This window comes from Manis pentadactyla, chromosome 2 (assembly GCF_030020395.1).
Source record: "Manis pentadactyla isolate mManPen7 chromosome 2, mManPen7.hap1, whole genome shotgun sequence".
NCBI classification, from domain to species: domain Eukaryota; kingdom Metazoa; phylum Chordata; class Mammalia; order Pholidota; family Manidae; genus Manis; species Manis pentadactyla.
In genome coordinates this window covers 179,527,448-179,599,536 of record NC_080020.1, presented here as the reverse complement: position 1 = coordinate 179,599,536, position 72,089 = coordinate 179,527,448, and the positions used below count along the sequence as shown (strand labels likewise).

Below are 72,089 nucleotides of genomic sequence, written 5' to 3'. Positions count from 1 at the left end.
GGGCTTTGGGATGTGACCTAACATTGCTCAACGGCCTCGTCTTCAAAACAACGAGAGTGGGTTAGATGACCCCTAGGGTCCCTTCAGTTACGAATGGTTATGAGTCCATGCTCATTTTTCACAGTAGGGCAAGTATGGAATACATAAGTCAATTATGAAAGAAACATATTTAGAGATTTTCCACAAATGCCCACTCCTACACATTCATGAAAAAGAAAGAAGTTATAGGACAAATAGGAATTTGCTGTGGATGTGGTCACACAGGCTCTAAAGGTTATCTGTCTGGGAAAGTGGTATGCATAGGTTAAAGGAACCAAACAGGCTTTCCTGAGGATTAAATTACTTGTAAGCATCCAATTTTAGATCTGAAAAGGACTTCCATCATCACATATTCAAAATCATCAAAATAATAACAATAATTACAGATAACTATGTACTATGAACTCTGCTAGGTATTTTGCATGCATAATCCCATTTCACCCAATTATGATGCTTTGAGATACAGAATCATATTGTTCCCATTTTTTAGCTATTGGTTTCACTTTTTTCTTTAAGTTATAATCTGAATAAGTCCCCATTTGAAAATCATTGGAGCTTAATATTTGCTTTTTGAAATTAAGCAGAGAAATTTGAATAGTCACGTGACACCAAAGCTATTTCTCCATTTTCTCACTGCATACTGAAGGAAATAATGGGCTCCAAAGGAAATGCTGACTGGGAGTTAATTGTGTAATTGCATCCAAAACAATTTGGTTTATTAATATACAGGTGCAAGAGAGGATTTTTCTACTACTTGGGTCAGTGGATATCAGAGGCACTCAATGACGCAAAGTTTCATTGACCTTGGAGAAGATGTGAGATGGACAAACTCTACATACACAACTGTCTTTGAAACAAATGTTGAATTAGGCCGAAGGTTCATCAAATGGCTCTGTCCAGATTATTTTGGCCTCATAGACTGGGTTTTGAAGGGAGACACAACTAACATTTCTTGAGCCCCTCTTGTGAGACAGGTGCTGGGCTAGGTTCTCTCCACAATGCATCCTGTTCAGTCTCCAAGGCAGCCTGGGGAAATAGGTATCACGGATTCCATTTTAGAAGAAGAACAGAGGGATTAAGTAACTTGCTCCAGGTTACACAGGTAGGAAATAGTAAATGGGTTGTGAATCCAGTTCTCTCACCCACCAGAGTCTAAGCTCTCACAGTGGGGTGGGAGTGTGGTATGTTAGTTTTCCAAGTTGCCTGATGGGAACCATGGAAAAGTCCAGATGTCTAGTGAGTGAAGAGAAATGTACGCAGTAGATGGTGACTGGCTTTGTACTCTGAGCTGGCAAACAGCTGAGAACAAAGAGTTTAGCCTGAAGAAAATTAGTTGAGTAGGCTGTCTAACTAAGTCTGTTTTCATTGTCCAAGGGTTTTCTCTGCAGGCTCTGGGCCCATGTTGAAGGCAGTCTTTAGGTAAGTCTCACTAAGTTGATGTCTGGAGTTTTCCTCTAAAGAGATGGATGTAAACCTCTTGATTCAGTGCTTTCCTGGCATGGGGAGTAGAGAATCAGACAAGGAGAAACCCTGGGTGACCTGTTCTTCTGTCTTAAGCAAAGTATATACATTATACTACTTCAGTGCAATGTGAATCTGAAACATTCTCCTTTAACTGAGAAAAAGAACAATTGCGTACCACTCTGACTGGAGAACAGAGGAGGAGAAAATAGTAATCCCAGTTCACCAAAAAGTAGTGGGATGGGTTTGGGTCCATCTGAAAATAAGTTATTGCTATTTCCTTCCCTTTCGTTCAAGTAAGGTCTGTAAACTCTTAAAAACCTCCAGGGAGGCAGATAACTAAAACTTCCTTTTAGTAACTCTCTAAGCCCATCATAGTGCTGAATCACCCATATGTAAGGCCATTTCCCCTCTAGAGCAAACCTAAATCATTATGCTGTAGATTAATTCCATTTCCTGTCTTCTCTCTAGTGAGGAGAAGAAACAGCTGTTTACCATCTTCTCCTGAGTAGAACTGAACACACCTGAATAGAGAGGCATCCAGTCACCCTCAGACTTACATCATTCAGGAAAAAAAGCACCGCTAGGCCAGTAGTTCTCAAAGTGGTTCTCTGACCTGCAGCATCAGCATCTTCTGGGAACCTGCCAGACTGTGCAGTTCTCAGGCCCCCGCTCAGACCCGCTTAATCAAAAACTGAGAGGGTGGCCCCGCATTGGTGTTTTAGCAAGGCTTCCAGGGGATTTTCATTCTCCCTAAAGTTTGAGAACTACTGATATGGTAGATATTTTGATCAGATGTGGGTCATTATCACTAATAATAATCCTAATCATTTATAATGTTTTTTTAAAGAGTTTGTGTGTATGTATGTATGTACCAATGCATATATGTATGTGGGATTTGTTGGCTAGCAACTGTACACAGATTTCTGTGTAACTGACCTAACAGATGTAAGTTAGAGCACCGCCTGTCTGGGCACATTTGTTTGGTTGTGTCTACCTGGGTTAATGTAAGAAGTGTTCAACTAATAAAAGTAAGAAAAAGTATAGTTGGGAAATTAGAGAATGCCAAGAAAGGAATACCCTCCAAACACATAACCATTATTAACTTTTTTGCATGTTATCTCCCAGACTTTTGTTTCCTAACTAAAACAGATAGATGTGTTTCTCCCAAAGTAAATCAGACTATTTATATGATCTTCTAACCTGCATTTTTAACTTAAGAATATGCCATGAATGCCAACAGGTCAGCACACACACATACACACACACACACACACACAGTCATTTTTAATAACTGCAAGGCCAATTGCCTATTAATGGATCATTAGGTTATTTTCAGTTTTTCTTTCTTTTTAAACATTACAGAAAACTGAAGGTCCATTAAGCAATGAATAAAGTGGTGAGAAAAACATCAATATCCTCAGACTTGTGTAGTCAGAACCTCACTGTCCTGTACCAGCCTTATAAAAATTAGAAAACCAGGGGTTAGCTGCCTTCCATTTCCATCCAGGGCTCCCCCGTTTTTGAGGAGTTTCTTTAAGGGATTCTTTGGGCTTATAATTAAACATGATTGGAAAGATTTTTCTTAGGGAATACTGATGTGTGGTACATTCTACACATAGTCTTGTACATTCTTCAGGAAGGCATTTGAAAAGTTAGATCAGCTTCTATTTAAGTTGATTTTTTGGTATCTTGCCCCTAACTGGTTGTGACCACAAACATATATTTTTAGGAAGATTATTCAGTTGTAGGACCAGTTTATACATGCAAAATATGGTAAACTAATTAGCACGAGAACTGCACCAATGGCTTTGACTCCTGGGTACACAATTGGAGCGAGTCTTCACTAGAGTTCTGAATATGCACAGAATGTGTTGCCCAGTCAATATGACCCCTGCTCTTGAAGAGGCTATGAAAACACATCCAGGTTGGAAGACCAGAGACAAAAAGGTTTTCCAACATTTTAACACATGATGAGTGGACATTAGCCATCAGGGAATCTGCCAGTTTATGCTTTAGGGCATGAATGGTGTCTGTTCACCTCACTTCTGTCTACCAATACCTAGCCCAGGACCTAGCCTAGGTAGAGATTCAGTGAACACTTGCTGAAAGAGTGAGTGAAGGAAAATATTGTCATTTGACTATTTAGATGGGGTGACCAAGGAAGGGTGTTGGTTTATATGACATCTGGAAGGGTATATGAGAAAGCCTGTAAAAAACTTTATAGAAACTTTCAGCCAGGCACCCGTTTTATTTCATGCTTAAAATGAGTGTGCCCATTAGTAAAACAAAAACAAAAACTACTAAAAATATTTGTTTTGGGATCTCAACTCAAGTTTTTAGATGTTCCAAAATATGGCACTTATTTTCTCAGATCCAACTTTTAGTAATAAATATTTGCCAAGGTACATGTAGCCTAAATAACCAATAGCTTAGTTAGAAAATAACTTGCCTAGAATAATCAGAAGTTCTCAAAGAACTATTGGTTATGGCTTACATAGGCCATTAAGACATGAAACATCCTTTTCCAAGTCCTTTGAACCCTCAAAGATATATTTTTGATGTATTTCACATATAAGCAATTTTTTCTTGCTTTATATATTCTTCTTTTATTTTGAGCAGAAAGAAAAATCTTCCCCCATCATTTTATTTCTTTTCTTTCCATGCTCTCACCTTAGGATGTAAAGTGGTTTTTCTCTGAAAAGACTAGAAAAAGAAAGATCTTATTTTCAAACTAACTTGGAGAGGTATAACTTAAAAAAAAATCAAACATTCCTATAGCAGATAGTGTTGTATTTTACAAAGTTTAACTAATTTAAAATATTCATGTAAGTTAGGTATGACCATTATTTTCATTTTGCAGGGGAAATTGAGGCACAGAAAGGTTAAGTAACTTTCCCAAGGTCACACAGCTAAGGACCTGAAGAACTGGGATTCGAATACAGGTAGTTTGGCTATAGTCCATGCTCCTACCCAGGTACTATGAAGTTTTTCTGAAATTGTTGCTCTGTTTAGGTCATCCAAGGTCTTTGCCTTCATACTTGGGCTTGTTATAGAAAAGTTCATGTTTGAGGATTTATGGATTAGGAGCTGTAGCCACTTCCCAAATTTTCTATTTTTCTCATACCAAAAGTGATGAACTTAAAAACCTGACATTTGTAAAGGACAATCATTTCTGCTTTGGTGGGGGCGGCTTTTCTACTACTACACTACTACAATAGCATAGGGGCACAAGAGCAGGCACTACTTAAGTGTGAATTTAACAGGAATGAATGGATTTACTGAGTAAAATGTGATGTTTTTGTTTCTAAATTCCAGTAACTTAATTTTTTTTCTAATGTCTCAAAGCAGTAATTGTTGATGAAAGCTTGAACTAGAGTTGAGATGTTTGTGTGCACCTCCCTTTTCTCCTTTTGCTCTTTCCCCTCACCTAACCCTGTAGAAAGTAAAAATGCCAGGAAGAAAAAGGGGGGAAGTTATCATATTAAATGTAGCACAGGTGCTATTTTTATAGGTGTTCATTGTGTTGGAAAATTTTCTCTCTCCTATTTTTTACCTTCTCTGTGGAACTTTATTATCATTTCCAGAGATATACATACTGTAAGAATCCAAAATTACTAAGGAAAGGGGTTTTATTCACTATTTGTTTTAGGAGAAGACATTGTGAAAGAGAAGGCAAAACGAGTGAGAGACTGCTAGGTCAGGATCTATCTTAACTTGGTACTTAATTGAATGAATTTTTTGGAATGAAGGAGTCTACTCTTTTGATTCTTTTTTTTTAATGGAGAATCTTGTTCAACTTTCTTATAGAAACAGCAAGAAAACAAAACAAACAAATGAAAACCAGATAATCGCTTTGAGTTTTAGCTTTCTTAAGACCAGAACTTAATTTCACAGTTAACCAAAAAATAAAATCCCGAGAAAAATCTACAAATTCTATTTTCAACTAAAATTGGTAAGGAATGAGATCACAAAGTGTTGAAATCCTAAAGAATTGTTTTTTTGGAGAGGAAATCAAGTTTTATGTAATTTAACTTGCAGACTTCAACACTTTGCAAATTAAAGCAGAAAAAGGTTGGAGCCTTTCAACTCTGGTCAATAGATGAAGTTTTGATCCTTAATATGTACTGAACATATGCAAATAATGGGGAGTATTTTCCAACTGTTGATTCTTTTGCCACATGTTGACAAAGGTTGTTTCACAGTTTCAAACCTGTCATTGAAGTTAGTTTTGCTTCCTTCTTTCACCTTAGTAAAACTATTCTAAATTTGTATGTAAAATCCCCATTTCCTTTTAACTTCTTATTGAAAGTTGACATATACTGCAAACAAGCGGTCAAATTCTGTCCATTAAAATTTACAACAGTACTATTTGTATGTATTCTTTATCTTCAAGGTTATGTGAAAGTGGTTAATTAATCTCTCCATTATGATCTTTATGTTTTCCCTTCATTTTTGAAAACGTAGTTGATAAGGAATAAAACTGAACAGTGCCAGCATGATCTTGGACCAAATTACCTGAATTTCCAATGTGTTGAGGAGTCGGTGGTCAGGAATGGGGAACATGGGGGCGGGTGGAGTGCAGAGCAGTGCAAAAAGAGACCACAGTGTTCTACCATGCGCTGCTGGTGTTTTCAGATTAAGATGGGGGATTAAGGAATTTTACTCAGCAATTTGAGATGCTTTGTTAGGGACTGAGGAGATTTGAGCTGCTTTGTTCTCAAACCACATGTTAGTGAAAAAGCAAACAGGCACTTAATCCTGACAGACAGCAGAACTTGACATCAATTTGCCCCTTGGGAGGTGACCAGGAGTTCTCTTTGACGGGTTAAAATGGCCAGCCCTTGTTTTCCTGGAGCCTAATGCCAACATTCCATCCTAACCTGTATTTCTTAGCAGTATGGCCATAACTTAGACGGTTGGACTGACCAAGCGTTTCTAGATACCACAGACCTTACAGATTTTCTAAAAGCAAAACAAGAAACCCTTTTAAATGCAAACAACCTACAAGGTGCCAAATATTTCAACAGTGTTCAAATAGATTTCAAACAGGTCTAATATTTGGTTCAATTTTGAAATGAAATATAGGAAGGCTGAGATTCTTTCCTTTTGAAAATAATGGGTGGTTTCCTGCAACAATAAAAGCACAGGACGACATACCAATTTTTGAGCCTATGTATAGTCATGAAATAAACATCAGTTCTTATGCAGATTTTTGAGGGAGTTTCTACTGAATCACTACTTATACTTTAAAGTCATGTCCTTCAAAATCACTGAAGTAGGACAAAAACAAAAAAATGATTAAGAAAGAAATTAATGGCTTCTCCAATTGTATCTGATAGATCAGTAAACTCATGTGCACAGTTATACAGTCTGGCACGTAATCTGGAACTGCGTTATAAAGGCTAATTTTGCCATCTTGAATTTATGCCACCCTTATCCATTTTCCTAAAAAGTACTTCAAGTAAGCTATTGATTTACGAAACTTTGGCATGTGTAGGGAAGCCATTTTAAGATCAGAACTGTAGCAGAAAATTTATGGAGCACATTTCAAAACAAATCTTGTTACATTATAAAGATTTTCCAGTTGAATATTCAGCTAATCAATAGATCCTATATTCTGGTAGGACCGTAAAAATCCACTACGTGTTAATAATTAAAAAACAAGTTCTGTCATCATGCAAGGTTGTTGCATTCTTGTCCTATCTACATACACAACTTTAACCCCAACCATGCCTCTGCTCCTGCAGCTTCTGCCTCGGTCCCCAAAATAAACTTAGGAAAACCTACCTCTTCGTTAACTAACTACTAACTATTAAATTGACTTCTACACTAACACTGCAGGTGCTTTTCTCCTTCTGCTATGAATTCAAAAATTTCTTCTTCAATAACCATAGAGTTATTATTTAAATAATCTTTCTTTCAGAACTGGTGAGATTCTCTTTATGTTTAAATAGCACCAAACTCACTTTCAAATGACCAAGAAGATATGATGATAGAATATCTTGTATTAGAGAATTAATATCACTTAGATTACCAAAAAGAAGTTATTGTCTTCAATTTTGAAGCTTTAGTTTGAAGGAAAAATACTTTTATATTGGCCAATGGAACAAACACATAAAGGCATTTGTATACTTAGTTGCAAATTCTGAAGACCAGAGGCCATTTCCAGTATTTTGTATGTCCTTAATTATTTATTAAAAACATCAGGGGGAGAGAAATCTGAAATTTAAAACACTTCAAGGGGACACACATTCACTGATCTGGTTTAAAACAGTATATGCTAGCCTTTAGATGGCCTTTGAGCTGTGCTTCTGCTCTGTTTATGTGAAGGTTTACTGGGCATATTATAAGAATCAAATATAAGGTGGACTAAAATCAGAAACACAGTATGCATTCATTTAACTCTGGTATAGTAGAGCAAATTCAGGGTGACTCAAGGGACACAATGTCTTGTAAAACATATGTACTTAATATAAGGGTCATAAAACTTATTAAATTAAAAGCTAGGTTAAAAATAGGAAGAAAATTTATGCTGCTGTCTAAAATAGCAATAATTTCCCTTTGGCCTTTCCCTCTCCAAGTAATATGGATTCTGGTCAGGAGAGAAAAAAAGCCAACTTATGAAATCTTCATTTTGTAAGACCAAATGCAAATCTCTTTTAACTGCACCATGCATTTCCATGGGCAAGCGACATGGCTGCAAAGAGAGGAGCAAGGAGATGAGGTGTTAAATGTTGAAATGTGCACATGTCTCTTGGTTTCAAGCTGGCGTCATTCCTGAGCCCAAAAAACAAACCCATTCATGTCAGCCCGTATGGGAGGAGCAGTGTATGGGAGATGCAGGCAGTAGAAAAAATATTTTAAACATAGATTATCTGGCTATGGGGCTGCTGTGCCTTGAAAAGTGGGCTTGGAGCATAGATGATCCATGGCTATACAGTCAAGTCTGAGCAAAGCATCCCTGAATAAAGCATTTACCCTCATCCAAGTGAAGTTTGGGTTGTATAAAAATCTATGGAAACTAGAAAACTTGAAGTTAAGACTGACCTCCTCTCTGCACTTCACTCTTTTGCCCGTGGGCTACACTGGGTAGAAAATGACACATTTCCTGACAAACAACTTCAAGGATGTGGGCCCGAGAGTGGCCTCAACTTTTAAAGCATTGTATCCCTTTTTAATCCACACAGCTAAAATATATTGGGTTTGTGCAAATGTTTATCCCTACCCAACAGGATAGTCATTTTTCTAGTTGGTGCTCCTAGGTATAGTGCCTTAGGAATTTGAAACCAAAATAAATAGCCGTTTCCTTCTACTATATGCACACAGGGATTTGTTTGGAATTTTATCTGAAGGCTGTTGAGAAGGAGCTGCGCTTGGTCATTTATCTGTTTGTTCTCAGGTCCGTTTCTGTCCTTTCCCTGCTTTCTCATAGGCTAGGGAGCTCAGCCTCGCCAAGTGCAGTCATCTGGCCTCCGCAAAGGGAGCCTCTGAGTAGGGCAGAGGGGAGGCCAGGGTATCTTGGTCCCTGCTTTAGAGGTGGTTCTGGCAAAAGTGCATCTCCTCTGAGGTCCCCACACCTGCCGCCTTCTTTTGTCCCGTCGGTCTGGGGATGGCACTGGCTTCCTGCAGTCACCAAACTCGGGCATCTCCAGTGGGACTTCCAGTTACACCCACTAGTTCCCTCGTTGGAATCCCTCTATTGAACTGCCTGGGGGTGATTTTGTTTTCCTAACTGGATCCTGACTCATATAGTAACCAATGGCTTTCTCACTTGAAGGTTATTGGTTCAAATGGTGAGACATTCTGTTTGAAGTCTTTGGTGGTGGTGGTGGTGGGGTCTTTGTCCGTAGGCCAGTGGGTGGGCTTCTGGGCCACAGGGGTCACTTTGGCAATTGGTGCTGTCTTTGGTAAAGGCAGCACACACATGTGGGGAGGCAAAACAAGGCAGTAAGAACCATCCAAGGGCCTGAAAGTGTGAATAGCATAGGGGCACAAGAGCAGGCACACTGAAGGGACCACGGGGATGTGCAGTTGACCTAGGCTAACACCCCAGAGCTGGATGGCACTGAAAATGGGGGCTTCCTCTGACCCTTGGAAAAACTCGCTAAAATTTCATAATCCATTTTTCTTTCATCTTAGATGTCTTTTTATAAAAAATTCTGCAAGTTGCTCTCCTGCTGGTGTAAAAATAGTCTCATTTGCACTAAGATGGACAATGTACGCACACATGCAGACTTGGAGGTCTCACTATCTTCTTTCACTCAATGGAGGAACTCTCAAAATCATAACCCAGGTTTTCTATCTCTTTTTTTTCCCTCTTTCTCTACTTGGTCACATCCCCCCTTGACAAAACTAAAAGTTGTTTTCCATGATAAACTTTCGAGGCTGCTCTCTGGAATAAGTTTGCCTGAAAGAGTTCTAAATGCTGGGGTAGAAAAATACCCAAACCCCAAACCAAATAGCTTTGCCATTCAAACTACCATCTTGAAGGCTGACTTTGCAGGGACCTTGGGAATATGGCATGTGGGGACTTTCATCCTGCTTCTCCAGTGACAGCTGGGCCTGGTCCCAACAGCCCTGCCACCAACTCCGTCACTGGGTGGGATGAGAGGAGCTAGAGTGTCTTTGCTCTCAGTCTCGGAGCCTTTAGGCATTTGGTCACTATTCAAGGAACTCACACTGGCCTGAGCCATATTTTCATCAAACTCTTAGGAAAGCTTGGGAAAGCTTGAAAGCGGAATGCTCATTTTTTAAAGTCTTTCTTTGGAACCAACTAATTTTAAGAAATTTAAGCTCATTGTTCATTGTGTAATTATAAATGAAATATTACAGAAGTGGACTAATTATACACAATGCACTCAAGCCCAATTAAACTAGCATCTGTGGTGAATGTAAGGGTATTCTCTTTCACTAATAAGAAATACTTTCTGAACAACAGAGAATAAAATCGTTAAATTGGATATGCTGTAGAGATTATAAATATCCTATTAGCATATAAAATGAGGATTAACCTTATTTAATCACTGCATGCTAGATCATCAGAAGTCATACTGAACCCCTGTAATGTTGCTGTATCCATTCTAAAGAATGTTAATAAAAAACTCACTATTAATAAACATAGCTCAATAGATGTTATTCTCGTGTACTAAATTAGACTATTGGTAAAACTCAATAATTCCCTTAATTGCTGAACAAAATAGCAAAAATACTTTTTTACCTTTTCATTGTGATATTATGGCTGGCTCAGATTTATGTTATTCTAGTGGTTGGAAAGGTGTGTCTCCCTGACTGGACAAATTAGCCTATTTCAAAATAAGTAAACTACACAATCCATTCCAGCTAGCACCATCAGTGACATTTTGAAAATGTAAATTAAGCAACTGCACACTCCAGGGGCAGGCTTAAAGGGAAAATGTATGTGCTTGAGACATCGTGCCACCATTGCTTCAGGTATAGATTGGCAGACTATGAACCCAGGGGTATTTGTGTTTTCATCTGGGTCACAGGATGTTCCTTTTGAAGATACTTATGACCCTTGTTTTTGTAATAAATCATCAGGTTGGGCAGAGCAACCTCTGTAGTTCTGCAAGAACAAGGGATTATCCAAATTCAAGTTACAGCTTATTACAAACATACGTTATGTGCAATCACAAGAAATCAGTGACAGCAAAGTGGAAGGCAGCAAGTTGATGTGAAGTGTGGGCTTTCACAGTTGAAGGACAGAAGTCAATGAGCAGGGTTGGGCCCTCAGGAGCAGGTCTCTGTTGGGATAGCCTCAAAGAGCTGAGATCAGCTTGCTTCTCTCTTTCCTCTCCCTGTTTCTTTCCCCTTCCCTCTCTCTCCCTCCGTCCCATCCAAAGAGCTCTGGCTTATTTTTCCTTCCAAGGTCTGAAGACTGTTTTCCTTTCATTCTTGTGAGAATCATAAGGAGCCTGAAATGCAAAAAAAAAAAAATAGTTATAAATATTGGGAATAACTATGACTATTACAACTTTATATTTTGAATTAACTGCATTAAATTCTATTTTTAAAAAATCCACACATACACCTTTTTTCCCATGAAGCCCTTCCTCTTATTTTGTCTAGATATCCTTACCTGAGAATACAAGTTCAGTCCAAACTTCTGTGAAAACTCAGATGGAATTTGAAAGAAACAGAATGAACTGGAGGTAACAGGTCCAGAGGAGGCATGGCAGTGCACGCTGTTGCGGCCTCTGAGTGAGCACTGAATCCAGAGCACAGAAAGGCCTGTATAGGAGGTTGGAATTAGAAAAACAGATCAAACACATGAAATAAAATGTGATCTGATCACATCATGCTTCGGGATGCCAATGCAAAGAGAGCCAGGTCTATGTTGAGAGGAACTATAGGGGACTGGTGCTGTGTCCTTGGGACCAACGCTTGCTAAGCCAAGGAGCTCTTCTTTTCCATCAGTGCCATACACCATCTCAGTTTTTCTCCAGCTTCCTTGGCTTTTAAGGCTATTTGCACTATATGTATCCAAATATATATATATATATTTGGAATCATTTTCTATGGCTCCTTTATGCTACAGGAGGGCAATGTGAAGTCAATACCTTGTTAATTATAACGGCTATTTTTGCCCTTTAAAGTAAACCAACAACTAAGAATTTCAGCTTTCATGTTTGCTCTCCTGAGCTCAATTAAAAGGTATTCTGCCTTTCAAGAGCCATTTTTAGAATTCACTTAAAGTGCTGGATGAATTAAAGAAAATCCTATGCCTTCACATTCTAGATGAGATTGTGGATTTGCCATGACAATACCACTTTAAATAGGCCTTCTTTTTTTCCCTCCCCACCCTGGTCTGGCTTGCATAGCAATTGAGCCTGGCCTCAGAATTGTTACATTATGGGTAAGTGGTTTGGTTGTGACACAGGATCATTTTGACTTCAGAAAAACAGTAGACGGTGTCTAGAAGAAGAACAAAAAGAGGTTTTTTTTGAGATGATCAAAAGGGATATAAAGGCAGAAACTGACTTTCACTGAAACAGGACTGGGGACCAGGCCTCTAGTGTCCTTATTGTAATTCATTGCTTGTTTCTAGGCCTCATGATAGAATTCTTCCATAACAGACAGAGGACTTTGTGAAATTGTAAATGAGTATGACTTCAGGCACTCTATGGAAATATATTCTCCCCCTATAGCCCATACATTATTTCTGCTTAGTTATGGTGGCTCACATTTCCCGTAACTATCAGAGAGAACTTAATTCAACTTGCACCACATCACTTTAAAATTGTGCAGCTCTCTTAATCAACCTTTGTATCAGCCACAAATGTGCAGTATGACCTAATTTGAAAATGTCTCAAAGTGCTGACTCAAACTGTTAGTGAATAAAGGCTGGTCATTACCATTATGACACTAATGTGATGCAAAATAAAATTGAGTTGCATCAGCTGAACATTAGTTTGCGAAAATATTAGTGATTGAAGCCATTTTCTGTTCATATTTTATTTATATGTATATATATGTGTGTGTGTGTATATACATATGCATATATTTGTTTTTTTGAAACAGCCGTGCAACAAAATTTTTAAGTGCAGAGGAAGTCACATTTTTAACACTGACAAAGCCACCAGATTAAAAGTAGATCATATGTACATCATGATCTTCCCTCTGTAAGATGAAGATGTATTCTTGCTGAATTCTTATGAGCATATTTATACACATATAAGCAATAACATATGAAAATTATCATCTTCTCTGTACTTTGATGCCAGATTTTCAACAGCCCTGGTATTACTTACTACTTACTACTTTGTATCACTCACAAATTCTCTGACTTTGGCCTTTTGGAATAACAAGGGTTTGAAATGTATTTGTTTTATGGACCTCTTCCCAATCTTTTACTTGATCAAAAATTTTGTTTGAGATAGAAATACTCTTAATAAGCACTGGTCATTACTTTTGAACAAAAGAAAGTAGGATATAGGGCAAACAATTACTTAGTCTCATGCCAACTGTTAATACTTTATGGAAAGCAATGTAACATATTTTTCTTTTGCAGTTTAGATGATTTGGAAGTAAAATACATGTGCTTGTTTAATACTTACACATCCTAGAGCTGGTGTTGGTTTCAGTCTATAAACTGATCAATAACAATTGAAAATAAATCAGCATGAATCTTTCCTAAATTAGAGAAATTGTTCCAGTGGTCAATCAGAAACTCTGCCCCATTTTGTGTCTCTTGAGCTTTGAGAAGTCTGAACCTAAAAGTTGTACATTAGTGATCAAGTACTTCTGAAGTGATTTATTTAACAGTGAGAACAAGTCAAGCACACAAAGAAGACATGTTGTTCTTTAAATTTTTCAAGGACAAGAAATTTTGGCTATCAAGAAATTTATTTAATTGCTTCAGGTTTGAGAGAGCATATGTATGTATATAAAATATATTATCATTACAAGCAATTGGTAGAAATTAGACCTAAATTAAAATGCTGGTAAGCTTAATTCATTCACTTTTTAGAAAGACAAGCAAAACCTTAAGGCTAGAAGTGTAAAAATTTGCTACTATAACTTTTGTATCTTAGTCGCTTCTACATTATGTATGTAATATGTGGCTCGCAGTGTTTTCATGACATATGTTTTAGTTCCCCATTAAGATGATACAGATTTTTAAAAAATAAGTTTGAAAAATTTCAAAGTAGACTTACCAAAACCAGCATTCAGAAGCACTGTGCTTTCGGGTACATAGACACAGGCACACTTTCAATTTGCCTAAAAAAGAGGACTGCCTTTCTTAGCTAAAATACAATCGTTCTTATTTTTAGGTTAGGGAGAGGGGAAAGGTATGTGGGTGTGATTGCTGCAAATAGATTGCCGGCCTCTTAACAGTTCATCATTCTTAAATGATAGAAGCAGAGCAGCACCTTTCCGCGAAAAATCTTTCCTGTGGATTTTAATTTGTCCATGCCAGGACAAATTGCGTGCTAACTTGGAATAATTCTGAGATGTAAGACACCTCCATGACTGTCCTTGGAATACTGAGGAGCTGACACTCCTCTTTGGAAGATGAGGGGAGACTGCCCCCTGCTCTCTTAATTGATGATTTACTGTGCTCTCCCCTGGGGCCACAACCGATGATCTGGAAGCTTGTTGAATTTTGAAGCAAATACTAAATATAATCAATATATAAAAATAGAGAGAGAGAGAGAGAGAGAAAGAAATGCAATGAAAATTTATGACCTTAACATTCCTTCAGGGTCAAGCAATTTATCAAATTCTCTCACTTTCTGGTTTCAATTACACAGCCCTTGTGGAAGGAACTTATTTTAGCAGGTTCATTTGCCTCAGTGGGGAATACAGGACTTTGGCCTAATGTTTCACCTTTAGTGCAGGCCATTTGAGCCTTAGAACAAATACCGATCATCACTCTTTGGGAAAGAAGAACCTGCGTCGGCGTGGCCTGGTGGAACGGGGTTTCTGTCAAGGTAAACGGTTGTCGGCAATGACTGTGGTAGAGTGGCGATAAATCCCATTTTATTGCTGAAAAATTCCAGCTTCTCTCCATGCCTGACAGCTCCCCACATTCTCATACCCATTTGGGCAATTTCTGCGCTATGTCCATCTGGTTCTCATTACCTCTCAACCTGCCTGCGTCTGATCCAGAAAAAGTGCAGGTCACAAACAGGGGAAAAGAACCGAGGTGATGGACAAAACAGAAAGCAGGGGGGTGGCCCCTGGGGGTCAGGGTAGAGGTGAGGGAGCAACAGGGAAGTGGGGATCCCAGCTTAGGCTTGGACTGGTCGTTGGAAGGGGCTATTTAGATATATTACAGAATGATAATGACAGAGCCAGAGCCAGGAAGACAGAGGAATCTGTGTCTCTAGACTCAGGCCTTTAACAGGCACCTGCTTTAAGGTGGAGAAGAGAGAGAGAGAACGTGGTAGGTATGGGTGAATGGGAAAATTAAGAGAGGCAGAGAGGGGACACAGCCCAGCCTAGACTGTATATTAAGGGTGCTGTGTCACAGAGCAGAAGGCTTGCTCTAGAAGTGCATAAAAGTTAAACATCAAGCATCATCAAGCTTGGAGCCCCATGTACATAGTTATCATGTTTCTAAATATGGGGATGAAACTCTGCTGGAGATTCCATTTTGGTTCACAAATTTAATTTTTTTAAAGAAAACTCTAGGAATCCAACAGCAGCCTCATTCATTTTTTCTGATTCATTATTAAATTAATAATAAAGAAAATTATTATTTAAAAAGCACTTGTCCCAATCAGTGCATTTAAGACGGGTTTATTCATGGAGTGACAGGACTAACACCGAGTCCCCTGGGCTTTCGTAACCCTACAGACGGTCACTTTGGGAATTGCTGGGCATTCCTGCTTTCAGAAAGTTGGCCTCTTTTTCTGAAGCTGAAATCTTTTTGATCATGATTGCTTCTGACCTAAAGTTACTCATAGTCACCATAAGATTCCTCTCGGGGACAAAAAAAGAAATAAATACAGGAAACATTTGATAACAAATATTAACAATAAGCACACTTAAATAGTAACCTAAACTAGACTAGGATGAAATTGTATAACTCTACATGTGTGAATATAAAAAATATTTATTATTGTTGTGATGGGGTTTTTATAGTTAATATTAAAGTAAAATTATGGAAAATACATCAAAGCATAAATGATGCAGATCTAAGAACTTTTAATAAAAAAAATTAGAATCAGATGCTGCATGAGTAGATGGATAGTAGTTATTTCATTACTTCTTCTGAGGCAAATTTTGCATGCAAATGTCTTAAAACCAGATAGACTGTGTATTCTTAAACATATTGGAAAGCCGTGGCATTGCTATGATTTGCAGACAGAATTGCATATGCTAGATATGTTTGACAATATGTCTTAGCACCTTCTGGATCCCACGGGGGCAGAGTGCATTCCAGGTACTCAGAATCCACTTTTTTGACAGTCAGATCCCTAAGTGCTGTCACAAATATCTGTTTTATTGGTTGAATTCTAATATCAAAATTACATTAAATTTTAGTTGCTGAGCTAGATGTCACCAACAAGAAATACTGGCTTCCAAAATTGAGATTTAGTTTCTAAAGTTTCAAGGTACGTTCACTCAGAAGAAATTCTGTACCTAAAGTTTTAAGTGAACTCCACACAGGGACATTTAAATGGAGAGAGATTGTTTAGAAATTTTGAAATTAAAATAGGCAATTTGGACTGAAGTGCATTATAGATGATCCAATTGTTATTGGCCACTTTAAAATGAATACTTTCGGTCAATAAGTACAACTATAAAACTTTCACATGTATATACAAAAGGCATAAACCTTTCGATAATATCACATATCCCTTAAAATGGCCATAATATATGGCATCTCTAATTCAGAAAGTAATTTCGGATTCTTAGCCAAAAAAGAATCTTGCATGAACTTTACTTTTCTGGGCTGTGCATATATCAGACAGAGTGATCATTGAAACTCTGAAGGATATTCATTTCTTTAGTAGGACAGCAGAAAATTAATAGCATAAGGGAGGGTGAAGTGACAAGTGAACTTGATGCTTGATAGCTGTTTACTTATGAATGTGTGCCCAGATTTCAGTGTTCTGTAAAAGAAAGGGGAAATAGAGAAAAGTATTCCTATGGCTTTTAGGGAACTTCATACACATGGAAGAGCATACTTAGACCAATGAAATATTTACTAAACAAATCATTTACATTTAACTTTTGTGTATGCAAAACTTGGAGAGTCTACAAAAAGACAGAACCAACGTTAGCTGTTAAGAAATATTTCGGCATCAAAATGGTTAATAGTATTAAAGCTTCAAAAGAGCCTATTGGCTCACCCTCAAGGATGCCCTGCAGTTGTTGTTAAAGTCATCAGATGAAGCTAGCCTTCTCTGCTAGCCTTTAGATTTGTCTGCTAACAGTAAAAATCCTATAATAAATCGGTAACATATGTTGCCAGGGAAGGAAAAGTGATATAAATAAAGAGACTAGGAGACCCAAACCAAGTACAATGTGAAAATTATTTAACTTTCAATCTATTCGTTGGTTAATTATCATTTGAAAAGTAATTTGAAATGTGTTACTATTATTTGCTTATATTCTTCCTCATTTTTCTTTTTTTCTCTTCAGATCGCATTTGTACCCAAATATTCTTCGTGATTGCCTGCTTTGCGGCTTTGGGGTAAGTCCCAGTTTTCCACAACCTTAAGAAAAAAAAATGCATAACATAAAAGATGCCAAAAAGACTTATGGGTCCTGATGTGCGGGGGTTTGTGAAATATACATGGGTTTGCTGGTGGGAGTGGTGGGGGTGGTAATGAAATAAAGAGAAGGGGTTTGTTTCTGCAAGGATCAAGAGTGTGCGAAAGTGTGCATTGCAAATGAGGCTCCCATCAGGAAAGCCACCTCTGGAATGGAAATGACAAAGCTTGGAACACACACAATCAATTATTTTCACTAGCATTTAAAATATAGAAAACAAAATCTGCTTTGGGAATTGACTGAATATTTTATTTAGCTTTTTTATTGAGACATCCTTTGAAAAATGGCATAATATAAATAGTTTTACAAAGCAACAATATAATCAATCTCTAAACTAGAGTATAAATCAAGGATTTCATTAACTGCTGGTAGCCAGTTTAAATTGTAGTCTTGTCCATAATGTCTATCTATCTATGTATGTCCAAGTTATATTAAAAACCTTTAAATGGCTTTGTAATATCAGCTACATCTAGCTATTATAATAATTAATGGTACTGTTTTATAAATCAATACATGTATTCTTGATAAATTCATATCCAGTTAATGGTGTAATTTAAATAAAAAATTAATGTAATAAAGGACATACAGAAACGGGCAGGAAATCTTTAAAGGTTAAGAGACAAATTTGTCTAAATTCATTTTTAAGCTGTTTTGAAAAAGTTTATATTTAAAATCAGCTGAGATTTACCTTGTTTCTCTAGAACTAATCTTGCTGTGTCTATTGGTGTCTAGTATTAAATGTGTAAACTATTTTCTTTTTTAACTGTTAAGTTTTAATTACATACTTAAGATACTAGGGGATTACTACCATTATACTCTTTTGCAATTACTGAATATGCTTTAGAAAAATAGAACAAAACAACCTAAAAATCTCAAATCAGTAATTTATTTTTAATTCGTGAATGGAAGGTAAATGCTTTATGTTTTTAAATAATATCTATAAATGAAAATCTCCAAAGCTTTATACAGATTTTATTTAAGGGGAAAAGGACTGATTAGTAGGATGAATTTGCATGTGTAAGAGCCCAGTGTTTTTACTGCTGTCACTGAATGAACATCCTAGGAATTTTCAGAAAGAAAAGAAAAATGCATTGAACAGTCTGAAACGTATGTTAACGCTGCACACGGGTGGAGAAACAGTCTATCAGGACAAGAGTCTATTATTGTTCTAATTTAAAAAATGCATACCAAGGCATATTAAGGAATAACAAGATTTAAAAAAACAACTGCATGTTGTATGTTATCAAATACAGTCTTAAATCTTTCCAAATAAAATTTCATTTGGTTTATAGAATGAGCATCTTACACACAATATCTTTCAAAATTATGCAGACCAGTCTGCCCTGCCATTCTCTGTGACATGGTGCAGAAATGTTACTTTAATCCACTGAGCTTTTTCTGACATTTTTCTTAACATTGCTATGCCTTATTTAGAGCAGCAAAGGAGACGTGTGCAGTTTCCTTTGACACTGATGGGTGTTTCAAAATGTTACATGAGAGAAGGAGCAGGAGAGAGAGAGAGTAAAAAAAGAAAAGGTTTGCTGCCAGTCACTTCATCAATAGAGCTACAGGAGCAATTACTATTTGTTAAAAGTTTACCTTTCAAGTGAAGCTAAATTTTAAAGAAGGCTCATCCTTTCAGAAGAGCTGCTGCTCGGAAGAGGAGGGAAGAGGACGCACATTGGAGGTTACACGTTAAAATGCACTCAAGTATTGGAACCATTTAAAATGTATTGTGTTTTTAGACGAAGCCTACAGCAAAACCACTCCTAAGAGGCTTAATTTAGATTTTATAGGAGGAACATAAAAAAGACCAGGTTACAGCAACACGCTGAAATACGGGGTGCATTTTAAATATATTCATTTAAAAACGTATGTTTATTTTCCCTCCTGGGATCACTAACGTGTGTCTCGACAGAGAAAGCAAGGATATGCTACATTCTTAAAAATTATCTGTTAAAGGGATCACATTCCAAGACAGGTTGGAGCATTTTTATTACTACAGATAACCTCTTAATTATGTGACTGCCTTCCACTTGTTAATCAGGGACGTTCAACATGGTTAACCAGCAAGCAGTTGCCTTTAGAAGACTACATTATTATTAAGAATTAGAACTCATTTTATTCTCATCATCACAATATTGCATATATGCTTTAAGCGCCGCTAAAAACTTATTTATCTGTTTAAAATACAAAACACCTCAGAAAGGTCTAGAAACCCATAACAATGTTGTTAATTACTTCAAACTGTGCGGCTCCTGAAGAGTTTTTAGGGATAGATAATTGTGCTTTTCCTGTCCCTCCCCTCCCGCCTCTGCCTCCCCCATCTCTCACACAATTCCTACTTGCACCAGTTTTAGGTTTCTTCTGCAGCCACCAGTGTCTGAGCTACTCAGAGACTCTTTCAGAGAGCAAGGTGTAAGTGGAGTAAATAAAAGCATGCTTCACTGTTGCTTTATCAACCCTCCTAGGTAGTTTCCCTGCCAGCCAACCTGCACTGTTAAGACCCATAAAATTATGCAATAGTGACTTCTTTGGAGGTTCTCTAATCAGATAATGGCCGGTGTTAGGAGAGAAGGGCCCAGGGCAATGTTGCTGGCACTTAACACTGGGGTTGGTCATTACTTGCCTGGTAGAGACCAATAAACAGATGATTACTATCCTATAAGGAACCAATATTTTACATTTATCCTAGTTATTTTTTTTTCCTTTTCTTTTCAACTTCTTGTAACACCAAATATTTGTCAAGAAGATCTATGAGGAATAGACCTCACAGGTCCCTTAAAAACGAGAATTTTCCTAGCACAAAATGATGCCTTTTGTGGAATGGTGAGAATGATTTTGGTTTTTTACAAGAGCAAAGGTTTGATTACTTTAGAGTCCATTTCTTTCAGATGTGGACACCCCCAGCACCATGCCCCACTCTCCTGTCCCCTTCTCTCCTCTCTGACAGTTTCACAGGCTGCAACCAAGGGGTTTTAAAATGCAAATATTTATATTTGAGCTCTGGCAATAACAGAGTCATTTTGCTTCCTCTGTTAGCCTGTAATAATTGATGCTTCATACCTGGAACTATGTTTCATTTATCTCTTTACACATGAAGATATTGTATAAATAAAAGATAATTTATGGAAAGGAAACAGCCGTTTGAAACAATAATCCTAAATTCGACTGTATAATCTTTTAAGGCTTGAAGAGTCAGAGACGCAGGTTTCTACACTGTGAAAGGAAACGTGGTTGCAACTGGTGAATTTGTGCATTTTTGGACACTTACTGAGTCTGAATGCCTGCCTGCTTGGGTCAAAAAAACAAAAACAGAAAGGAGGGATTAAAGGAACGCAGGAGAGAAAAGGTGTGAAGCATGTGCTTTAAACTAAGGTATTTAACTATATGTTCAGGTTTCTTGTTACAATTTTATCGGCTTTCTCTTTGTATCTGAGTCTAATTTTTTAATAGCTAATGCAAATCGCAAAACAAGGAGCCTTCTAAAGTGCCTTTTCTTCCCTGGGATCCTCATTTTAGAATGAACAGACATATACCAGAAGAGCTGGACCCTAATTTCATGACTTCACACAAAGCCAGGCAATTCTTGAGCCAAACAAACAAAGGGGGTGTAAGTGGTTTCATTTATTTTGATAATCCTCCTCTTGCACAGGAGCATTTTGCTGTCTTTGTCAAAGTGAATGACAACAATTTGGCCAACTCTCTCTGAGCTGCACTCAACAGTGACAGGCAAATTATCAGAGGCCCTGCACTTCTTATTATCAGAGGAGAAGCCATCAGTGGGACGCATGGAGGATACCTCTCCCTTGTCACTATTTGTCAGTGGGACAAGGGCCACTGCTATGGGTAGCTGACAGGTAATTTCAACAATAACAATTACTCCTATTACTGGTGTCATAAACAATTCGCCCAAGGCATGACAATAGCAAAGCTTTATAATTCAATGCCATATAAATAAATGCCAGCAGGTAACAAGTAATTTAGCTCCAATCAAGCTTTCACCCTGGCATTAATATTGTTATTGCAAGAAAATAGAAAATTGAAAAAATTCAATATGTTAATGAATTAAGAGAGGTTCAAGGTCTAGACAAGAGGGGTTGAAAAAGGGAAACCAAAATTATTATGGTATCATATTTGGTGCCATCCTGGGGTGGGGGTGTGGCAAACAGCAGTGTAATTACTTTAAGATAAGAAAGGGACCGAGCGCTGTTGCCTTTGACTTCAGACCTGAGAGGAAGGTGACATGGCCTTTCCAAATCCACCTCTTCCGATTTCTGGAGAATATAAGTAGAAATATGAGAATGTGTATATAATGTGGCGTTTCATTGGCTTTTTTTTTTCTACCTGAAATACTTCATATGAAACAGAGGTGTGAGTTTCAAAGGAACATTTCTGTCTGTTTAAGAAAATCGCATCAGCACCTGCTTCCTTGACATCAAGCCTCATAAGGAAACTATTTTAATAAGCCTGTTTTTATCTGTGGTGAAGGTAAAGCTGAAAATCCCTCTGTGCTCTCCAGCTGTCCACCTTTTGGGAATGGACTTGAGGATACAGTCCCATCGTCCTCTACAACTTTCCCATCAGATGAATTTGCAATTTCAGTATTGGTCCAGCCAGACAATGTGCCATCATGGTGACAGCAGTAAAAGAATTTGAAAATCCCTAATTAGGAGAGCTGCGGAGCAATTAACGCATGTCAAATTTCACTTCATCAAGTGCCACTCTAATTTTCCCTCTAAAAATTAATGGATTTTTTTTCCCTCTTTTTGGTATGTGTGTGTGTGTCCCCTTAAGGCAATGTTGATTCAAATCTGCTCAAGATGCAGTGTTGCACAGCTAAGCATCTTCTTGATTACAACCCGCCACACTTCTAACTGTGCTCATTCTCACTGCCACGGATACTTTGTCAACAGTCAAATTACACCACGCTGATAACAATGCATAATGGTGCTCCTCCTCAGAGGCCCCTGGCAGGAGATGGGGTTCATAAAAATGTGATGTTTTCTGCTCAATTGTTCCTAAAGGAACTTTGTGGGGACCGGGTCACTAGACGGGTGTCGATTTTTTTTTTTTGAAATTGATTTGTTAAATTCAAGAAAAGGAAAGAAGTGATAGAATATGAAAATGCCTCACTGACCAAAAAAAAAAAAAAAAATCAGAGTAAGAAAAGGGAATTGAGAATACCTGGGGCCACAGTTTTGCTTAAACACTTTGTTCAGAGACATTTTCAAGAGCACTGTTCTCAGTTTTGTTTTTTTTCCTTCCCTTTACTTATGGGTTATAAACATTGGAAGCCTCTCTTGAACAGACAGTATTTAGATTGTGAGAGAAGTTTGTTTAACTGCCATATTTGCCAGAATCCTCAAAACATCACAGGACACTGAAGATAAATGACTTTTTTTTTCTTCAGGTCAGGACTGTATCTTCCAGATAAATGTGGATTCATTTGAACTATTTTTTATCCTAGTTGCTTGTTGCAGGTCTGTGTGCCTGAGTCGTCAGCCCGCATGAGGAACATTTCTCACCAAAAAATGAAAGAAACAGTTTAGATTGAATGATTTTACATTTAGTCTTTTTTGAGATTATTCAGATTTTAGTTTTCTAAAACATGATGAGATTGGGAACCAAAACAGGGAAAACTAAAGAAAATGCTAAATATATTTCTTTTCAGATTCTTCAGGGAGTGGAGAACATTCACATGGATTGCCATCCTACTTTTCCATCATGTAAGTATATTTTTTGGCTGTATGTTTTCTTTCATCATATTTATTTAGTAAAAAAAATTCTAAATTCATGGAACATACACTTAATTTTTTTAAATTAACAGGTTGGGTCCAGCTTTTCATTCAACGACAACTAACTCAAAAATCGAAAACTTAACATTTTGAGGTTTGTATTTCCAAATATTAAAAATCTCTTCCTTCTCTTTTGGCCCCACCCTAGCATGTTCTGAAGTGGTCTACATCAAACAAAAGAAAATGACATCCCCTTTCAACTAGCGAATGTTAAGATTCTCTCGTAACCGATTGGGGGCTTGCTGGAAGTTTTACAATTAGAGTCACACATATTGAATTATTTTCATTCTTCCCAAACATCATTCTTTGAACTTTATAAATATAACAATACTGGGTTTAAAGTTTCATGTGGCTTATTTACAAATAAAGGTATCTTGATAAAAACCAAACTCTGTGTACTTTTGAAAAACAAAAACCTGAAACAGTGTCATACGAAAACATTACAAAATGATTGTAAAGGGAAATTTAAAGGGGGAAAACTTGATTATAGAATGCAATCCAGCAGTAATCAATTTTACCTTCAATATCTTGCTTTTGTTTTCGAAATGCTAAATAAACAATACATAATGCATCCCTCATCAGCCAAACCATGGAGGCTCTGTGCTCAAATAACAGGAAACATATTCAATTTTCCTAACAGAAGACAGTTCATTAAGCTGTGCCACATCAAATAAAACTTTAATTTCTCCAGCATCAGAGTCGCAATGAAAGCAATTGAAGAAGATGAGCCATATGGTACTTCTATCAGCAAACACATATTGCTCATTCCCCCAAAGTTTTCTAATTCTGCTCCCCAGACCTGTGTAATATAGATAATGTGCTCCGAGAGCAGCAACCATGAGCTATCTAGTGTACACTTCTAATACTGTATTTAATGGGAAATAATGAATCATAAAAGCCTAGAGAAGACGGCTTTTGCTAACCTAAATCTCAGCTGTAATTTCATTGTTCTGTGCCTAAGATGCTGCTTGCCCTTTCCAGACAACAGCAGTTGAACATAATTATACAGCTTCAAACCTGGGCTTGAAAAAGCATCCCTAATATAACCAAGCTTCTATTAACTCCTGAAATTCTGAATTTTTTTGATGCACTGATGCAGACATTGAGATCATCGAGCGTGTGTCATTTTAGAACCCAAACTATCAGTTTCTCCTCCTTGGTCAGACTGTTCAACACATTTACGTTCCCTCCTCTACCCACCGCCCCATGCAACAGGAGTGGCATGATTAAAAATGAGGAAATTTTCTTGTTATTAGCAAATTTGACATTTGCCTGATGAAATGCACATAAAATGGGAAAGCTACACAGTGCGCAGAAGAAACGTCTGCACTCCAATGCAAGCCACCAAGATGAAACAGTTTAGGTAAAGGAAATGTAAAGATCCTTGTGTATCTGTACTGCAGAATGCCAGGATTCTATTTTAAATGAAAGAACCAAATATTGCTGAGCTTTTAGAACGATAGTATTTTGACACGTGAAGTGTAGAGTGTTTCTTCTCTCACCTTAACGGCTTTGATTATCAACCTAAACATATGACATAAGCTCAAATGCAGCAGTTTCTGGGTCAGGGGTCCAGCCTCTCTCAGGCAAGATCTGGGAACTAGGGCTAAATTCCTTTTCAGAGAAAAATTATGTTTTGTTTTGTTTTTTTTCTCCCCAAATAGGTTGATGATTTTAGCTTTCCCATTTGGAAAGCTCATAAAAATCAATATTTTACCAACACAATGCTAATTTAGAACACCATCAAATAACGCTAGAGATACATATTGGAAACATATTTTAATGGTTTTGTTTGTTTTGGCATCATATGAACCAAGGACGATTAAATTAAAAAGAGACTTTTAAAAGTTAGAGATTGCCTTTTTAAAGCGTATTAAAATCAGCATGTTCCATGCCCGTCTCTGAATGAGTTCTACACCCTTGATTGCCATCATTAAAACGAGTAGTTCGGGCGCTGCTCTCGGATGGTTCAAGCCCTTCCTCAGAGCTGATTCTTACTAGTTATTACCTTGAAATCTCTTTCCATTGAAATGAGAAAAAAAAAAATCATTCTAGCCAGTGCAAGAAACTGCCACCAAAATGTGAAATAGCACAGCCAGACAGCAACGTGAGACCATGAAAAGACCAACAGGTAAAAAAAAAAACAAACTTACAGTAACATCTGAAACACACTCAGGAAAGAAAAAATCACAACAACAGCACAGAAGCAGTCCATTGATTATATTTTATGAATGCCTTAAAACAAATGTTTAAACAGTTTTCTGAACCAGTGCAGAAAGCCTCTGCATGCTCCACTGGGTTGCAATGACAATGGTCTATTGCAATGTAAAACACGCTGGAGGATAAAAAGGTGCTTTTTGTTACCATTTTATCAAAGCTGTTCATCTTCGAGCTGCAGGCAGCATTTTGCTGGAATTGCAGATATTTCTCTGTCCAGGCTCCTTTGTTTGTGCATCTCATTTGCATATATTTATCTCCAGCTGAGGGTGCTTTCTGTTCATTAAGGCCTCCCTTCACATTATTTCATAAGCCAGCTGCTAAGAGGGATTTCACCTGTGGTGACTGAGAAAAGAGGGGTGAAAACCTAAATTCTTCATAAAAAGGAAATCTTCGGAGTCTCTTCCCCTATAAATGGGCACCATTTGTGTTAAACAGCCTCTTGTCATGATAGATGCCTCCAGAGGTCAGGGGTTAAAGTTGATTTGAAGGTCAGCAGTAAAACAACAGACAAACCAGACGCCAAACTGGTTCCTTAGCTGTCGGTGGGAGCTGTGGTACAAACAGGTCTTGAACCTTTTTCAACCTCTAATAAAACAGGGGATGAATCTGAAGTGGATCAACCAGGCCCCTGAGGCAGCGGCACAGAAAAACACAAATAATATCAATATCAGGCAGCTACGGGGAAACAATGGGGCATTTCTCCGTGCTACATGCATGCTGCTATTGTTTCAAGGGCTGGGGAATTAATTCCACTTATTTATTTAAGGCGTGTCAACTCACTGCCTAAACCTGTTTCAGTGTCAAGATGAATAAAACTTTTATGGCTCATAAAATAGAGCCATTCATCTCAATGTTCTTTGTGGTGCGTGTTTTTTTATTTTTTTTCTCTGGCATACTGAGCTAGGCCTCTGCTCCTAAATAGTTACATCTGAACCCACTGTTGCTACGATCCACACCATATTAGAGAAAAAAAATGATTTCACCAGCAAATGGATCTCAACAGAAATGACAAGGAAAGCATTCTAGCTCCAATGTAATAGCCTCCAAATTCCTCCCACAAACTTCTCACACAGTTGCATCTGTTTTGTGCATCCATTATATACAAAGGAGAAGTTTTGTTCTTGAGTAAAGTTCAAAAATAATAGCGATAAAAAATTAGTTTCTTAGGATGTCGTATATTTCATTTTATTCTAGAAATGCAACCTTACTAGGGTGACCCTCTCCCGCTCATCATTTTTTGCCCAAGTTTTCACTGTTAGTCAGCTTGCACCAATGTAATGATTAAATAGCTTCTTTAGCTCTACTGCTTTGAATTTTATGTTTAATTTTAAACATAAAATGCAGAATAAAATACCTTTAAGTGCATTTTGTATTATAGTTTTTTTCAAAGTTCAGGTATAGAATTAATTTCACTTTTCATTTCTGACTAATGGCTTTAATAACAATATAATACCAATAAACAAGTTAACATTTATGAAGTGCCACACACAGTGCTAAGGCCATGCATTTTCTCATGTAGTTATTAGTGATAATTCAATCCAAGTCACATAAACCCATGTAAAATGGGCTGTAATAATAGCACTCTTCATTACCCAGAACACATCTTAGTTAAAACAAAAAATTCCAATCAAACAATATTATTATTCTGGCAGATGCTTTAACAGGTAACGTCATGGGAATATGATTGCTTTGTACTAAAAGGAGCAAAAAGGAACAATTCGATGCTATTGCACAAGTTCTCCAGTCTCAGCTTTAATCATCTCTATCACAGTCCTTTGCGCTATTACAATGCAAATTGACTGTGTGTGAGTCACTATGTTGTCCCAGTTGCTTGGCTTTTGAGGTCTCCAGTGAATATTGTAGCCTTTACTTATTTTTAACTTAGTCAATTGGCAGGTTAGTTTTCCACATGAACTCAAGTCTTCCCAGTGAGTAGATCATTTGAGAACAGGCCAAACAGAAATGGTGTTTCTTCACATTTTGCCCATGCACAAAGCTGTGGTCCTGGGGAAGGAGGCGTCCCACTCCTGCCGGGGTGCCGAGCACTGCTCAATATTCAACTGTTCTTTACTTCCCATTTGAACTGGTGCACCTACCACTTGCTTTGCTTAGGGGTGGCCCATTTACCAAGCAACTCTATTTGAAAATGGAATTGCTTTCAAGGGGCCACCAGGCCCTGAAAAAAAAAATTGATTGGGTTTTGGTCATCTATGGTGATGTGTTCTCATTTAAGTATAGAGCAGAAGATTTTTCTTCTATAACTTGTTTTCCAATGTTTTTTTCTCCTCTTAAGTGTATTTGTTTGTGACATGAACTTTGTGTATATGGTGTGTGTGTGTGTGTGTGATGTGAATTAGAGTCATTTTATCAGAAATTTTTCTCAACTAGAATTTTTCAAACCCAAGGTCTTCTACTAAGTTCTTTACAGTTTTTTAAAAAAGCAAGTAGTCTTGCTTCACACAAGGAGCACAACTTGCGGTTGGAAAAAATTTCCAACTTATTAAATGTTGTTTATATCCTCATCTTTGTAGACCCTCAGCCTTCCCAATGCATTTTATAGCTCCCTCTGTATTTGACATCAATTTTCCTTTGGACCTTCCCCATTACATTTAACCTCACTCCCACCCCCCAACCTAGAACCTCCGAGTAACTAGACTAAAGCAGAAATACATAGTTTACTCCCCTCCAAGTCTGCACCCCTGTCTCTCGTTTTTCTTTTACTCTAATCTAATCGCTGATTCTTAAGCTTGGCCAAATAGTTAAAAATGTTAAGTGCTAGCAAAGCCTTTTACCTCCCCCTCATATCTGTCTCTGTTTATGGAATGGGCCCGGTTTCCTCCTTTTCTCCTTCAGCCTGGGGTCTTCAGGTCAGAACACTGTAAATACATGCAGCCCTGGCCCAACCCATAAATCTGAGTAAAGGGCAGGCTTATATATTCAGATAAGCTCAGTAGCGGTGGGGTATGGAAGGAGCGAGAACTGGCAGAAACTGACTCCACAGCCATGTTCAGAGGAGAGCTGCAAAGGCCAGGACTCCTTAATGGGGAAGGAAAAAAGATTTTTGTCTCAAAACATCTCTCCTTATTTCTAATGGATGAGGTTGGCACGGCATCCTCTTCGTTTTTTTTAAAGAACATTTTCCATGTTGCTTATACTCACATCCTTACTGAACATATTATCTTGGAGACAATCAAATTAAGTAATAAATTTCATTTATTTCCAATGTCTTCTTCTCCTCTTAAGTGTATTTGTTTGTGACTTGAACTTTGTGTATATGGTATATGTGTATGTGTGTGTGTGTGTGTGTGTGTGTGTGTGTGTGTGTGTGTGATGTGAATTGGAGTCATTTTATCAGTAATTTTTCTCAACTAGAATTTTTCAAACCCAAGGTCTTCTACTAAGTAACCATGTCGTTAGTCACATTGAATCTCAAAGAAAAACATGTCTGAAGGAGCTGGGAATGACAAAGTGATAAATAAACGGCTACATATCCTTCAACATTCAAGGTCTCCACTTTACTCCACAGTCCAAGTCTTTTCTGTTGGGTTTTAGATCTCAGAATCGCCGGTGACTCCTGAAAGACCATCCTTCTGGGGAGATGTGCCCCCTTGCACACACAGATATTTGTCACAATGGACAATCGTAAGCAAGGTGACCCTAGCTGAGGACATACTTTCCATCACTCTTCTGTCCTGATTCTTCTTTAGATGCAATAAGCTACACCATGAATTTGCCTTAGTCATTGAAAACACTAGAAAAATGTGGCACTTGATTTGTTTTCAATCAATATTTTATATTTTTATCATGTATACAAAAATACCATGTTTATCTGATTTCTCCAGGTTTTTCTTTTGGCCAATAGAGAACTGATTTTTTTTTTTAACAAGGGCTGATTCATGTCCCTCAAAAGAGCTTCTTTTCTTGGGCTGGAAGATCAGTGAAAATTCCATGTAGGTAAGAGAGTTTTGTGGGAAAAATTGCCAGGAGAGTAACTGGGCTGGCAGCCCAGAGCATTTCCCACACCCTGGCCTCACCTTTGACAAATCTGTTCAATGATCATAATAATTTACCACCATTTATTAAGAACTTTTGGAAAGCAATATATTAGGTGCTTTAGGTATATAGTCATTTTAATCAACAATATGGCAAATGAAGTATTACCATCTCCACTTATAAATGAAGAAACTGATTTGAAAAGTGCAGGAATTTATCCTGGAACACACATCTCGGCCTGCAATGTGAACATGGGTCTGACCTTGGAGCTTCCTCTTCTGAGCTCTCGAGAATGGCCTCAAGTTCTGTGTCTTCAGGTGGGGGTCTTGGTTGGAGGGGTATCTGGTTAGTAGTGATATGCCAGAGTTGATTTCCAACAGCCAACACCTCTCCTGAAGCCTTGTCTTGGCATTTTCAGTAGTCCTGGCTTCTTGGTTGGGCTCTCAGACCCCCTGGTCCACATGTCTGAGACTGAACTCATTAATTCCTTACCTGACCTGCTTCTCCTCCATGGTCCATGTGTGGTTTTCTGGGAACACCTTGCATTCCACTCCATTCCATAGTCCAAGCTAAGTAGTCCTCTATGCTCTCTCTGCCTGCCTTGACTCTCTCCTATCTCACCAGTCTTGACTGTCAGCCAGCAGTGTGTCGAGGGCACTATAGTCCCACTATCTGGGTTGGAATCCTGGCCCCTACTGACCAGATCTGCAGCCTTTGATAAGTTACTTTACTCCTTGGTGCCTTAATTTTCTCATCTGTAAAATGGGGTCTGAAGTAGCATTTATTTTATAAGGTAGCCTAGCTGAAACTCTTGGTTTTGCTTGGCTCAACTGTTAACATAGCCTTCAGTGTGGTTTCTCTGTAGCCAGTCTCTCCTTCCTGTAATGCAACCTCCTGTCTTCACCAGAGTTATCATTGTAAGATAAACATGATACTCTCCTTCTTGAAAATCTTTAAGGTTTTTTGAGTCAGTCAAAGGCCTTCATAAACTACTGCCAACTGGCCTTTCCGAGGTCATTTCCCACCACGTTCCCCTAAGCACTTTGCACTCTGGCAGCAAAAAATTATACATGTGATATTCCTTTATGCCTCCAGACTTTTGAGGGTGCTGTGCCCTCTACCAGGAATGCCCTGCCTTCCCATTTCCATCTAGTGAGGTGCACTTATCTTGCATGGCCTAGTTAAAAAGTCACCTATTTTTTGGCAGCATAAATTGTATCAGTCACTTCTAGAGTATATCCCTTTATTTTAGAGCCTAACAAGTTGAATGGTAATCGTACGCACTATAATTATTTTTCTACCACTAGTCTGTGGACCCCTGTGGGCAGAGACTGTCTTTTCAACTTTGCATCTTTTGTTCTAGGACCTCACATACAGTGGGAATCCCCCTAAATTTATATTAATATAGAAAATATCATTTCTCACTCCTAAAAAGTGACTTAAAGTAAATGTGAATCAAATGCCTATAATGCTAACTAGTTAACTCTTGTTAGTGTAAGATAATAAAGACAGTGAACTTGTAACAAAATTGGAAACTCAAGTGCAATTATATTGTTCTTACTGTCTCTAAGATGAAGCCATCATATTTTTTCCTAGTACATGTATTCCATGTTACATTTCCCTGACACCTTAAGAAAATCTGTTAATGAAAATTCTTCAGAATACCATTGAAGTTTCTGTATTTGATGGAATTTTTCATCAAGAAAGGAGCCAGTTTTTTCCTAGTCTGCCCTTACTCTTTGCATAACATTTCATGGGAGGCAGTACAAGTGATTATGATCATAGGTTCTGGAGCCAGAATGCCTGGATTTAAATCCTGGTTTGGCATCTTACAAGCTGTGTAACTGTTGAGAACAATTTTCTTGGGGTCTATTCTCTCATCTGTACAATGGGTATCATAGTAACATCTAACACAGAGAATGGTTGTGAGGATCCAATGAGTTAATGAATCTATGGACTTAGATGAGTGGCTAGCTTATGGTAGATGCCCTAAAAAATAGGCCCTAGTTTTTGGTTGGTCTTTACAGGAGAGGCACATGGTAGAGGATGAGGGTATTTCATCAGCAGGGGACAGTGGAGTGACTAGAACCTCACGGGAGCCTTGAGAGTTGTAAGAGTAGGCATGTCCACAGGAACTGGGATGAGGGATACATCATCCATTCAGATACCATTCCAACACCTAAGTAGTTTAGCATTTCATTTGGTCATTTTACAATGGAGTTAGACCTAGGAATGAACCCTAGCTTTGTTTGATGTGTTTTTTAGTTACTTTATCTTGAAATATATCTGTAGACAAGTGTAAAGGCATTTACATAGATTTAAAAAAATAAGGTGAACACTGATACACTCAGCACCCCAGATTAAAAAATAAGACATTGACAGTTTCTTCTATCCCCTGCAAGCCTTCTTGTGCACATTTCCATCTCCTCCTCTGGGTTAGTGTGCTCTCCCCACCGCTGGGTCATCATATACTTTCTTCACTTCATCATTTTAGTTCTTATAAATGTACCTCTTGCTAATGTGTTGCTTGTTTATAATCTTCCAGGAATTTTTTATTAATGTAAATGTAGTATATATCCTGTGACATTTTAAATATTTCTTTAAGCTAAGTTTTAGGGTAATTTGTCATGCAGCAAACATAACTAATACATATTCCATTAAAGGAGCAAAAATTTCCAAGTTCCTTTAAGAATTTATGAAATAAAGCTGGAGGTTAAAACAAATAGATTTGAAATTAGATAACATAAAAGGTAGATCCACTAACAAATCTAGGTGTTTTAAAATCAGTTGGTTATGTAAAAAAACACCATAAAATTGGGAAACCAAGGATAATTTGTCATTCACAATCTGCAGAGACATCTGTCAAGTGTCTTTAAATTTTTTATTTGATTTTGATTTATAATTATTGAGTCCTTTAAATATCCGTAGAGGTTATTCTTAATGCAAAGTGTTCATTGTAACATGATAGCAAAATAATAGAAGCCATCTAAATATATAGAAAAAAGAAAATAAATAAATTAGTAATGTATCTGTTCAATAAAGCATTATAAAGTCATGAAAGATAATTTTAATTTTTAAAAAAGTAGTAATATATTCCCAATATATTGCTAAGTAAAAAGAGCAGGCTACACTGTACAATCAGTATAAAACCAACTATACAGTGACTTAAAGGTGAAAGTAGGTATTTCCCCAGGTGGATTGTGTGGAATTTTGTTTTTCTTCATTAAGTTCTTTTTGAACTTTGTAAGTTATCTTTAAGAAACGTTATTATTTTTATTATTAGGAAAATGTATGTCACACCTGGAGAAGTTATTCTTCATTACCTTGAGAACTACAAAGAAATGCGGACCACAACTTCTACCTTCAAACTGGAAAACAAATTCTACCACATAGGTGCCACCTTTGCCTCGGCAAAGGTTTTGGCTGTTGTCTCAGGTTGGCATCTTTCTGAATCATCTTGGTCTTTGGACCTAATCGTGGTTTTCTATCTTGTTATAATTGCTAATCCTCTTGATTTCTCTTACACAAATGTATGTAATCTGTTGTTCTGTTGACATCAGAGATTCTAGAAAGGGGTGCAGAGGATCAATTCACGGAATTTCTAGAATTTCATGTGAGTATAATGCATACTCTTCAGTTTTGGTTCCTGAAGTTGAGAGGAGGAAAAATGAGGAAGGTCAGACCTCAGGGAAGGGCAGTGTGGAGAGCAGGCTTGTCTAAGACCTTTCTAACTCTGAAAGGTGTTTATCAAAGGCAGCCAATTCTGGCTTAGTGAGGTTGAGTGGGGTCTACAGTCATTGCCTAAAAAATGATGCTTTATGACAGGATAAGTGTGAAATTTATTTTTGATATTAGTAAAAAAAACCCTCAAAGCAGTATTTGAGTAGACTGGCAATGAGTTTTGTTTTAAAAATTCTCTTTACAAAAATATTTGCCCATTAAATTAAACTTGGAAAACACTGTGAAATAGGGTATTTAATTTGAGAAAATGAACTAAAGTTCCTCCCACTTAAGGAGAACTTAAGATTGTCCACCTAAGGACAATGTTAAGGAGATTGTCAGCTCCATGTGGACAGTGACTATGTTTTTCTGATTAACCATCCTTTCCTCAGTCCCTAAAGCATAGCAGGTACTTATTATACACTTGTGAATGACTAAATTCTTTGGACAATACAAGGAAAAGAGAATACCCATGAATAGTAGTTTGAATTAGGATTAGGAGTGAAACATCGTGTGTTCCGAGTTTATTTGAACCATCTAATATTGAATCACATTTGGTTCCCAAAACAAGGAATTAAGTTTTATCATGAATAAAATACTAATCACAAATATTTCAGGCAATAAGAAAAAAAATATTACCAGTTATGGCAAGCACTAGAAATTTATAACTTGGTGACTTCATAAAGATCTAATCATTCCAACATTGCGTTTCTAAGCATTTTTTCATTAAGCACTCCATTTATAGGGAATCTTGTAGCCATAAATTATTGTTTGTTTAGATATTTCCAATGCCCTCATCACTGAAGTTCTTGTTTGCATGTGTAGAAGATTAAGAGATACAATAAACTAAGAAGAATAGACCAAGCATGGCATGGTAGATCTAGGTCAAACTAAATAAATATGTCTATTTCTAAGTCCTGGAGTTCAGCAAAAATAAAGCCAAATTCTTACATATAAAATAAGTAAAGTTTTCATATGAAAGATGCTTCAGCCTTAAAATGATCTGAGTTTCACCAAGTTAAGCAGTTGTTTATCCATAAGCCAGTATTCATAAATTATTTTATATATTCCAATAATACTTTTGAAAATAATATGGGCCACAGGGAAGCACAACCAATAAATTAAAAGTAAAATCCCCCAAGGTGTGAATTAAGGACAAGGCATGTGTTTCCAACTCAGAACAAATGATTTTAAAATCCTGTTTAAATCTGCTATTAATAAAATTGACAAGAACAAAATACAGCTAAATGCAGTTCCTCCTAGTGTCAGTTTAAAAGCCAAATTCTCTGGGTTCAACTCCTAGTTGTATGATAGCTGACAAATTGCTTAGTCTCTTTGTGCCTCAATGTTCTCATCTGTAAAGTGGGGACTCACTGGGTTGTTATGAGTATCTTGTGAGTTAATACGGGTTAAAATTGAAAACAATGGCTGGCGTATGATAAATGCTATATATATATATATATATATATATTAGCCGTACTTATTATTAAACAGTGAAAACAAAACACCTGCATGTTGTTACATACGGTCTCATCTCCCTACCTGACAAGTGATCACCTTTGTCCATCTCGATTGCATTAGTTCTTTCACACTCATTCTTATCTCAGACTCCTCCTCCCCTCTTTTCATGTAAGAATGCTTCCCTTCTCATCTGTTGGCCAAATCTGATCTGTTTTGACTTACCAGTTACAAGGTAGAGTGCTAGAATATGAGAGGGCCAGAAAAATGGCTCAAGGCTCATTCCTTTGGAAATCAGTGTCTTTGTATTTCCTGACATTCTAGAATTAGCCAAAGCATTTGCAAAAATCTGATGTTTTTTAGATATCTATGAGAAAATAGGAGCAATCTCTTAAAATGTTTCTCTTCTTAAAATAAAGCTCTAAACTTTTTTGTACGAGTATAGGCTATTAAGTACCTCATACTGCTTTTATTTTAAAATGGAGAATAAAAGAAAATCCCTGTATGAGATCATTGTTGACATGCCTGTGCATAACGAAACTGAGTATACTTTTTCTTTCCTGGGAGATCTGAAGTGAGAAACCAGTGGTCCATTTTGCTATCTCCACTTGCCATCCCCGCACAGCAAAGGCCCACAATGGACAGAGGTCTCTGGGTGCAGCAGGAGATGACATGATTCTACCCATATGTACTCTCTATTGTGTGGACCAATCGCTTCAGTTCCCAAGCCTTAGCTGCCTTGGCTGCATTATACCAGCTGTACAACATGCCAGTCAAAGTAAGACCTGGTCCAGGAGGTCTTACTTGAGAAGTCCCACCCTATTCTTAAGTCCATGACTCAGTTTATTTCTTTTACTGTAAAAGCATTGTACCTTCTCCTGCCAATGGTAAAATCTTTAAAATCCAGCACTCCAACAAAGAAATGTCCTGCCATGTTCTTTCTTCTGTATTTGCCTTTATATTTGGGACTGGAAGCCCTTGGAAGTAGAACATTTTGTCCCTTCCACCCAAGGCCCTAATTATCTTTCTGACTGTCATGTGGGGATTGTGTACTTCCCTGTATAAAATCCTTCAGTTGCTCTTCTTTGTGGATAGGGTGAGATGACAGTATTCCCATGGCATTCATGACTCTCCATGGTGGGCCCCTGGGTCTGCTGCCCCCCGGGTGCCCTGGACTCTGGCCCTAATGACTTGACACTTCCCCTCATCTGCTGTCTTCTCTCTTTCCCATGCCTTGCCTTTGGAAGGATGGATGAACCAAATGCTTAAAATCAATCTTTCTCTCCAACTCTCTCTTTAAATACATAATATATTTAAATATATGACTATACAGTGTAAATATAATAGATAATATATGTAAAATATATAATATATAGTATATGTAATATATAATCTCCCATTGGTTCTGCTTCTCTGGAGAATCCTGCTAATATGACTGGAATTGTTGAATCTACAGCCTGAGGAATCAGGGTTGGGGCCATGAAAGCTAAGCTCACGTTTGGGATGGGCTCCCATAGAATGGGGTACTGGACTTATTCAATGTGTCCCATCAGTGTGGGCTATCTTGAGATGCTTTGAGCATCTGAAATGGTTTAAATAGTGTTTTAACCTGATGGCTCTTGGCAGTGAATTATAGGAACGATGCTCATGTTACAAGAAGGCTGACCCAAGTGGCTGGGGTATTTCAAACTATTTTGAGGGCACTGACATTATCTCAGGCTTTTGTTAAATAATTACAAGGCAATTTCCACCCATGTTTTAACATTTGGGAGGTTCTTTCATGTTTATTAATTTATTGGTTTTCCCCTAGTGCTTAGCATATAATTAGACAGTTTTGGAAGTGAATTAAGAGTGTAATAATGGCAAATTAAGGGCCAAATTTCAACTTCAAATTAACCTTTATTTCCTTATTTTCCTTACAGTGCTTTGTTCCTATGCATTTCTTCTACAATGTTCATTTTTTATCACCAGCATATTAGTAATGTCCTATTATTATTTGGTTATTTAATTATAAGTTCAAATGCATAGCTCACAAGAGTTTTGACCAGAATTAAGCAAGAAATTAAAATACAAATGAGAAAATAACCTAATTTGTAAATAACATTTCTCTGAAACCAATTATCTTATTTTCACAGAAAACAACTGGAAGGAGAAATCTGTCTGTTAAAATAATAAGAGTTATTGGTATATTAAAAAGTACTGCCTCTTTAAATGTTAATCAATACCAGCTTTTCTGCTTCTAAAGAAGAGGATTTTGCCTTCAGTTTTCCTCTTCCAGTGAAAAGTTTTACTGCCTCCTGCCTAGCAAAGGGACATGGACTTGAACCTGAGATTCAAGACTATATAAATAGCTGACTTGGAAACTTCAAGACAATGTCATCCTCTTTCACTTGAGCATGGTTACATTGTCTTCCTGAATTATCCTGTCAGCATTCTTGGCCTTGTCCACGTCCATATGGCCACCATATCATGCCCAGCTCCTTAACTGTGCGTTCTACCAAGAGAGGGGACCTTTTGGAGCCCTGGACCCAGTCCGCATTCAGATCATCTTGCCGGGCAGAGAACAAGAGCCTGGGCAGAAGATATCACAGGAAGGCAGACGTTGAGGGTATTAACAAGCCTTCTTCTTTATATTTCACATTGATGACAAGCTCTAGCATGGCACTGAGATGACAGACGTTGTCTCTTTGGAAGGGGGTGTTAAGCCTTGTAGCACTGTGAAGATGTGGCTAATGGAGCAGAGATTCCTTCAGACACTATTGACAGGAAAGTCCAAGTGTGGTCCTTGGAACTTCAGCATCAGCATCATTTGGGAACTTGTCAGAAATGCCAACTCTTGGGTCCCACCTGAGACCATCTAAATCAGAATCTCTAGGGATGGGGGTCCAGAATCTGTTTAACAAGCCTCCAGGATATTCTGATGGACTTTCAAGTTTGAGAACTGCTGGGTTACAGCAGTTCAGCTCCTCAGAAACCCACATATATGAACATTTGGGATTTTCAAAATAAGATTAAAATGACATTTTCATGGAATATTTCCTCAGTAAAAAAGGCTCTGGTTACATCAAAACATAGTGAATGTGTGTGTGTGATGTTTGGGGATAGAAGCAATCAGTGAGAAGGCACAGTGCAGAGATCTCTGGGCTCCCACCACGGTGTCTCAGGGAGGGCAAGGGCAATTCCTAAGGACGTTTTCATCAGTATGTGGACCTACATTCCTGGAATTTCTTTAATCTGGATCCTCAGGGCTTCACAGAGAAAGGATGGCTCAGCCTGGGCCTTATCAGGTTGGGTGGCCCCTGCTTGGTGGGGACTGCGTGCACTTGTACACTCCTGCCTCCTCCCCAGCAGGAAGGACCTGGCTGGGTTTGGAGGCCTGAGTGGGAGTCCCACACCCACCTCTATCAAGCTGTGTGACCTTGGGCAAGTCCCACCCTTTATGGGCCCTGCGGAGGTGAGCTGACCAGCTGGGTGGCCATCTTGGAGAAGTGCACTATGAAGGTGATGACCGAATAGCCCTCCTCATTGCCCCTCATCTCCTCTTGTGCTCTGAAGGCTTTGCAGAAGGTACCCTTCCACCAATGACCTCTCCTACTTGAGAAAAGTTTTACGAAGTGAGTGATTTCTAGGTTCTCGCTCCCAGCTCTAAAAATCAACAAGCAGGCCTTAGCTCGGTGTCCTAGCTTTGAAGGCTTGTGGTGATAAGTTTTATATATGGTTCAAAGGGCTGAAGCCCCTCCCCGAAGATTTGTTTTCTGGTGGTGGGCTTAGCAGCTCTATTTTTTTCCCCCTTAACCTGTTTTCTTTTACAAAGAACAAATGCTCCAAAGTACAATTTGCACCCAGATTACTAGACTCTCAACTTAAACATTACCAAAAGCTATAATTTAGAAATTCTTTTATCTATCCCAAGCTAATAGCAGTTTTGCATGTCTTTATATTGTTTTCATCTGTTTCCTCAAACCCCCGCCCCTTCAGTTATTGTCTCTGGAATATGTGCGGGCTTGTTTAATTTTAGTGCTGAATTCGGGATATGGAAAAGATTACTCTTAATTATAGTACTTATTTATTGAAACGTAATATTTTTATATGGACCTTCTGTGCTACAGAAGCAGTGCGCTCTTTGGGGAGGACCCTGCAGGAAGGTTGCCGAGGCAAGGATCTGAATTAAATAGGATCTGAATCCAAAGCAACCCAGAAATGATTCTGTCCTTCTGCATCTCCAGGCCGACCTCTCAAAATATCTCCTTAAACATGAAATATTCACCCTGCCAGGTAGCCAACCAGTTCAGTGCTGTTTTTCTCGAACACAAAGAACTCCGTAGGCCCCTTCTCAAACAAAGCCTAAGAAAGGTTCCCCTCCCAGGAAGACTAATGCACTTTGAATTGGGCTGAGTTGATGGGGCATTTTTCCTCTCGTTGGTCTGGTGATTACAGTTTCTTAAACTGCGCCAGGTCAAACCACAGCCTGAATGACTTTTGAAAAAAAATATTATGCCAGTAAAGAATAGAAACTAAATCGTGCTTCGAGCTTTTACCAGGAAGAAAAAATATATGCCATCTCTTCAAAATTCTCACTTTGTCAAAATTATCTACCTCGACTCCCCATATTTTTTTGTGCCTGCTGGTAAGTTAGGAGTCAGAAGTCCCCAGTTTTGGATGTTATCTGAAGGCCCAGATACCATGTGCTGCTTTGTTAGGAGACCAGGACTGGCTCAATGACTTGCAGGGCTCAGTACAAAATGAAAATGCGAGGCCACATGTTCAAAGATTATTAAGGGTTTCAAGATGGCAACAGCGAAGCACTGAACCCAGCCCGGGGCCTCGGAGCTTGGTGCCTGGGGGACTGTACCTGCAACAGCTCCCAGACCCTGGTTCAAGGTGAGACCCCGCTTAGCAGGGGAAAGCCCCCATCTCCTTCTCTCCCTGTCTGTAGTCCAAGTCACTTAGGTTTGTCTCAGCTCTGCATTCAGTTCTCCCAGCTGAATTAACTCTCTCCTTGCTTTACTCATTCGCTCCACGTTTGAGACCATCTCTAAGCAACATGTGTGTGGTGCTGCCAAAGTAAGCTGCGTTGCCAGTGAATCCTCAGAGCTTAAAGGAAGCCGTCAGAGGGCCGGTGGAAAGGCAGCCCCGAGGCTCCCCGCGAGGCTGCCCTGTTCCCCCGAGGTATGCGTTTGCCAATCCTCAACAACTCCGTCGCCAGCTACAGAATTTGCTCTCCCTTTGAGTCTCACAAAATCTTTTATGATTTTCTTTAAATGTTCAGGGCTTTTTTGCTTTTTCAAATAACTTATCAAGGCCTGCACGTCCTTCCGTCTTGACCTCCTTGTCTTCACTGTAAATACTTTCCTTTCTCTTCAACGACAATATTGTGGCTATATATACGAGTGAAATCTCTACAGGCTCTGGTTTCTTCATCCTTATGTTCTTAGAGAATTCCAAGTCTCGCTCTGTTGGTGTTTGTGTAATTGTTCTGCGATGAGTATTTTTATTTAAAGGAGACCTAACACCTACCCTTAATGTCATCTCTGAAAGGTTTTCGGCCATTCCCATTCCCAATTTTATACTGGTTTCTGACCATACAAAAAAAAAAAGAAAAAAAAGGCTTTCTGGCATTCTAAACTGGAACTCACAGTTGACCTACTGAAAATTGCCAAAAATGAGAGCATTTGGAAATTGCTGCCTTTAAACCAAAATGCTGCATACCTTGCAAACTGGAGGTTATCAGAGAGGAATGAGAGGGACTTTACAGAATACTCCTGCCAGTGGTAGTTGCCATGAGGCCATGAAGTTCACAGACCTTAGCGAATGGGGAATTCTATTAAAATAATTCATAAATCAGGGTGGGGACTTCCGAATTGCCTCTCAATTATCAAGGAAAATTCAGCACTAAAGTGAAAATGCCTGGGCTGTGCGGGCCACTTCTCTCTGTTCTTTTCTGGGCTCCCACTTATCTGGGGGTACACTTGGAATTTCCATTTCTGGGTGAGGCGCATCTCTCTTTGACCCTTAATTCTTCTTGCTGACAGGCTGGGTGGTAGTGGCTGCGCTCCCAGGCAGAAGAATCAGAAGACATGGTTTCACTTCCCTACTACTTTCTTGGCCCACTGATTCCTATGGGACTTTGGCCAGATCACTGGACCCCTTGATTACCGTATTTTAAAAATGATCATCATGTCTGTAATACCAGACCATTTTTTCTTTGCTGGAGGTGAGTTACATGGATGGAGTAAATATCTGAGAGCATTTATAACTATCTGAAAGAAAGCGTTCTTCGTTCAAATGTGGTTTCCCCCTTTAGATTTTCTGATTGGATTTCCCACTTATTTCTTTGCTCTTTTGAAGTACAAGACAGTAGGAGTCATGGCTTTAAATATTTTCTCAATGTACAAGCAAAGTTTGACTTAGAATTTGGACCCAAGGCTTTTTGAAAAAGAAGTCTCCTGGCAGCCTCTGAGGGTGAGTTCTCAGTTTATTGACCCTTGTATTTGTGTGGCAATTCTGGTATAAGAATGTGGTGTGGAATGTGCTTTCCTTTCTTTCTGGAGGTGTGCTGGGGTGGGCCCGTGTGCCTAATGAAAAAGTAAACTGCGCAGAGGCCGCTGGGCTTTCACATAGATCGTGTCTCATGCCTAATGCTTGTTAGGCAACTTCTGTTCTGATAGCAACGTTGCTGTTCTTACTCTTAATGAGATGATGTTGGGAGGAAATGGCTCTTTCTGCCCTGCTCTAAGTCCACAGCTCCCAGAACCTCAGTACTCTTCACATCTCTCTGCCAGAATTTCCTTCACTCCATCATGTCACCAAACACATTTTGATAAAGGAGGGCAGTTTCAGTTTGTTTCGTCAGAAAATAAATTTTTATTTCAAAGCTTCATAGCTTTTCATCCTTCCCCTGTTACTCTAAACACATGTTCTCTGGGTTTCCATAGACTCATTAGATAATTTCCTACAGACTCTTTCCACTCCTGTCTTCCTTGACTTCTCTTTCTTAGGCTATTTTCTGACTTATCAAAATCCTCACTTCCTGGGAGAATGGATTGTGTAGGAAAAAGAAGGCCCCTGGGATTTGGAATTTTTAGGCTCTGGTATTACCTACTTCTGCAACTCCCTGGCTGTGAAAATTTAATCCATCTCCCAGTCTTTATTTCCTTCATTGCAAATAGGAAAAATAAATGCATGCTCCTCACAGAGGGACTGTGATGGTTCCTGAGAGGATATATGTCAAGGTTGTTTTGGGATATTTTTAAATGCATGTTTACTATTACTTTTGTGTGTTGTTTTTATTCTAAATTTTACTCTGCATTGTTTTCCAAATTTGTGCAAATAATACATAGTCTACTTATAGTTAAACATAATTATTGATTCACAAAACATGTAGTTACTTTTTCTTCTGACATTAATTGTTGTTCATGTGCCAGGTTTTGACCTTTTTTTATCTGAGGAGTTTAGAGTTGGAAATAAAAGGAAAAATTATAAGGAAGAGACTTAAGTATAGTTCAAGTCCTGAAGTATGCAAATTAACACATCTGTTTGCCTTTGAAACATCTGGGACAGCAACTACATACTAATTCTCTTAAAAATGATTTATTTAAACATTTGTGGAAGATTCAGGTGTGTGATTTTAATTGCACAATTAATTAATTATTGGTGAGGTCCTTTTATTTCTTCCTAGTAATCAACATAATAAAAGACTGCAGTATAAATTATGGCAGAAAAGAGAATTAATAAATATAACTGCAGTTTTCATTTTTAGTCTGAAAGTCTGCGTAAGTTATTTTTGATGTTAACTAGAGTGTTTTTCTTTTCTCTTTCTTCCCCATTTCTCCCACCCTCCCTCCTTGCCTTCCTTCCTTCCTTTGGTTTATATAAACAGAAGACAGTAATGAGAATCTTTTATGGAAGAACTTAATCTAGAAGTATTTAAACTGTTAAAAGATGACAACAAAGGAATGGACAGCAATGGCTGATCTGAGCTGTGTCTATGAATTAATCAAGTGAACAGGAAAAAGGATGCTAAGATATATTGTATGTGCTATATAAATGTATGTGCATATGTTTGTTTATAAATAGTCTTGCACATTCATGCCCAAAAAAGGATTCATTCCTTCTGACATTTCATTGCAAGAAATGTGATTTTCTTAGTAATTATTTCTTATCTTTTTAGACTAGCTGTTTTCTTCTTGAGTTGTTTTTTTTTTTCTACCAGACTTTGAATGAACTTGTCCATTTTCAGTTAATAAAATGTGAGCTTGATGTTATTATGGTGGTACATGTCATCACCCAAAGAAAATTATTTGAAAATCTTATCTACTCATCTTCCATCTACCTGGTGCCTGCATTGTCCTCCATTAGTCTCTCTTTTTGGTTTGGGTGAAGACTTCAGAAATTTCTGGTAAAATGCAAACATGAAAATATGTTTAGCCATTAATAATTTAATTTCAATGGGTATCTAGCAGCAGAAGAGTGGGACACAGATCCAGTGAGTGTGGGACTACAGGGAGCTCAGTAGGTGGGGATGTGGCCTGCTAGTTCGAGCTGCCCCTTTACCTTGGTGGGGAGGAGCGTCAGTGTAGGGCTCCAGTATCACCTGGAGGAGGGTTCCGACAGGGCAAGGCACTCGGGACAAGACTCACCCTTCACAGTGTTACTGAGAAAGATGGTAAACTGAATAAGCATGTTTATTTGAGTTGTGGCTAGAGGAGGTATGTCATTTTAAACCAGAGCTTTGGAGCCATGAAATTCCTTCTCCTTTGCTGATTACCTGCATAACCTGGACAGTTACTTAAAATTTCTGAAGCTGTTTTGGATGTACTTACTTTGCTGGGTGGCAATGGTGGTTAAAGGGGGTAATGCTTACAAACTACTTAGTGTAGTCACTGGCTTGAACCTAACAAGCATCAATAAACTTGTGCTTACATGAATACCTAAAGTGATATCCAATTATGTGTCTCTTAACATGCCTCAAATTGCATGAACAGAAAAATGTGCTTTAAATGTAACCATAAAGACTGAAACCATAAAAGGACTTACTGGCTCATATAAGCAAAGTCAGGCCACGCCTCAGGTTGGTTTGTTTTAGTGTTTCAGTCACATCACCAAGGACCACTTAACTGTCCCCTCCAACTTTCTTTCCTGGTGTTAATTTTATCCCAAGTCTGGCCTCTCTGTGGTTGGGAGATGGCCACAAACACTTCCTGGGTCTATGTGTTTCCCCCTTGAGGAAGCCCCTCAAAAGAGTAAGGAATCTCTTTTCCTAGATCCCTCTGTATCCTTGTGATCCGACTTGGTCTATACCCATTCCAGACTTGAAAACTGTGACTAGGCTAAGGAATTATATTGATTAATTTAGGCCTGAGTCACAAGCTCTGACTTGATGGCAAGCTTCCCCCAAACCCAAGACTTGTAAAGGGGAGATGCAGAAATACATGAAGGGAGGCATGGTTGATGAGGAAGCAGCAGTGGTATCAAATTATAGTGTTAATTACTCTGAAAGTGCTGCCAGCAAATCTATTGACTGGAGGAAGTTATTTCCCCAGTAGACTTTTTTGGAGAAGGTAGGCAGTCTCAGAGATTATTTCTTGAGACTCATGTCTCCCGTGGAGACAAGAAAGACATCTTTTTAGGACTTAAGACTTTGAAGGCTTTATCATCTCAACAGATCTTGTTGAGACCAGAACCCAAAAGTCCCAGGGTCCTGCTGGGTCTGCCCACCACACAGCTTTCCCTCCAGAGATCTTCCTGCAGTGTCATTTTCTAATTTTACATCTGGGAAAGTTGAGTGTCAGAGAGTGTCAAAGTCACACAACCCATGAGTGGCAGTCCCAGAATTGGAACTCATGCCTCAGCCCAGTGCATTTTCCATCATTCAAGGCGCTAAAGGATGGTCCAGTTAACAGGAATCTTATAAGAAAATGAATGATAGTTTTCATTTACATGAGTATTCATTTTGGCATTCTTGGCAATGACAAATTCCTAGAAGAAACTAAAATGTCCAACAAAGGAGAAATGGTAAAATACATTATATTTGTGAAATTTAATACAGTGATGTAGATCTGTATGTGATAGGAAGTTTTAGATAAATAGTCACCCAGCTATAGGCTATTTAAAGAAAGCTATGATTAGAAGAACATGATATTATTCCGTGTGTGTGTGTGTGTGTGTGTGTGTGTGTGTGTGTGTGTGTGCTTATTTACATACTTACATTTCTTTAAGAATACTGAAGAAACTATAGACAATAATTGTCTTGGGGAAGGAAATTGGGGATCTGAATGAGACAAAGACATTTTTACTAATTGATTATTTTAAAATACTTCTTAAAAAATGACTCAGTCTCCTTGGTTCCAGATCTTGGGTATCAATCTAGAGGTAATTATTTCTTAGCCTTGTGGCTTTAAGCAAGGCTCTTCATTTCTCTGAGCCTCAGTTTCCTCTTCTATAAAATGAAGATGATGATGCTTTTCACACAAGGCTTTTATGCAGTTTAACAGAGTAAAAAGCTCTGTGAAAGGGCTTTCTAAGCTCTGAAGGGCCAGCCAATTGCTAATGATTTGATTGGTATGTTGCTTTTTTCCAGACAAGCATGTCCCTCTGCTCTCAATCCCACCGCTCAGGGACAAGGCCTCTGGCACTGCAGGGTAAACAATGTCCTTAGAATTTCTGGCCAGCTAGGAGCACTGACTGAGAGGAGAGTTTGGGAGTTCAGCATAGGTCTAAATGGAATCTCTCAGCCTTTTTTTCACAAGTTAATGAGCATTTGAATTATATGTAACTGGACCAGGTTTTCCTGGATTCTAACACAATTATAGAATCCAGATTCAAAAAACCTTATTCTACCTCTACATGCTCAGAAGAGATGGAGGAGTCTAACTCCACTTCGTTTATCTGTTCACCATTAGTTCCTGAGCACTAACTGTGTACTAGACACTGGACTGGATGCTCATGGTTGTTCACTGGTCCCTTGGACTTTACAGTAGACATGACTTAACAAGTCCTTATTAACTAACTACTGTGCACAGTAATCGGCATTTATTTTAAATAAAGGATGAATAGAACACTTGTATCTAGTACTATGGCTGCAGTAACAATAATACCCACGAATGCCAGTTTCTAGCTCTTCATTTGCTCTTATAAAAGTAAAGAGTCTGCCTACCCAGAGACTGAAGATATATCTACATCCATTCTGGACTTATTTTCCAAAATGCAGTGATGGCCAGGGGACCAGTCAGAGCTAGACATGTGGCTTTTCCAAGGATTTCATCATGCCCTCGAACCTGCATTTGATCCTTATATCTCCAGGCGTGGGCAGAGGGTTTTGAAGGTTAATGGGAGAAGCAGAACAAGTAGAGGTCCCATGGAGACAAGAAAGACATCTTTTTAGGACTCAGCATTATTGATGAGAACCTGGAAGGAGCGACAGATCATGGACTAACTTTGGACATTCTTCATGACAAGACGGTGATTCACATGAGGCACCTTCCTTCCCTCACCAAGCCTCCCCCACTCACAGGCTCCCACAAGTTCTGCTACTCAAAGCAGCATGTCACTATTAGAGAGCCTAGATTCAAATATTTCTGGTCTGATAAAGAAAACTCTTGTTAGAACACAGACATCATTGACAATTAGCCAGATTCCAAGGAGAAAAGAAGGGAGGCCCAGGCAAGGTAAACGCATTTATGTTTATACAGCCTGTGATGTGTTTTGAAGTTTTCCCCAAAGAGAAAGCCCCTCTCTTCTACATCAAAAGCCATTTCATGTTTTAGAAATTACTAGAAATTATGGGCTAAACCCCCTTCACACGTAATTTATTTCACCCAGTATCTCATATTTTGTGATAACATGCAAATACCATATGTTGCACTTTCTCTTTATGGATGGAGGAGGGAAGGAGGGAGAACTGGCAGAATTATCACTAGGCACTGCAAAACCTTTCATTGAAATCCACATTTACCATGGTGACGTTTACCAGTTATGGCAGAGCTGATCAAGTGCAGATTTTCCTGCTGCTGAGGCTAAATTGCAAGCTGCTCATAATACCATCAGATGCTGCTGGGTTTCCAGCCAATGAGCACGTTAGGACTGCGTGCCTCCTTGCCTGTTTTCTACTGCAGCAGAGCTCCCAAGCCTGGCCCATGGTCTACTGTGTTTGAACTTGACTGACCTCACACAGCGCTTGCCTGGAATAAATGCAGCTCTCATCATCCTATGGGTTCCAAATACTCAAACCAGAAACCCTAATGGATTCCCAGCACTTTCATTTTTATTTTCTTAAATGAAATGGTCAATATTTAAGAATATATATTATTCATAAGACTGCAAGAAGAAAAAAGCCACATCTTTTATTCTCCTCTTCTATTTTCATTGGAGTCAAAATGTTTTATGTCAGGCCAAGTGAGTCAAAAACTCAAAGCTATTATTCAACTCATAGCTGCTTCAATCATTTCTTTACCAACAATGGTGAAAAGATGTGATTTTACAAGCCAACAGGAAGAAAAAGCTTGAACACACCCTGGGAGTGTGTTTAAGAAGTTGATTTATGTTTCATGCTGAGTCTTACACCTGCAGTTCAAGCAAAACCCAACTTGGCCGCCCCAAAGAGGCTGGTTTATTAGGTATCAAGGAGTCGCAAGAAGCCATGTAATTAAAACCGTAATTAGCTGGAAAAGGAAAGTGCCACCTGAGTTTTGAGAGGCTGTCAGTTTTATTTCCATTACAGCTCTCCTGGTTCCCGTCTTGGACTTTTTTCCCTTTTGCTTGATAAGAAAACAATATACACACACATACAACATGCATATATATTTTTTAATGTATTATGGAAAAGGACTTTTTATGGAAAAGGTCCTAAGAGTTATCTGTTTCAGGTTTTTCTAGATCGACTTCATAAGAGAAACATTCTAGAACCTTACTACCCAGTACTGTAGCCACCAGTTGCATGTGGCTATTGAGCTCTCGGACCGTGGCTAATCTGAATTAAGATGTGCTGTAGGTACGGTTCATGTCAGATTTTGAATACGTAGCACAAAAAAAAGAATGTAAAATGTCTTGGTGATATTTTTAGGATCGATTACTTGTTGCATAATATTATTTTGGATATTTTAGGTGGTGCAAATGTTATTGTTTAATTTCACCTGTCTCTTTTTCCTCTTTTGAGAGTGAAAATTCAGAAAATTTAGAATTTAGAGAATTCTGGAAAATTTAGAATGACATAAGTGTCTTGAATGATATTTCTATTGGGCAGCCCTGCTCTAGAGGCTGGGCACTGCATTTGCAGCTGAAGTGTGGAAGGCTGCATCAGAAATATCCTTTCTTGTTCATTCTGCCATCCCTAGGGCTGTGAGGGCTGGCTGGCATGGAGGACTGGGAGCCCTGGGTGGCAGTGTGCAAGGATGCTGGAACAAGTTATTAAGGCACATGTTTGTGATTGCTAGATTGTTCAACTCAATTTCTCAATAAAGACCTCAAAGGGAGATGTCGAGCAGCACAAATGGAACTTCAAGGGTCCTTTCTTCTCTAACTGCCCCTTGGCCAATGGAGGTTCAAATGCACTATGAAATATTTTAGCACCAGAACAAGAAGTGACGGAAACTTCAAATGAAAGTACTGAAAGCGAGTTCAAAACCAACACATGTGCCTTAATTTGTGAATAAAAGTGCTGATAAAACAATCTTTTGAAAAAGGTCAATCCATTTACATCAGATTCTGTAAACATCCGTCTTATATTATTACACCATCTTTCTGAACCACATCCTTGGAGGGTAATAAAGAGGATTGGTAATAAAGACACAATGATATAATAGTTTTGAAGGTAGCTAGGGATGGAGGCTTTGTGGTACTTGATATCAGAAACAGGTAACAATTTTTAAATGTCTTAACCTTCCTCTTTGCATCTTTTATGATTTCTGGGCTGGGGGCAGGTAGCAGAGATACACAGTTTGGACACACTCAAGAAGGAAGCAGCACCTTGTTTCCCTGGTAACAATGTAAGAATGACAAACCTATTGAGGAAAAGCGCACAGGGAAGTAGAGAAACTGAAACCACCTTTCTTTGGGCAGAGGGAAAAAAGAAAAAATCCTGTCTCTTCCTAGCCTAAATCTTTTCCCACCTCTCCTGCAGCTGCATGTTTTAAAGTCACATTTGTTACGAGGTAAGGGTCTCTGGAATCTTCCAATTCAGAAAAATATGTTGGTGAGTAATTTTGGGAAGTGAGCCTGAGGTACCCAGAGCAGATGACACACGGGGCTTAGGTCCTGATTCAGCTACAAGTCAGCAGGGCACTCCAGGACCATCTGTGTTCTATAAATTACAGTAATGCCGGCACATGCGGCTTGTAAATCACCAGCGAACAGGCTTCACCTTGTGACACACGACATGAACCCTGTTGTATATTCCAATAAACTCCCACAAACCATTGGATATAAACTCCAGATTATGTTTCTTTAGGGGTTGGAATACTTAGAGTTTTCTTTGCTGCTCTGATTCCCCTTGAATATGTGAACTGAATACGCACAGCACATCCCCTTCTCTTACCTCTCCCCCGGCATTATGCTATTTCTCAAGCCCAGACTTTTACTTAGTGGCTGACATGCATGATTTGGTGATCTTTAAAGGACCTATTTCTTTTTCCCTTTCCCTTCTTTCATAAACTTGTTTCTTTCAACACGACTGTGAATGTCAAAGTCTTGTGGCTACCACACAAGGAAAATATGATTTATAAACAGCAAATTAATGGCCAAGTTGTCAGTAACCTACCTTGCTGAATATAAATAAGCACATATCATAAAGGGTCATATCATTAATACGGCTTTGCTGGGTTTCTGGCAACCGGCACAGTTGCCTGCTACAATAGTTTTTTTTTTTTGTAAGCAGAAGTATGAGGAGGAAGAATAATTGGAGTGGAGATAGCATTCAGTTCCATTTGGGGCTCATCCATAAATGGTTCCATTTATGGAACTGTGCAACTGTGTTTGGCTGAAACAGTGTTATCCTAGTCATTCCCCAGTTCTTCCTCCATCTTTAGGGAAATCCTTTCTGCGGGCTCACTTCTTAAGGCTTCTGATAGCTGACTGGCTGGCCCACAGGTCAGAGAATGTGCCAGAGAAATAACCAAACATGAATCTTTCCCTAGACACCAAACTTCGCTTCTATTAGGAAAGGTGGTAATATTTTTTTCCTTTTCTCTCTTTTTTTTTTCAAACAGTAACAGCAAAATCTAAATTTTCACTTTTCGTTATGAAGTATTTCATCTCCTAAGAAAGTTCTTCCAATTCAATGTCTTTGTTGCAACGTTAAATTATTTTTATGTCACTTTTTATAGATGTACAGGTGTAAACAAAAGGGATAGATCATTATTATTTTATGTGGAATTTCAACTGGACTGAAATAATTTTAAAATCCCATAGTTTCTTATGGAACCAAATGATGAGAGAATTCAGATTAATTTTATTGGTCTGATGTATCATACAAACATATAGCTGAAATTAAAAATTTCTGTTTGTTGTCTGAAAAATGCATTAGCTATTATTTTCTATAGCAGACCTCAAGCCTACATAAAGAAAACAGTACTATTTTTATTTATGATTGCTCCAAGATTTGTAGAAGATTCATGTACTCAATAGAAATTAGACAAAGTTTTTCAAAATTATGGAATTCCCTGAGACATAAACATATGAAATGTACATAAAGTTTAAATGTTCAGATTCTGCTGAGAAAATGCCCTATTGCTGAATGTAATTGCCTTAGTGGAAAAGAGGTAAAATTAAATTTTGCTAAGACACACAGAAGCATTACTGTGAACTCAAAAATACAACTTCCAGGAACTTCTAAATACATAGTACCATTCTTTAATTAATACAGCTTATCCTGTAATTTCAGGGATTTATTGATACTGGCAGAAACATTTGCAAATAACTTAGAAAATTTCATGACAGATTATGTATCTCAAAGGATTTTATTCAGGTTTTTTTTCTTTTTCAACTGCAATCAATAATTTCAAAATTCTTAATATGCTGCAACGGAGTATATTTAAAAGATTGTTGGAAATTCTCAAAAGAAGGATTTGAGGAAACAAATATGAACAAGGATGAACTTTGTAGCATTCTGTTATTTTCTTTCATTCACATAATTTTTGAACAAGTACTTTTTAAACAAGTTCTGCTCTGTTTTGTATTACACTTAAATAGTTCTCATTTTTATTCAACGTCAAGATATTAATGTGGGTGCATCAAATCAGAGTTTGGGTTCTTTGAACCTGTAAAACTATTTTTTCCCAAATATTTGGGGTTTGATAAAACCCAAAATGCATGCTAGAAGCACTTTTTCCATTAATTATTAAACCCATGTGCATTTTGAGGAAAATTTGATCCACATGGGTTCTGGTTCATTTGTGCTTTACTCATCAAAATACTTTTTCTTAAAGTCCATGTCCAAGAAATTTTCTGAGCCCTGTTAAGTTTTTTGAGCTTTGCAAAGAACAAAGTCGAACACCAAAAAATTCAAGTTGGTTTGTAACCCTATACCTATGGAGCATTAGTGGGTTCTAAACTTGGATTAAACACACGCTCTCATTCTTAATAGGTACTTGTTGTACCTCCAGAGGGAAGGTAGAGGTCTGGTGCAGAAAGCAAAAGTCATGTGTATGTCAACAAAGGCATCAGATAATTCCAGAATGTATCACAATTCATTAAAAGATCACTTTGAGTATTTTTTTTTGAGTACATTTATGCAGAGATGTTCCACAGAATTTGAACAGGAAGGTTAAGAGACATCTCAGGTAGATAACAAAATAAAATATTAGTATCTAAAGTGTGAAACTCTTTAAATCCCATATTTTAAATGATTTATTAACAGATAAATAATTATGGGGAACATGCAAGTGTTTTTTGATAGGGAAAAACGGGAATGTGGCCCATGCCTTTTTTTTTGTTTTTCTTTTCAAATGTCTAATTACAATATAAGGTTTTTTTGGTTTGTTTTTGTTGTGTTGTTGTATGTTTTGTGTCTTTTGCCTTTTGACTTTTTCTCCCCCAGAACCAATAGGCCAAGTCAAACTAAAGCCGTAAGTAAACAGATTGGATTTTAAGGGCACCAGTCTTTGAGTAGATTGGATGGTTAGTCTCAAAAATTCCAGAGGAGGACATAGTCAGAGATAATGTGACTAAAATAATATACCTTTTCAAGAGGCCAGTGAAAATGAAATCTTCTAAGACTGCCATGATTGGGGCTATGCTAAAAAAGAGACCTTAGTTTTGGAAATCCCTAATGAAATATGTGTAGATGACCTGACATGATCTCTGGGTATGTTATCAAGTTGATCTCACCAAGAACCCTCAGTCACCATGTGAGAAGCACCTCAGAATTGTCCAGTAGCTCTGTTCCCTCTAAGTAAAGGATTGCTCCCTGGAATCTTAACTTCCTCACACTTTCAAATTTGTTTATGCATCAGAATGATGTTCAGTGTTCTGCAGTTGCCCACATGGCAGGAAAGATACCTGGGGCAGCTGAGGCCAGGCGCTGCTCCAGGAATTACTGCTACAATGGTGAAGAGGCACCAAACGTATTGCAGGCATCAGAACTGTCCAATGCATGAACTAAGGGAAACAGAGTGGTACAATGAGTGCTAATATGCCCGCACACAGCATTGACATCATGCTTTATCAGTGCTTTACCCATATCTTTAGTCCCATTGAATTTTGAAGTAAATCCCAGAGAATCAAGTCAACAAACAGCAAATACTTTTCGTTGGCAGGGAAGATACAACTTTGTAACAACATCTCCTTAATATCTGGTATGATGTCTTTAATGCACCGTAAAGGTGGAATCATTTATTTTGGTATGGTTGCTGCCCTATAACCTGATTGGGAAGATTCAGTTTTGCACACAGAATAATGTGAGAATTATATAAGACAAAGAAATAATGTTATAGTTCTCCTATTATAATGGGGGAAAAGAACATATGAAAGTTAAAAAACCAACCCCTCCAAGCCTCATGTATAAAGGCAGGTAAACTCCCAAATATTGCATCTAAACACAAAGCTGCCCAGCATACATATTTATGTCTCTTACACCAGTGTTTCTTAAACTCTCACATGCAGAAAAATCCTGGAGATCTTTTTTAAATGCAGAGTTGGATTCCATGGGTCTGAGGGACCATAAGATCAATGATTCTAGTAAACTTCTAGCTGGTGGTCCACAGGCCACACTTTGCAGGATGAGGCTCTACCTGCCACCCCACAACTTGTCCAAAAGCAAAGAACCAAGAGATACCTGATGAGTTAGATAGGAAAAATTGCCTGCAGATTTTCAGAGGTAACGGCAGAGTTGCCGCAGAACTGTCTATTCATGAAGCCTAGAAAAATCTTAGACTTTGCATACAACCCACTGAATCCTATGAAAAGACCAGCAGAGAGAGAATAAGGGACCTCTTATCTTCCTGAGTGATGTCATTTATGCTGAAACTTAATTATAAGCGAACATCCATCTTTCCTGTCAAACAATGCAGTGTACATAGGCCAAATCATTTTTAATGTAAATATAAATGGTTCTTGTGTGTAGCCGCTGGGGAGATGGTTAATGCAGGGAGGTGGGAGGAGAAGGGAAAACGAATTCTACTTTGGAAGGGGAAAATTGCCTCAGTGCCTCACGATTCTATATCTATTAGGAAAAAAAGGCCGTAAATGATGATGATAGGGAATTTGTTTGCTAGAGTCCAGAATGCAGAGGGTTACCTTGAAAAATTTAACTTTATCTCTGCTTTCCAATCAGATATCCAACCTAGAAATATGTGCTTTTCCTATCAGTATAATGGTTTGTTTCTTTTCATTTATATGGTGAGTGTTCTGGCACATTTCTATTCCCACAAATAGGTCTCTGGAGTTTTATATATAAAGAAGCCTTAAGTAAAAGACAAATTTGGTAAGAACCAAAAATTATGCATTGAAATCAGTAAGCTATGTTGTGAAACCAGAAAATATAGAAACTGTAAGCTCCTCTTATTGGTATATAAAACACATGTATTTGGGATTGTTGCACAACTGAAATCGTCTAGCTTTAAATGCTCATAAAGTAACACATAACTCTGTGAATCTTGGTGCGAAAACATAGACAAGCAGGGCCAAATAGTGTACTGGGCATGGGTCTAGCAGGGAGATGATTCCAGGGAATTGAGAATGTGCATAGTAACCAACCAGTGCCACTGGGATGAAATGTGTCTGTAGACATCCATACATGCACGCACATGGTAAATTTTTACACATTGTAGGCAAAAACATATTAGACAATTTCAGAAAAAAGCTCTAAAACCAACAGCAATTAACATGCATTTTTTACAACCTGCTAAGGTGTTTGGGACTCTATAAGGTAATGTGGAAGCTCTACAAAGGTGTAAAAAATCACTCACATTGGAGAGAGTGATTCATCTCAAAGGGGGATGGGAAGAAAGAGAAATTCACTTCAGTCTGTAACACTTTGGAGACTATCTAGGGAATATGTGTTTAGGAGGTTGGACTTTAGGGAGTTGAACTGTCCTCAAAAACCACTGTGCTCCTGGCCCCAGGCTTCAAAAGGCTCCACTCTGACTGCCCTGTGCTGTGTCCTCCCCATGGGCAAGGGCCTGTGGGGCCAAGTGTAAGTGCCACATAGATCCCGTGTCCTTTTTTCTAGACCACGATATGGGTACTTGGGACTCTGGAAGCACCAGCCCCATGACCCTGGGCTGGCTTCCAGGGTTGTGCGGGTGTGGACACCTCACTGCAGTAGTGCACGTGTAGGCCACCTCACTGGCCTTCATCTGCCAGCACCCATCAGCCCATGAACCACCTTAGCCCAGACCTCCTGAAATGACTTCTCACGAGTGTTGTGAGGCCACACGGAGGAAGCGGTACGCTCGTGATGAAATGGGGTATTGTGCTGTCCAGGGTGTAGCTGGGCTGTCTTACATCCACATGCTTCCAAGTTCTGATGGGAAGTTGGAACTGTAACTCAATTTTGGAATCCTTAGCCCCGTATCTTTCCCCTATTTCACCTTTTCTGCATTGTATATTTTCATTTTCTCCCCCCAAATTCAATTTTTTAGGTTTTTCTTAGAACAGGCGCTGAAATAGGAAACAGAACTGAAATAGTCCTTCTACCAACTCTGGCTATTTCCTTCAAAACTTTTACAGGATTTTTTCCTCCCCTCTTTTAGTTTCTGGAGAATCAGAAAGGTGAAAAGAGATGCAAAGGGAAGGGAGAAAGAGGGAGGAAGAGAAAAGTTTCCTTGGGAGCTGGTTGTATTTGTCAAGGAGTAGAGGTACAGCTGCCTGAGGAAGCAGGAAAGAGAGAAGACTATCCCTTCATCTACTATAAAGAGATACAGATACCAAGATTATCTATCTATACCATCTATCTATCTTCTATCTATCTATCTATCTATCTATCTATCTATCTATCTATCTATCTATCTATCTATCTATCATCTATCTATCATCTATCTATCTATCATCTATTTATCATCCATCTTTATCATCTATCTATATCTATCATCTATCTATCTGTCTATCTATCATTTATCATCTATCAATCATCTATCTACCTATCATCTGTCTGTCAATCATCTCTGTCTATCTATCTATCTATCTATCTATCTATCTATCTATCTATCTATCTATCTGTCATCTATCTATCTGTCTACCTATGTATCTATCATCTATCACCTTTAACTATTTATCTATCTGGCTCTTCATCCTTGCTTCCTCTCACCTCCAGAGCTGACCTTCAATTAAGATACTCTCCTTAATCCAGTGCCTAGAGCAGAAACTGGTGGCAGTAATCCATATTACATGCTGGATACATGTCTGACTCCATTTTGTGGTTTATAAACAAAATACCTTCTTCAATGACTTTCTAGAGGTGATTTTCTGAAAGAAAAAGCTTCAATTGTTCCTGCAGTGGCTCTGTTGCTGGCACCAGTGCTCATACCACTGCCAGGAGCTAAGAAGCTTGGTGAGTAGGTGAGGAGGTAGTGGATGTTGGCTTCCTTTGGGTTCTACTTGTAACGTTTTTATAATAACAAGCTGTGTGTCATAAGCTACTGTTTTGGTTTTTATTACTGTTGTAATTTTTGTATCTGTTGAATCTCTAATTGAAAATGTCTTTCTTCTTCTTCTGTTAGGAATCCACAAAACCCAAACTTAATAGCCTTTCTGTAAGGATAGGCTTTCTCTAGCATTGTCCAGGTGGCCTTGAGATAGGAGACATATTTTGGACCAAATGACCCAGGTACCATTAAAAAATTCATTAGTCCAGGTCTCTCAGACCCTAGAGCAATATACTATTCATAGAAATACAAGAAGGAAGGTAAAGCCTATGTTTTCAATGCATCCCTTTTAAGGGAAATCTCAACAGCAAATGAATTGGACCAGTTTCCCAGTAAAAGTTGATCACTTTTAAAAGGCTGCTTAGCCTTGGGATGGATTAAGGAGGATACATAGGATGTGGTCACTGCCCACAGCTGGGTGGGAAATGTGCAACAGCTGACATAGATAAACAATAAAAAATAAACATATGTATTTCCAGGTGAAGAAATAAAATATCTGTGTGTTAGGGGATTTGAGGAAGATTTTGAAGGCAAATGTGTGATCTGTTATTAAAATATAACATCTCCTGAGCTGGTGTTCTTCAAACCATAGTTCTGAGAACAATTAATATGTGTGCTATGGAAAAAATATTGGTGGTAGAATGAATGGAAAGGGAATTATGTATTGTATTTCATAGGATCTAGGAAACTTTTGATGTAAGATGCACCATTATTTTACAACTACTAAGGAAGGGAAATCACTGTTAATTTAATTATGCTATGCCATTGATTGGAAGATGCAAGCCAGTTTCACAGATATTAAAGTATAAAAACAAACGTGAGCCTTAGACTTGTTGACATTCTGTATATCTTTTCTCGTAAAGATTTACAACACATTTTAGTAGTTCTTAAGAAGTCCCACAGAGGAAAAAAATCTGTTTAACTCAGCTTTCCCCCAATTTTGTAACAATAATTGCCTATAATGGTCAAATATCTTTATGAACTTATGCATGAAAACTTATTTGATAGATTTTAATACCATTGAACCTCAACTTGTATCTTTGGCCATGAGAGCCCTTCCAGTTGTGTCCTGAATCCTTTTGACATAACCCACTAATGGTTGAGAACTTCCCTGTTTTCTGGAATATCAAGAATCTCTGATATCATTGTTTATATTTCCTGTTGCATTCCTGGAATCAGCCATCTCAAACATGATTTAGTTTTCATGATTTTTAAAAAATTTCTAAGTTTTTCTTGAGTTTACCACCTCATTTCTGAATTTTTATTTTATTTTATTTTTCTTTCACTTCTTGCAGCAGTTCCTGAATGTCTTTTAGATCATTTTGGAATAGGATGCTACAGTTCACATCTATTTTTTGAATATATCTTTTTGGCATGATTTTATTTTCTATAACAATAATAGTCTCTTTATTCTCTCTTTTTTAACTTGGTATGGAATACTTTTCTGTGTATCTTTTCAATGTGAAACTGGTTTTCTTGAATTTTTAGAAAGACGCTTGATTCAGATAGCATTTCTAAATTCACAGATCTCCCTATTCTGTTACTTTTTGAATAGTGTTAAAAATATGGTGGCTTGTTTTCAGAGATTCCTGACTCTGTTTCTGTGGCCCACTTTATCTGTACCCTCTTTCCCTCATTTCTGTTATCCCTGATGTGCTCAAATTTGATCCCACTCCTGGTAGTTTCTCTTCAGTGTGAGGCTCTGCCTGAGAGACTTGCCGAATCAATCTGAAGAGATCATAGTGGCCAGAATGTTTCAGTGGGCAAATCTCCTCCCGGTTTTGGCTGCTCTTCTCACATTAGCCCTCTGAGATTTCCTGTGAGTAACTATTGATCCTCACCCCATTTCTTCTTCTTGCTTTTACTGCACAGGTGAGAGCATGCTGTTCATGAGCTTATTGGTAGTTTGTTTTCACTTGCTTACATCTTGAAATCTGTGGAAATAGTTTATTTAGTTTTATTCTAAATATGAATTTTTGGTTTTGCTACCTAATTGGTCTACCAATGTTTATGGAGGGATTTTGGAAGGTCTAACAACTATGTTGCTATCACTACTGCAATATTTCCAGAATCCCTTGGAAAACCTTTTTAATGGCATCACTGTTAAAAATTTGAAAATCCATAGAGCAGATTTTAAATCTACAGAACCTTGGTTTGATAAGTGCTATCTTTATCAACTAGGAGCATTAACACTGGCTTAGGAGTATTCTATTCAGTGCTTGAAACAAAAATGTTATAGTCTAGTTTGATTAAAATCTTACTGTCAATAATAATAGTCATTATGATCTCTTCATGTTGTAAATAGCTTTCCCATTTATAGAATGCTCACACAACCATTATATTAGTTTATCCTACTAACAATCCTATGAAGTGGGGAGAGCATGTAATAATATTCCTTTTGGAGATGATGATTTGGAAACTCAGAAAAATTCACTACCTTCTCCAAGGTCACACAACTGAGACCTAGACTGGCTGAGAGTGAGTTCTCCCTATCAGTTCAGTGTCATAGCCACTCTGCCATGTTATTAGCCTGGTAAAGCAAACATGCTGAAGTTTCCTTCCTTGGGTATGAACACATCTGGGTGAAACAGGGATCTTTGATGTTTGCTTATCTCTGAGAGAAAGGGATAGAACCTTCTGTTCAAGGGTGATGTTCTGTGGGAAATTCGAGGCAAAGTTCATCATTTAGGTATTGTCTTAGTCTGTTTGGGTTATAAGGTAATACCATAGACTGGGTGGCTTGAACAACAAACATTTATTGTGCACAGTTCTGGAGACTGGGAGATCTGACATCAAGTGCTTGCAGAGAAAGTGTCTGGTAAGAGCACACCTCCTGGTTCCCAGACGGCTGTCTGCTTGCTGTGTCCTCATGTGTGTGAAGGGGAGCGAGGGGACTTTCTGAGGTCTCTTTCATAAGGGCACCAGTCACCTCCCAGAGTCCTGACCATCAGCCTTTGCCTCAGATCGAGTGCTGCGTGGTCTTGGTGTGCTGGGCTGTCCCCTGCGAGTCTTGGTTGCTTCAGGGGTTCAGGGGAGACAGACTTAGTGGCCTGACCAGGGCCTCTGTTTTCCTGGACACTAATCTGAGCAGAGGTTAGAGTTGCCTCCTTGACTGTGGAAGAAATTCCTTGCTCTTCATACCACATTAGCTTCATGGATGAGGAGAGAGAGAGGCCCAAAGAATAATAGCCAAGTGTGGGATTTGAATGAGAGTGGAGCCCAGGCACCACTGAGAAGTAAATGTCCTTTCCAGTCACTGGAAGCCTCTCCACACAACCCCCACCCTCCACTCCCACCTCCCGCGTGGTTCTTTCAGACTCTGTGCTTCCTCCTCCCTGTGAACCCTCTCCCCTCAGGCTCGAGTGGCTTTCCAGCCTTTGGACTTCCCTACTGCTCTGAGTTCTAGGCATGTGGATACCTTTCTAATTCCAGACACCTATTTGTCATTTGCCTTCTTTCATCTGTTCTTATGCACATATTCATGTTTCTTGCATGTCAAAGAAATGCAAAGTTACTTTTTCTCATGACACTTCCAATGAAGGTATTAGTTGCTTGAGGCAAAGGCTGATTGCTGCTTCCTTTTTATTGCCCTCAAGGCCCAGCAAAGAGCATTCCTCACATTACTAGCTAGTAAGTGATGTTGGTTGATGGGATTTACAGGTAAATATTCATCAATTTCTAGACAATTAGGGGAGAAATGTCATTCCTGAAATTTCATCTACCAGACTCCATAGCAATCATGGTTCTGAAAAGAAAGAAATATTGGAAAGGAGAAGCAAGGTACATGTTTGATTTTTTTTAAAGGTAGACGTGTGGACATTAAAGAACATGAGACTGATGGTCATATTTTTCAAGCACTGCAAGGTCAAACACCAGGCTGCCTTTCTTCCCAAGAACAGTGATGAGCAAATTACAGCCCATGGGTGTAAGGTGGCCTGTCTCTAGTTTTTCTAAATGAAGGTTTTGTGGAAAAAAAAAAAAAAAGCCATGTTCACTTATTTACATATTGTTTATGGCTGCTTTCATGCTACAGTGGTGGAACTGAATAGTTGAATAGTTGCAAGAGAGACCTCCACGGCCATGCACAGCCAAATAAATTAACCATCTGGCTCTGTGGAAGAAGTGTGCTGATTCCTGCCCTAGACCACGGACACTGGCCTGGTGCTAAAGCAGGAGGGAGGTATTTCCTGTCTGGAATTTACTTCGTTCCTCTCCCTGCTGCCTTCTTTCAATGCCAAGGAGAGGTTTTAATGACACTTTGTGGGCTCCTCTTCCTTCTATTCTGCAAAACCAAGTATTTTGTAAAAGAAAGAAGAAAGGGGAGAAAGTTAATAGCAGAACCTTTCCGCTCCTTGAAAACTCACATAGACCATTGGCCCTAATTCCCTGGCAAGTGAAATGTGAAGGTGATGCTAGGATAATATATGAAATATATCTTCCTTTTCTGGAGTAACAGCTTTCTTAGGTGTATCACTGCTCATACCCATTGTACATCTATCTCATTAAAGGTTATATTGCTTTAAAATGAGCTTCTGGTTGAGATAATCGTATTGAATCAAGATTTAGTTTATACTGAAATGATGTGATTGGAAAATCATAGTATGAGGAAGCAAGGAAAAGGCCAAATGTGCTTACATTAGATGTAATTTAGTAAAAATGGAAAGTTCAGGCATTTCTGGCATATAGAGAACATTTATAGCATTTTGGCTTTTCACATTCATCTTTTAAAGTTCCCAGTTACAACATTTTCTTTTCTTGGCCCCTTAAAAATAATGAATAATTTTGCCCTGTGCCCATAGCTTAAAATACTTTGGTATATGTTAATTTAAAAGATAAAATTTATTTCAGAAATGCTGACTTCCATCTGCATATTAGAAATGGAAAGTCTACTAGCTGGAATTATAAAATTACCAGTATCATTGGATTCATGTCATTAAATTGTTTTGAGAACCTTATCCAGGGGTCTGAAAGTAGTGACTATCCACTCAGAATGTCAACTCCAAAATTTAATCTCTCCATCTGTCCTATACTTTTCCACCAGCGTTAAACATGTGCTTTAGTAAAGTAAGCTCTAAAAGTTAACTGGTTTGAAAAGTGCCCACCCTCCATCTTGGGAGGAGTACAGCTGGGGAGCTGTGAAAAAGATTTATTTCAATATCTGTTGTCCACCAAATATTTGTCTTTTTCTTCTTCCAGAAGGTTGGTAGGATATTTCCTTGCTTCCTTTTTGTTAAGAATGGCCTTTGCTGTGACCACTGAAATGTGAGAGGAAGTTTTGAATGTCACTTCTTGTTGTAAGTTTTCAGAGCCTGCACATGCATCACCAGTGATGCCGGGGTTCTTGTTCATGGAGCTGAAGAATGAGCTTTGCAAATACTCAAGGCAGGAAAGCAAGGCGGAGGCTTTGATTTAGACATAAAGTGAGAGGACAGAGATCCTCGCTCATGGCAGGAGGGGACAGGAGAGTCCATGGTTGGCTCATTGTCTAGGGGTTTTATGTGTGGTTGAGGATTTTCAGGAATGGGAGTAAAGGGCTAGGGATGCAGACTCATTGAGTGGTCCCAGAATGCTCATTTTTGATGAGTAACAGAAGAAATTTGCTGCTCTGGTTCTTTCTCAGGGTAGCAGTTTCTCTCTGGGATCATGTCAATTAAGACCGCCTGCCCTGCCCCCAAGGTGGGCTGGGTTGTTGCCTGTTTGCTAAAGTGTGTTAAGAATCCTACTTCTTAACTTCTTGGGTTGTTTATAGTTGGGCTTACTTACTAAATTAATCTTTTTCCTAGGTTTCAGATTACTTGATTAGGATCAGAGAAGGAAACACAGCACATAGGTACAGTTAAAAATAAGCTGGGCCTTTCAGCAGGCAAATGTAAATTTGACAGTGTCATGATCTAATTGATACAGTAAAGTCACAGGTTATGCTGAGACACTTCTCTTTATCTGAAGAACACTCAAACATTCCAGGCCAGGTTGCTCCTGGCCTTTTGAGCTTTAACTGATCTCACTGAAGATGTCTATATTCCTAGTCTGGTATCTTTACCCTAGAGAATTAGTATGACTCTGACTTGTGTAATGCTTAACACAGAGTTCCAATAGGGACTTCTTTGCACATTGTTACATTGTTCTGACTGTAATTATCTTGCTCTGATTTTTCTCTGGAGGCCCTCCCCCTACTCTGCCTAAGCTCATGGTCCCTGTCTTAGAAGGACCCCTCTGTATTTTCCTCAGCCTTAGCAGTCAGCAACATTTCAAAGAGTGTGGATTTGCATATCCAGGTTCCAGAGTAGGGTGATGTGGAGGTAAGCCCTCACTCAGCCAATGCAGGATGCATAGGCAGAACAAGAAATACACCTTTGTGTTTTACCCCACTGGAATATGCGCTTTCTTTTGTTACTGCAGCATAACCTGGCCCTTCCTGATTGATTCAGGATGTTGGGATGGCTTTAAAACATGGCTTGAATTCTCCAGAGTGAGGGTTGGTTATATGGAGAAACAATCAATTATTTTCCAAGGAGACTTACGTGAATGTTCGGCATGGCATTTTAGTCAATGATTTTATATTAGTATACCTCTGGGATGCAATACACACTTTATAGTGTCTGCTCACTTTTGCTGTTTTCCCCTATTTATGTTATTCCCAAGGAAGAGGATTTTGAAGGAATACTTTTGAAATTGAATATGTGAAAGGCAGTCCAGCTCTTAATCAGCATCCCTTGGAGAAAGCAACCCTAAGAAAGAATTGAATGGTATTAGGCCTGGGGGAAATGCAGCTAGAGAATAACACGCTATTAGCAAACTGGGTTGCTTTCAGCATAACATAACATAGCAAAACAGGATAATATAAATATGGATTAGTGTTCCAGCCCCAGTTTTTATTGCAGGAGGTTCAGTTGATATGAGTGGAGGAGTAACTGAGACAAAGATTTAGCCAGAAAAACACATTTTTGTGTATGCCAGAGCACCTAATTAATTACTGCACTCATTTTAAAGCCCAGGAACTATAGTTGTTAATTATTTGTCACTTTTTTAAAGTCAGAGTGACTAAGGCTCTTCCCATTCTCTTGCAAATCATGTAGTTGAGCAGTTTTAGTTGCAGTCATCTTATAGATAGCTTTCTTTTCTCTCCTCCTTTTTAGTGGGCAGGAATCTCTTCCAAAGGACTTTTCTTAGACCTAGGCCCTTCCAGACCTTCGAGAAGGCAGCTGCCCAGGGAAAGAAGCCACTTAAACTGGTCAATGTAGGTTTATGTTTCATAGAACAAAGCAATGTTCTTTGCCTATTATTCCATCTATAGCCACATGCACATATTAACAGCAATAATAAAATATTGCTGCATTATCCCCAAAGCATAGGTCTCTGATAAGATAAAAGCTTTTTTCCCAGAGGGGTTGGTTAGTGTACAGGGGTAGGAGATTGGTAAGGAAGGAATACATTAACCTTATGGTTCTGATAGAAATGGCCTCTTCTGTTATGGAGAAAATGTACACGTTAAACATGTGTGACTAGCAAAATCATAAGAGATTGGTTACCTTCTCACTCTACTTATCTCATTTTATAAGACCAGTAAGTGGTTAGAATGCTGCTGACTGCTCCGTGGGAAGTGGTCCATAAAACACATATGAGTTAGATACAAAAAAAGATAAAGAAGAGTCAGAACAAGAGAGGTTAATCCCCCAGGATCTACAGTGACATCTGTGCACTGGTCTCTTCTTCTCATATCCTTGGATGAAGCTGTTACTTCTGGCTTATTTTTCTTTATTCTTCAACATGAAGATATATATATATATAAAACATAAGTAAGCAATGAAGCAGAATAATAAAATGAACCATTGTGAACTCACCACCCAGTTTTAGAACCCAAGCATTATTGTAATTGCTTATATGTTCTTCTCACATCATATTCAGCCGCCTCCTCCCAGCCCGGGGATGAACCTAGAGTTGAACATTACTTATATAAGTGACAAGTATTTTAACAAACGCACATCCATCCATCCAAAGGGTTGCTTGGTTTTGGTGTTTTTTTAAACTTTATAAAAATGATACACCTTGCCTAGTCTGCTGGGACTTGGTATTTTTACTCAATATTCTAAGATGCACCCATATTGTTTGTGAAGTTCTGATTTTTCTATTTTTCCTACTTTATCATTTCCCATTATGTGATTATACTACAGTTTCCTCATCCATTTTCCTGCTCTTTAAGTTTTTCCCACATCTTTTCTGCTGCTGTGAACAGAACTTTAGGAATATTTTTGTTCCTGTCTCCTGAGACACACAGGCAAAATTTCTCTGAGTATTACCCTGGGTTGTGGTGTATGTGAATATTCACCTTAAAACACACTGCCACATTTTTTTTTCAAAGTGATTCTACCAGTTTGTTTTCCTATCACTGGTGTCTATGAATAAAAGTTCTCACAAATCCACATTTTAATCCTCGACATTATAAGAAGTCTTAATTAATACCAAACTAGTGTATAAGTGATATCTCATTGTGGTCCTAATTTGCATCTCCATGATTGTCAATGAGTTTGAGCATCTTTGCAAATATTTATTAGCAATTTGTGTCACCCCTGGCTTTTTTTTTAACTAGCCAGGTGACTATCCATTCTGTTCTCATTAGGAGGGAAGGAGAAGTCAGTTGATTAAAGTCTTTTGCAATTAAATCTACAATTGGTAGATAATAGACGCCTGGAAACTAAGACGAGTACAGTTGCTTCTCTCTGTGAAAGCAGAACAGTGTGCTAGGGTGCCCTTGGGAATTCCTGAAATCCGTACTTGTAAAAGAAGTTGTTCCTAATAAGGAACACTGAACTGTCTCTATAAATAATGATACATAATAATTGAGGATTTTCTGCATTCCCACACCGATCAGTTAGTATTTTGTAGTTACAAAAAACAGAAGCCCCCTTTGCCCAATTCACACCCAAAAAGATTATTCATAGCCATTCTGTTCACAATAGTGAAAAACTGGAATAACTGAGATGTCCATCACCAGGAGAAGGGAGGGATGAATGAATTACTGGCAGTCACGGCATCTTTCAACATGCCCTGATGGTGGCTGTTTATGAAATAATTAGGACTGGAGCAGCTTATTTTGAATTGGTGAAGGAAAGCATCCACTGGATGCTCTCTCTCCATAGTATATACTTTATAATATTTAGCATCCTACTTGAGAAATGGTTTCAGCAAACTCCCCCTTTCTTCCTCTTTCAGTGGTATGGAGAAGTTGGGGAAAGCTCAGGTGAGGCCTCCCTTGGGGTTGGAGAGGAAAAAGGAGTTGCTGGAAAATGTTGCCTTGCTTGGTGGAAGGGAGACCCTTGTCTGGATCTGCTGTGCCTTCCTGACTCATTGGGAGAGTAGCCCCATGACGTGATACAACTGCTTTTCACATAAGCGAAACAGCTTGATTAATAAACTTTGAATCCTTCACAAAGGACAGGGTCTTATCAGGCTCAGCAGAACCATGCCCCTCTTCTTCCCTTAAACTTACCATCGCTGGCCAGCAGCACTCCCAGCTGAGTTACCAGGCCTGGTGAGGTGCTCCTCTGGCCTGTCAGCCACAGGCTGGAGCTGAGTGTTTTCTTGCAGTCGCTGTCTTTCAGGGCTGGCTCTCATCAGCAGTCTTGCACAGCTTGATCTCCCCTTAAATTTAGAGTTTGTCTCCTTTCCTGGCTGCTGGCTGCCTTCAGAAAGGAACTAGCATTCTTGGTGAGTAAATGCAACTCACTCCCAACCCTCATTCTCGTCCCACCCAGCAATCATTAGTTGGAACATCTGTTCACCCAGCGTTGAGAATATGATAGTGCTCACACTGGGAGTTTTGGGTAGGATCTCTGCAACATCAATTATTTACTAGAATGAAAGATCCTAAAAGGGAAGAACTGCATCCTACACTCAGCTATAATTCTGAGTCTGAGCATAAGGCCTGGATCCTTTTAGGGCTAAAGGAGGAATTGTTCCACGGCCTTGAATACTTACATCTGAGACATTAACTCAAGGTGGTTAGCAGAAGAGGGGAACCAAAGAGCCACATTTTGTCACACAGATTTATGTAATGACGTATCCTTCACTGGAAAAGAATTGTGTTAATGGCCTGATTCTTACTGCATCCTTCTTCTTACACATTTGTCTTTTCATTTTTAAGAGGCAATAGTGAGAGTCAAGCTCTTGAGCCAGACAGACCTGGGACAGATCCCAACATTGCTGCTTCCTAGCTTGGGGTCCTTGGGCAAGTTACTTAAACATTCCATGCCTCAATATTCTCATCTTTAAAAGGGGCTAAATAATTACAACTCCCTTAGTACAGTATTTTGAGATAATATTGGTAAAGTATAGGTAGTAAGAGCTTAGTGAAGATAACTATAACGGTTATTTTACAAGTAAGAGCAACATGATATTTATACCACAGTGAACCCATAGCCAACTTTTCTATTCAGCTTCAAAGATACAGAATTTTGCACCATTTAAAACAGTTATTCAGAACTCAGAGAAGTCATTATTTGCTTTACTTACATCTACCAATAATAGATATTCTATGATAATTGCAACAGTGTGATTATTTTGTAGCATAAAATGAACCTTTCAACCTAGCAACTCACTTCAAAATATATTTTTAATTGACTGTAAGTAGTAGATTTCAAATTAATTTTTCTCTGAATTCTTATTTATTCAATACCAAGTTTTACAATGTATATCAGTCAGTTATTGCTCTATAACAAACCATCTTACACACATGGTGGCTTAAAATAAGTCATTTACTCTTGCCCACACACTTGTGGGCTGATGTGGGTGACATAGGCTGGCCTGAGCTGGGTGGTTCTGATTCAAGGCTGCAGTTCTGGCTAGGCTAGACTCCTTATTGCAGCCTAGGTTCAGGTTTGGTAGGCATGTGTTCATTCATCCTGAGCTCAAGCTCTTCTCAGGTTGATGACAGAGGAATAAGAGGACAAGCTCATCTGTCCAAGCAAATTTGAGCCACTGTTTGCATCATATCTACTAATATCCCTTTGGCAAAGCAAGTCATATGGCTGAGTCCACATTCAGGGGAATATATTTCTCCTATGGACATAGCAGTCAAGAAGTAAATATTTTTGAGTAATAATCAATCTACCACTAAGTATAAAAAAACAAGAAATTCTAAATAGAGGCCAGCAGATCTGTGAATAACTCCTTCCTCAGGTACTCAGAGCAGTAGGGACTGATAAAGGGACTCATTTTTCAAAGGGTACATCTTCAACCAAACTTGCACTACTTAAGTGTTCAGAATTTAGGATGTTCAGTTCAGTATGTCTATTGGGGAGATATGCAACAGAGCTTTAAAAATACAGCACTTAAGAAAATAGACTGAAGTAAGTCCTAGGGGATATAGCTAAAGAGACTGCTATTACTTCTAGCAATTTATGCTTCCTGCAAGAATATTGTTTTGGGCTTCTTTTTTTTGAGGAAGGAAAACTAAGTTATGTTTGTGTTTGGTTTAATGATCTGGCTTCTGAAATATCAGGTGAGGCTTTGTCTGTTTGCAGTAGAAGTTTTTATTTTGGGGGTATTCCAGTCTCAAGGTTATAGGGAAGAAGGAAACACTAATATATTCTACACTAACACATTTTAGATCTTCAAGCATGTGTGGGGGGAGTGGTGGGGGGCAGGCGATGTCCTTACACTTGCTGCTTTCAGAGATATCTTACAAAGAACTACTGTCTTGATGCCCACTCTTGGCCTTAGCAGGGGTAGCTTTACCCAACAAAATATGGTGAATGGGAACAGGTCAGTTAGACTTTTACCACCTGCATGGAATGGAATGTATTTGGGTAAGGGATTTGTATTTTTTGAGAGTAAACTAGCAGTTCTGGGGCCAGTTTCTCCTGTCATCCTTCTCACTTCCATCCCCAGGGGTAGCAAGCAGAGGACTCCACACCTTCTCTACTTTGGAGAAAACTAACACCTTGATCCACAGCAGGGGTTTCCAACATTAGCTGCCCTCTGGAATCATCTGGGGAAATTGGCAGATACCGATGTCTGGGTCCTGTGCTCAGAGGCTGATTTAACTGGTCTAGGGTGTAGGCATCAGAATATTGAAAGTGAGTTAATTGTGCAACCAGGGTGTGAATATCTAATCCAAAGCCCTGATACCTTCATCTCTGCCATCAGAAGAGCTCGCTGCCTGTAGGTCTGCATCTAGTGCAAAATGGGAGAATGTTTTCAGTGTGCCTGGAGCTTGGCATGATACCTCATGGAATTTAATATTCATAAAATCCCCTGAGTGGGTATTGCTGTCCTCATTCTATAGATGAGGAAGCAGAGCCTCAGAAAGAACATAACTTGCTCTCAGACAAAGAGTCTTTAATCACAAGGGTAGAACTCTGATCCAAGCGATCAGCTTCAAAGCCCTGGGCAGTTTCTTCTCTGAAATAAAGCTGAGTGGGCACTGTTTGCTCCATCCTCTCACAAGCATGCCTTGTAAGACGGAGAAGAGTTTTTTACAGATACATGTGTTGGGGGCACATAAATAGCAGAGTGAATATTAAGCCAAGATATGAACAGGCAGCAATAGTTTGATTGAGATGCAACCTGAAATGAAGTATGATGAATAAAGGGCATGGAAGAGTAACGGGCAGTTAGATTGGAGGTGGGTAGGTAGCTTTAGCCTATTTATCGGTACCTAGATCAGCTAAATGAGACTTACCAGATGTTTTGTTGGTTGATTACAGAGGGTGGATGGAAAAAGATGGGAATTTTAGAAGTGTTTAAAAATTCACAGAGAAGCTTATGTAATGGAATGAATCCCAGAGATTGTGAGAAGAGAGATTATTCCAGCAGAATGATAGTTTTAGAGAAAGCATGGAGGTAGATGTGAGGTGATGAAGAAGAAAATAATAGAAGGTGCTTGCAATCAAGTGAAAAGTTGGAGAAACCAAGGGACATGGAAGTGAGCTGACTCTCAGACTGAACGAACATGCCGGACCCTCAGGGTAGGAACTCTGTATCTTGGTTGTTCTTTTTCCAAGTGGTAGAGCCCCTAATAAATTGTTTTTGCAGGAAAGTCCTGTCTGTGGGCCCTTGGGTGACATTCTGATGGTGTGTCATGTGGTGTGTGGAGGGGTGTCCTCTCCAGGTGCAGCCAGTGTGGGTTGGATCTTGGTTACATACTAATCAGCTGAGGAACATTAAGGTTTCTCTTCTGGTCTCCTGAAGCTGAAGATTGATTTCTACTTCCACATAGTAAATTAATGAATTAGAAAGCTGAGTTTACATTCTCAGCTCACTAATCATAAAACCTTATAGTTTTATAGTAACCTATGTTTTTTTATTGATTGTAAAGTATTTCTTTGTACATTTTCCCACTTTGTTCTACCTAGTTTGTCTGAAACAATCAGAATGGGCTTTTTGATTCCCATTTTATAGATAGAGAAACTGAGGAGATTCAGAGTGGTTGTATGGATTGGCTTCTGTGAATAGAGTCACATTCTGGTCTTTGACCATGTGTCATGCTCTTCCAAACCTGTTCCCATCTAGGGCCATGCGTGGTCTCCGAGGAGCCCTGAGTAAGGTGGGGCAGGTGTTACCACCATTTCCTGGATGAAGAGGCTGAGACCCTGAGAGAAGAGGTCATTTTCTCAAGTTTTCTGGGCTGTGTGAAGACATAGATACACAGGGAGAGAGCCACGTGAACATGGAGACCCATTGGAGTGATGCGTCTATAAGCCAAGGGAGGTCAAGGACTGCCAGCCTTCACAAGCAGCTGGGAGGGAGGCGTAGAATCGGTTCTCCCTCAGAGCTCTAAGGTGGGTTCAATCCTACAGAGGTTTTGGCTTTAGATTTCTAGTGTGCAGAACTGCTAGACAATAAATTTCTGTTGTTTCAAGTCACCCAGTTTATGGTATTTTGTCATGTCAGCCCTCAGAAAGTAATATACTTTGTACATGTTGACAAAAAATCATCTGTAAACTTTTAAGAAAATTGACAAATTTACACAATTTTCAAGTGGTGCAATCTATCATTATGATCCTTTCATTAGGAAAGATAAGCAGACAAATTTGAAGACTAAGGAGGCTCTGGGCATCAGGGAGAGAATGGACACCCAGTGCCTCGGAGGGCCTCTCCCTCCCAGGAGAAAGCCTGGAGTGTCTCCAAAGAAATAATTGGTCCGAAGAAATGCTTCGGAGACTGAGAGATGCCGCTGGGCTTTCTGAGCAAAAGGTTGAGTGTCTGAAGAAAGATGCTGGGAGCTCAAGAGAAACCAGAGAGGCCTGGGGCTAATTTTTCCTCGTTTATATTTTTCCCATTTGTTTATTCGTTACAACTCAGATTTTGGAGCAATTAGCAAAATATCATGCAAATATTCCCAGCGTGACTACACATGAATAACTTTAATTTCGCTGAACATTTGTCTTGTTGCTACAAAATACATCTGCTATTTGCATTAACTTAATCTGTTAAGATATTGTGAACTAAACCACAGATTTCCAGAGACATTTAAGAAGCAACTTCCCATTTTTATTGGACACTTTTGACTAGAAAAATCTGCTTTTGTGATCACATGACCCCCACTCCAGGAGCACATCTTTTCCCACTGCTGTTTCAGACAATAGAAAAAGAAGCATAATGGAACCTTATAGAAGGCAAGTGTAAGTAGAGTAGGAAAGATGCTTATCAGTAACAGAAACAAATAGTGGAATAAATAATTAAAGGGAACATTCTAACACATGGATATGTGGTCTGTATATCTGAGAGAGGGACAGAACTGAATTGGACTCTTGACATGTGCAAAGCACTGTGTTATGTACTTCACATAATTGATAATATGTGAATCTCACAACTTCTCTAGTGGAGATTTTAGGGGTCAAATCACTTGTCTGACATAACACAGAGAATATGGAGAAGGGTCAGTGTTTTACTCACTCATAATGTTTGTTTAGCACCTACTGTATGCCAGGCACTATTCTAGTTACAGGTATATAAAAAAAAAGAAGAAGAAAGGCCACTACTCTTGGATATTTGAGTTCCAGATAAAAGATTCACATATATAAACATCAACTAGCAATAAAGAAGACAGTTTCAGGCAGAGATGAAAGCTATAAAGAAAATAAGACTGTGATGTGATAACAATACCTGGCATAGGACTTACAGGCAAAGTGGTCATGAAAGGCCCCTCTGAGGAGGTGACAGTAGCTGAGATTTAAATGATGAGAAGCCAGTTATACAAAGAACATTCCAAGGATTGAGAAGACCAAATACCACTGATCAGGACCAAAAGAAATAGAAGATATCACTGGAGAGCTTTAAGCAATCAGTGATGTGACTTACTACAATTTTTGGAAGATGGCTTTGGTTGCTATGCCAAGAATAGACTGTACAAGGCAAGAACCAGGGATATCTATCCAGAGGCGGCTGGTGTTGTCTAGGTGAGAGCTGATGGTTTCAGAGACCAGGGCCTTGGAGGCAAAGGAGATGGAAGGAAATGAGCAGATGGGGGTATATTTGGAGGCAGGATTGATAAGGCCCACTAGTAGGATGGGAAAGTTAGGATGGAAGAGGGGTGAACTTAATGAAAGAATGAATGATGACAGTAATTTTTTTGCAGCAATTGGTGGATTATAATGGCATATGCTATGATGGGACAAAAGTGAGTTTGGGATATAAGAGAAATGGAGAGTTGTTTTTGGGAAACATTGTTTGAAATGCCTTTAAGGCATTCAAGTGACAGTAAATAGTGGGGTAGAAATTCCTAGCTCAGGAGGGAGTTTGCTTGGGATTAAGTCCCACCTCCATTTACCAGCTGCGTTCCCATGGGCTAGGCACTTAAGCTGTCCTAGAGAAAGGAAAATAATACTTAAGATATCTCCTAGAATAGGGAAAGTAACAGGGCTTTTATAGATTGGTTGTGAAGATCAAAAGGGTAATACAAGTAACGAGTGGTTGGCTTGTACTGCTATGAACATATATGCATTGCTGGTCAAGTGGGTCCGTCCAGTGTTTGAGCCCATGTTCACTGAATGTATGTTTCACAGAAAGGGTAAAGTCAATTGAAGTTTAGTACTAATGACATCCAGTCTGCCCTTATCTGTGAGCTCCCTTCTGGTTT

General features: G+C 38.7%; 2 long non-coding RNA genes across 3 annotated transcripts; both read left to right on the top strand.

Annotated features, from left to right (window-relative positions):
• Positions 1 to 14,962: 14,962 nt before the first annotated feature.
• On the top strand, positions 14,963 to 23,953 carry LOC118930012 (uncharacterized). Of its 2 annotated transcripts, XR_005031833.2 has the most exons (4): positions 14,963 to 17,499; positions 17,617 to 17,668; positions 23,423 to 23,477; positions 23,695 to 23,953. It is a non-coding gene; the product is annotated as an uncharacterized LOC118930012 (long non-coding RNA). The 2 variants fall into 2 exon arrangements; XR_008995823.1 differs by having other exon boundaries at positions 14,968 to 17,668.
• A 16,910-nt stretch (positions 23,954 to 40,863) lies between these two features.
• LOC118930020 (uncharacterized) lies at positions 40,864 to 43,185 on the top strand. The gene is made up of 3 exons (XR_005031837.2): positions 40,864 to 41,151; positions 41,286 to 41,399; positions 42,817 to 43,185. It is a non-coding gene; the product is annotated as an uncharacterized LOC118930020 (long non-coding RNA).
• The last annotated feature ends 28,904 nt before the right edge of the window (positions 43,186 to 72,089 follow it).